The sequence below is a fragment of the Gossypium hirsutum genome, chromosome D02 (assembly GCF_007990345.1).
Source record: "Gossypium hirsutum isolate 1008001.06 chromosome D02, Gossypium_hirsutum_v2.1, whole genome shotgun sequence".
Taxonomy (NCBI): domain Eukaryota; kingdom Viridiplantae; phylum Streptophyta; class Magnoliopsida; order Malvales; family Malvaceae; genus Gossypium; species Gossypium hirsutum.
Genome location: NC_053438.1, coordinates 13,358,611 through 13,430,699, shown reverse-complemented (window position 1 = coordinate 13,430,699; position 72,089 = coordinate 13,358,611). Strand labels below are relative to the sequence as shown.

The following is a 72,089-nucleotide window of genomic DNA, read 5'->3' as shown; positions in this document are numbered from 1 at the left end:
GATCAAAAAGGTCAAGAATGAACCAACACGAAAGTTATGTGTTGACTCGAAACTTATAGGACTTTAAGAAGTTAAATTTGGTAAATTACGAACCTTGACCCGATACTTAGGTAAGTATGAACCAAAGGTATAGGTTGAACGCCACACTCGATTTAGGGAGTGATAAGTTCAAAAAAGAGACTCGGGTAAACGCCACTAGATGCTAGATAAGTCTTACGGGTCTCGAATGAAATTTGAGAGAAAAATGACTCACAAATTTGGCAGCAATTCATTAACAATAATGCCAAAAGTTCTTTTACAATGAAAATAAACAAATATTTATAGTGTTCAACTAGGTAGTCGAATGGTCATCTTCATGGCTAAGTAAATTGAACTAGAATGAGTTGGAAAATTCCAGAATTAAACAATGAATTGCTGTAGCTAAATTCAACTGATTGAAGTCCAATGGGCAACTTCTAGACTAAGCAAATGAACTTGGAGAACTTGGATAGGTACATGACAGTAGCTAGGTTCGGCCAATGGGCTTAATGAGCTCATTAAAATGCAACTCTTGGCTAAAAAGATACCAGCATTAAAGGAGAACGTGAATAGCCAAAATAAGTGTGAAAAGTCAGCCTTGAAGAGTCCTTTAGGTGTGAACATGCCCAACTGAATAGTCATTGGTGTGAACTCCAAGTGTGAACAGCATTATGCTGTTTTGTTGAGAAATGAGTCAGCTGAACATTCACTTGCATGTATCGCCAAGTTCATTGTATCTATGGTGCATGCTTCTTACTTAAATACTCTCTCACATTCAGCCAACCTACAAAAGAGATGAATCAATTTAAATTAATTAACATTTAGCTAAACATAACTAAAAACATAACCTGGACAATTTAAATTCACATAATTAAAACTAGACACAATTAATTAAGTTAAGACACCATTAATTCAGTTAGGACAAGACATATTAAAAACATGCAATAACAAAAACATATTTATAAGCTGTAAGATTTAAGACAACTTAATAAAATGCAATAAAAACACAATTAACATGCATATTTAAATTTGTCCAGATTTTAGACCAATTAAACAATGATTATTAATTGAGCTGTGTATAACTAATTTAACTAACTCAAATAATTATTCCAGCAACTATATTAATGTCTAAATGAAATTGAGCTGAATTTGAGCTGATTCGAGCTTATGGAGCTAAAATGGAGCTATATTCAGCTTGCAAAAATATGCACGGAAGGTTCGTAAAGCTGGTATGAATGTGCCCAACACTTCCAGCCGATATCTTGTCCCAAAGTTGATGAGCTAAAACCGAAATGGCTTCTTTGAATTGTTTAGCACAAGCTTGCGTAATCAATCCTTGAGGAACCACAATAAGATTCTTGCTCGAGCTAAGTTCTTTGCAGGGCGCGGTCGCATCATATTCTCAATCCAATAGACCTACCACCAGTGGAAGCAACTTGGAAATGGTCTTGAGGCAAACTACTTTATAACCTATCTCTCAATTGGGGGGACTATTGTTATACCTTTACCTTAATTGAGGCAAATGACAGTATAAGAACCAACTAAAGAGACCTATAGGCAACCCTCACCTTGTACTGTTGGATGGTCACTCCGTGATTGACTATCCACGTGCCTCGTACCCCTTATGAGTGGTTTGTTTGTCCTTAGCCACTTGATCGAATCCTTTGTTAAGCCATTTGTTTCTATCGGGTGCACTCTTCTCAAAAGGACCACCCGGGAACTATCACCCACCTATAAATATCCCCAAAGCACAACATAGAAGGGGGACCTTGCTCTCTTTTCCTCCCAACAAATCCCAACAGGCTAAACCCTCATCTCTCATATCTCTCCTCTCTCGTCTCCATTCACCTCAACACTCTCTGACTTTTTCTACTCTCGATCCCGACATGGGTGAATCAGACTCCATCAACATCACTACACTCCTTCCTCTTCCTCCAACCTCGTTAATATTGCATATAACAATTATATAAGATAAGTTTAATATTTATAGAAAGTAAATATATTATAAATCTCATTATCATATAATAATTATATAAAAATTTCTTTTTATATAACAATCTAATAAATTAATAAATTTATTTTCCATAAATATATTTTTAATTAGTATTAATATTTAATAAGTTAAATATATTTTATTATTTAATTTAAGATTTATTATAAATATGATGTTAGTTATTATTGAATGAAAATATAATTTTAATTTATGTTTTATCATTTAATATAAATAGTATAATTTTAATTATTTATTATTAGATTATGACACACCATAATGTGCGTGAAATAATTTATGTAATAAGTATTATCAATAGTTTATATAAAAATCATATGCTGGTCTAGTTGAAAAGTGTCGTTGGTTTAAATCTCATCACCTTCATAATGATATAACTTTCTTTTTTTTAAAAAGGTTCTTGATAATTTTTCAACTGGGTTAGAACTAAGTTGATATTTGATACCAACTCAATTAGAGGCTTTATCATAGTATAGATATTATAAGCTCATTGTAAACTAATGTCTTTAATGACTATTTTTTGTTGTAACATTATTTTACGATTGTGTTTAAATCTAAATACATCTCACTGCTAATTTTAATTTCGGGTTAGAACAAGTTGATAGTTGATATCAACTCAATTAAAATCTTTATCATAATATAGATTATAGTATATGTAAACTCATTGTAAACTAATATCTTTAATGACTATTTTTTATAATAATATTATGTTATCATTATATTTAAATCCAAATATATCTCATTACTAATTTTTATCTCTTCAACTCCTTTAAATCTTACTAAAATTAATATCACCACCCAACCAAATATTAAGATTCCATTTACGTCATGAAATTGCACTGCCTGAACAAGGTTGAGTGAGTACAGTATATATATATTCGAACCAGAAGATTGAAAATCGCTGTCAAAATTCATATCTAAAGAGAACCTATGACGACAGCTGTAGAATCTATACATATATATATATATTTCTTTTTGGAACAAAGCATTGACATATGGTGATACGTTGTGGCAGCCGATCTTGATTTGATGTTGGTGTAGACATATGACATGGTATTCTGTGCATGCCGTTTGGGTCGGGTGAATTCGAATAATATTTACATTTCTTTTTCATGCATCAGAATATATATCAAGCAGCAAGCTGGTGGGTAAATTATCATACAAGTCCATATATTAAGAATTAAATGATATTTTACTCTTTTACTAAAGAATTAAGCAAATTAATTCCTATACATTAAATTAAATAGCAAACTAGTTCTTTATGTTAAAAATTTCATACATTTCTACTGTTAAACAGTGGTGTGCCTAGTGAAATAACCATACAGTTACACATAACGTACCACATATACCTTATTCTGATGTATAATAATTAGTTTTTAACAGTAAAACTGTGTAAAATTTTTAAAGAAAGATCAATTTACTCTTTTTTTTAATGTATACCTTATTCATAATATGCCACATGTACCTTATTCATACTACTTTTACCCAAGCTGGTGCTTATGACAATCACAATAATGGCCGCAATTTTTTCTTAATTGGAACTCTAAACCCTAGCTAGAATCATTTTCAACTCAACTTTTAGATTAAACCTATTCATAGATCAAGTAATTTGTTTTGAGTAAATTTAAATAAATATTTTTTTATGTATTAAATCGGTTTGATTTGTTTCAAATTCAACTTAAATAATAAAATAATTAAATTTAATTAAATATATATAAACAGTAAAAAATATTTTTAGTATTTTATTAATTTTGAACAATTAAATGAGTTGTCAAGTCGGTCGAGTCGACCATAAAATATGCTTGAGCTGGAAATGCTGAGTGTTTTTTTTTTTTTACAAGTTACAAGCAATTACATTGTTACGTGGAGGAATGAGTTTTTAAAGACCGGATCCAACCCTAAATTTTATGCCAATTAAATTGAAGCTTACTTAAATTTTGTCATTGACCTAGCAGCCTCATTTAGGGTAAACGTTGAATCAAATTGAGTGTAAAAATTTTGAGTTAATTTAATTGAAGAGTCTTATCTCCTAACTTCATTTGAAATTTTTTGAATCGAGTCGAGTGAAATTATTCAAGGTAAATTAAATTAAAAATTTTAAACTTGTCAAATTAAAATATTGTTACAATTAACTAATTCCAAGTTAGAGAACATAAATTTGGAATCATATATATATATATATATATATATATAAACTGTTTCAAAGAAAAATAAGAGAAAAAAAAAGATGCTTTAGTATGTTAAACTTGAATTGGTAATTTACTGGGTTAGGTACTCAAAATTAATATTTTGAAAAAAAAATAACTTTTTTTATATATACTTCATAATTTTTATAATTTTGGAATCTTCATAAATATTTTGCATTTTTGAAAATTATTTTGAATTTTTTTTTTGTAATTTTTGTTAAGAAAGATCAATTTACTCATTTTCGAAATTTACAAGGACCAAAGGGATATTTATACCAATATGTTATCGCATTATTCAAAATTTAAATTTAGCCCGAACTCAAAAAATCAAATTACTTTTTTGAATTAACTCAAAAAAATTGAATAATTTGATTCAGTTAACTCAAAATTTTTTAAAAAAATTAATTTTTTCAAGTTGAATTGAATTTTTCTCATAAATGTTGAGGTAAGATATAAGAGTGGATTTTAAAAATCAAACTCAAAGTTTTAGGTGACAATTTCCAAAGGGTTCCTTGCCAGTTGATTGTTGTGAAGACATTGAACAATATGTTAAAATGCAACAATAATATTGAGAAATTCAATGATAAATTTTTATTTAGATAGTTTTCTTTAAATGTAGTGGGTGTATATATGTGATGCGAATGGATTCTTATTACTATGTGTGGATATTAACTCTCGGTGAATGGAATAGTGTTAGAAAACTACAAATGTGTTGCCAACCCTCGAAGAACTGTAATTGACATTTGTCTATGGAATCTCTAGGACATGGGATTCGACCAACCCAATTTTATTCTCGGGTATGGAATCCGAACGCCAAACCATGCATCCAACTTTGCATGTGGTTTTATGCTCCTTATTCAACATTATTATTATATTATTACTAAATAATATCCATATTAACTCAATTAGTAAAATAATAATAACAAAATAAATAGAGGAGTCTTAGTTTTAATAAATGAAAACTAATTTTATTTTAAAAAAAGTTTTTTAAAATAAAAGTAACTACTCCTTTTTTCATGTACTTTTTATCAATAATTGTGCAACATTTTTTTTATTTTATCTATAATTATTATCTTTTTAAAAATATTAATTAATCATTTACCTTATTTATATTTTTCACCTATATAGTGTTTTTTTTTTGTTGAACCCATAGAGTGGTTGTGTGATAGAACTAGTGGTCATATATATCTTTTAACTATGAAATTTTATTCTTCACTTAATTATATCAACAACGTTGGGTGCAGTGGTAAAGCACATTACATTATTAAGAGAGAATTCAAGTTTGAATCTTGAAAACGACATTATTAAGAGGTACTTTGCAAAGGCTCGTAGAGATTTACATTGCTAAGATAGTGCGACTGCATGGTGTGTTAGTTTCCATTACTTCCGATTGAGATCCTCAATTCACTTCGAGATTTTGAAAGAGTCTGCAAGAAGCTTTGGGTTGGAAGCTTCAATTCAGTATTTCTTATCATCTTCAAACAGATGACCAATCTAATAGAGTAATACAAGTGTTGGAAGGCATGTTACGAAGCTGAGTTTTGGAGTTCGCATGAAGTTGGGAATGTACTTAACATTGACAGAGTTCGCCTATAATAATAGTTACCAAGCAAGTATTCAAATAGCGCCTTTCGAAGAAGTGTATGGAAGGAGGTGTTAAACACCCCCTATGTTGGGCTGAGTTGGATGAAAGGTGAGTAGTTGGTCCTAAGTGTAAGCGTATTGTTTCTAGTCTATGTCATTCCAGTGACTAATGTGATCTCCAAAACTTCTGGAACTCCTGAATTGAGTTCAGGGTGTCACATAATCTCATAACCTATCCAAAGAGATCCTAAATCGAAACTTTAAGAATATGACGTTATACGTTCAAATCCCATATTAAAAATGTGTTTTGTATAAAAAAATAAAAACATCCTTATTTTAATTTTTTTATTTGAACTTTTAGTCATTTTTCAATTCTAGTGATGATAACAAGTCAATTAAAAGCTAATTTTGATATATAACTTTCATTTTACATCTCCTTATTTCTAATGATTAATATTTTCAATTGAGTAACACGATTTTTCTCTTTTTTAGATTTTACTAGTGAGTTAAAAGATAGTTAATGGCATGAGAATTAGACCTCATATGGATTGAAGAAATATCAAAATATCCATGCACTTGACTTGATTGATATCAACCATGGAAGTAGATATTGTTGCCTTTCGTTATATTATTGTAGACAAACCCATCCTATAAATCAACTAATTTAAATAATGGGTTGATTATTAATATTTGCTCAGTTATGATAATCTAGTAAATATTCCAATTCACTTACTTTACCCATTTGGTTGAAAAGAGAGAAAAAAAAACTTTGAGTAGTAAAGGAGAATTTTTTTTTTCTTCTTTTATTCACATTGGAATTGATAGATAGGACATGACAAAATTTTGGGCGAATTATGAAAAGATGCAACAAAGGGTTTGTTCCAAAATTTTGCTACACAGAAAGCAAATGAATTTAGTGACAATGAAATGAAAATTTTAAGGCTTTGGCCAAAAATAAAAATGAAGAGGCAAAAGCAGCCAGCAGGGCCATGGGAAGTAAAGAATATATATATATTTTCCCTTTTTCTTTTGTCACATTTGAAATTTTTTATTGAAGAAAGTAAAAGGAATATTGATTTCATTTTCACACATATAAATTGGAAGTCAGAGATACTCTTAATCTAAGTGATTAAATGATAATCACCAAATCATTCCCTTATGTTTAGGAAGAATTTTTGGGCTTAAAATTCCCACATTCATGCATGAGGTTTATGAAATGCCTCCCCAAAAGTTCCTCAAATTTGACTTAGCATTATAAAGTTCTCATAAATAAAAGTCAAATTCATTTGTACTAAACTGGATTTTTTAAGTAATTTTCTTTTCTATGAGTGTAGCATTATGATTATTAGTTTCTTTTTTTTATACAATGTTTAAAACTGTTCATAGTCCCTCCCAACCCTTTAATAAGAAGATAATGTACTTCAACGCACTCGAATCCACATCCTCTTGCACTAACAACAATACTAGTACCAACTTAAGATTCAACCTGTCACTAAATTGAATTCTTAAATGGCTTTTACTTTGAGGGTAATAACTTTACTAAAGTTTGAGTTATTTGATCTTAAAATTGCTTTTTTCAATGTAAAAAAATTGGAAATTATAATTTTTACATTTGACCTCAAAAACTCTTTATTTTAATATTACTTATGGCTGCAATGATATTGTTTTATTCAAAAATATTTTTGAAAAATAATTAATAACAATATAAAAACCCTAAATCATAGTAAATTTTATGAAAAGGAAAAGAAAAGAGAGTTATTATTATATTTTTAATACAAACAAGTTAGAAATGGTGGCCAAACATTCATAGCACCCAAACAATCAAACACATAAAGCCAAATAGCTTTTGCATGCATCATACGCACTTAACCTAAACATCATTTGGTGGTCAATGAATCAAATACCCACTTCCCTAAAAAAAAGCATCATATTCATAAAGATCCATATAAACATATTTCTTTTTTTTTCACTATTTTTTAAAATATATATTTTTCTCTTATTCTATTATTAAAGCGAAGGTTATGAGAATAGTGCTGAATCTTTTTGCTTAAAGGATAAGGTAATCGAAATTGAGAGTTAGTGCAGCCCTTATATTATTGGTATCCAAATTTGGAAAAGAAATTACAGATATCGAAATTCCGACTTTAAACTTATCTTGGGTTTCACTTACTTTGTTTTGTTGCCTATAAAAGGACCATTTCTCATTCATGAAGTTGGCAGCCTAAGAGCAAAGTAGAGAGAGAGGTAATAGAGAGAAAACCAATGGGAGGCCGATCGACTTTTGCAGCTTTGTTTAATGGGTTGAACACAATGAAACCATACCTTGCAATGGTCTCCCTGCAGTTTGGATATGCAGGGATGTACATAGTCTCCATGGTTTGTTTGAAGCAGGGAATGAGCAATTTCATCCTCGCCACGTACCGACATGTCGTCGCCACCATTGTCATTGCACCCTTTGCCATTGTTCTCGAAAGGTTGTAATGCCACCTTGCGATTACGATTTAAATCGCAATGGCTCCTCTATCACGAACGCGTTCATATTTCTTCAACTCCCTTAACCTTATTGTTGCTTTCCATTCTTTTATGCAGGAAAATAAGGCCAAAGATGACCCTCCCTGTCTTCCTCAGGATTGTAGCTCTTGGTTTCCTAGAGTAATGCTCTAAATTCCCTTCCTTTTGTATCTTCATGCAAATAAATGCATAATTTCATGCATACATATAATAAGTAATTAAACATTATTGATGGGATGTTTCAGGCCAGTGCTTGACCAAAACTTTTACTATCTGGGGATGAAGTTAACAACAGCAACATATTCATCAGCTTTTGTCAACATGCTTCCTGCTGTTACCTTCATATTGGCAATGATTTTCAGGTGAGAAAAAACATGCCATTGCACCCCACATCAAATAGCTTAAAATTTTCCATCAAGATATTAAAGGAATTTATCGGTCGAATTCAGGTTAGAGAAGGTCAATGTGAAGAAAATAAGAAGTTTAGCAAAGATCATTGGAACAGCAATTACAGTCATAGGAGCAATGGTGATGACTTTATACAAAGGTCCCATTATTGACTTCATCAAGTCAGGGGGAGCTGTTCACCAAGGAACCGCCACCAAATCCGAAGATAAACATTGGGTTACTGGCACAATACTTCTTCTTGGAAGCATCTGCAGCTGGGCAGGCTTCTTTATATTGCAAGTGAGTCCGAATCCCGATGAACCCTTGAATGAAAAAAAAAAAAAAACTAAAGTTGATTGAAACTGCTTATGTTTGATCTAATGCTTTTGTTATGGTTTCTGGTTCAGTCCTTCACGTTGAAGAAGTACCCTGCAGAGCTATCCCTTACAGCATGGATATGTTTCATGGGGATGATTGAAGATGCAATTGTGTCACTCATTATGGTTCGCGACCTAAGTGCGTGGAAACTCGGGTGGGACTCGAGGCTACTTGCCGCATCCTACTCTGTAAGTGCCCCCTACATAGCCTTTTTTTCTTGGCAGCCATGATCATGCACATGAAACAGATATATATCCACACTTTTAATATCAAAATTTGTGATTGATCAGGGGATAGTGAACTCCGGGATTGCGTATTACGTGCAAGGAGTCGTGATCAGGCAACGAGGGCCGGTTTTCGTAACATCTTTCAGTCCTCTATGCATGATCATCACTGCAATACTAGGGGCAATTATTTTAGCAGAAAAAATCCACCTTGGAAGGTATGGTGCAAAGTGCAAACAACTTGATCTTTCATTTGTTTTTGATAAATATTGACACCAGAAGCATATATTCTATTCATCCTGGGATGATAATAACAAAGTTTACAAATTAAAGCATAATAAATTTTGCTGATAGTGACAGAATTAATGCATTTTTCAAGTAGCTTCTTTATATTTAACCATTAAACAACTTAAATATCTTATTCATTAGTGGATTCTCCATTGTTTTGCTCATTATTTTTCTTCTTTTTTCATAATTTCAGCATTCTTGGAGCTATTATCATAGTCACAGGCCTCTACACAGTGGTGTGGGGTAAAAGCAAAGATGGGGAAAACCCGGAAACAGATGTGAAATGCAATGGCCTGCAGGAATTGCCTATCACAGGCAATGCTAAATCAATCACTGATGATGATGATGATATTAATGGACCTACCAAAATTGTTACTATTCCAGTTTCAAACACCCCCTTCACTCAAGGAACATAAAAAATATTCCCTTCCAGGTGTTTGATTAAATTCCTAGCAGAGTTGTTCTTCCCCCAACCAATAAAAAAAAATTAAAAATCACTATGTAACCATCCCTTCCCCTCTCTATCTCTCTAAGCTGCTCTGCATCTAATGTAATTTAGCTAATTATGTTTTGATTGTACTCTTGAGGCTTCTGAACTTGGTGCAGTAAAAATTAAAAACCACGAGTGGTTTGCCTATGTTCTTTGTCCAAATGTTTCATTTCCATACTTTTAAGCTCTTCAGCTTAGTTCTCATTATATGCTATAGCAGTCTACTACTGCAAATACCCAAAATAGCAATCAAGCAGCTAAATTTGTTCCAGGTATCTCAATTATTCCAGGTTCATCAATTTTTATATATTCATTCGAATATTTTTTATTTAGCATCCTGATAGCTACATAAGCTATACCTTGATTGAAAATGGCTTGGGAAAGAATCAAATTCCTCGTGTAACTTGCCAATGTGAAGAATATGAAAAGAGAAAAAAGGTTAAATTCTGTCTGTAAATTTTACAATTTACTGTGGATTATTTCGTTATTTTTAGTATTTGTACTTTACAAATTTTAAAATTTCAGTATTCATCAAACAGTAATTGTTAAATTCATTAAATAGAGTTCAGTTATTTCTAATTCTAATGTGCCCAACATATTACTATACATGTAATGTCATATTAACTTCTTATTTCCACATATTACTTACTAAAAATCCAATTAATTGATTAACATCTATCATTTGCGTCAAGAATGAAATTTAGAAATTCGAAAAGTATAAAGATTTAGAATGACCCAATTGGAGAAAATGAACTAAATCTATAGCTGAAAGCATAGTACAAGACTAGTAATTGAAATTAACCAAACTGATTCTATTGTTATTGTTTGGGTCAGGGCTAAAATTTTAAATTTTAAAAAGTATAAGGATTAAAATATGAATTCAAAAAGTACAACTTTTGCAAATCACATGGAGTAATACGAAGAAAAACCATCAACTATGATTATATTATTGTTTTTGAACTAGTGAAAATATTTGAGCATATACATATATGAGCCTGAGTTGGATCAAGTTCATATGAAACAGTTGCAGAGAGAATCATATTTAAACCTTTTATTTATTTGATTTTATATTGTAGATTCTCTACTGTCGAAATTGCTGAAAGAATCCCCGGAATCTTGCAATCACAATTATGAATTTAGATGAGTACAAGATACAAGGCTTAAAATTTGCATCGAGTATTAATTTGAAGTAAAATTGAAATTGTTTGAGTTCTCTCTTAATAAAAAATAAGATTAATTCTGATTTCAAAATATTTGTTTGGTTTTTAAGACTAGTGAACTAAATTCACAAAGTTTTTAGCCAAAAGATATCTATTTTACGCCCTTGTTTGCTACAAATTTATTAATTTTTTTAACTTTTCTCACATGTTTTAAAGGTCATTTTTACATAATCAAACTTGTATTTAATTCAATTTTTTTTAAAAAAAAAAGACATCAAATTAAAGATTGTTGACGTATTGAGATACTCGATGTTGACACATGATTCATCATTTCATATGTAATGCAATCTTTTGTGTTTCATATCTGATATTTGACAGCAGATTCATCACAAGAATCGGGAGGATTTTATATTCTGGTTGCCCCCTTTTTTAGAGATGGTGGAAAAAAATTGGCCTCAAAATGGATTATTTTAGCTTGTTTGTAAACACCTATGAGTTAGATATAAGACAACATCAAAAATTGATAATGATGGAAAATAAGGAAGGAGGTTCAAACATAAAAGTTCACTGTTCTGTTCTTAAGAATATTTCGTGGGTAGCTTATCTTTCAATTTTAAAAAGCACTATTTGTTTTGAAGAAAAACAAAGAATAATAAGCACTAAGCTAAAGGCATATGAGAAGCGTTTGAGAGAGGAGAAAGATGATTTTAGAAGGTTGGTAATGATAGTATTTATAAGTACCATGCATGCCTAAATTTAAGACAAAAAAATGTATGGGTTTGGAAATTTGAACATTAGTCGAACAAGTTGAGACACTTGAGAAAAGCAAAAACGGACTGAACTTCGCCTTGTATCACATGCTAGGGGCAGACAAAACTGATTTCAACTCATCATCTTTATCTTCTCGTTTGGGCATTTACAAGCCCAAAGTATGTAATGCTTTAAAAATAAAATTTAACAGGCTTAACTGAAGGATGTGTGACTCTTCAAAATACATTATACTCCCAACCATTCCCACATATTTCATAGAGTAATGGTAAAAATTTTAGCCAAGTACTTTGATATACTGTAGTAATTCTACTATCCTTTAGACCATAAACCAGAACCTAGGTAAATAACATATAATTTACTAAATAATTGATGAAACTTTGAGTTTCTATGAACCAAAACTAACATTCTTATTGATCACATAACACCTATAATTCATTTTTTTAGCGCAATTGTGCACTAATAAGCCATGTGCGCAGTGACAGAGCCAAAAGTTTTTTTTGGAGGGCCGGAATTAAATTGTATATTTTTACAATAGTAAAAATGCAATTTGACTATTTTAATAGTCTACATCTTTATGATTTTTAAAGGATTAAATCAAATTTTTATCATTTTTGAGGGGGCCAAAGTGTAATTTTACCATTACTAATTTAAAATGTTATAAATTATAAAGGGCCTCAATGAAAAATTTTTCATTTTAAGGGGGCTCGAGACCCCTACCAACCCCCTAGTTCCGCCACTGCATGTGTGTGCCTAGATTTTCATGAGTGGTCTAAAGACTACCATAAATCTCATAGAAGTGGCCTCACTTCACACTATTATAGGTCAACCAATTAAATGTGTATTCTTCATATCAATACACCACTTATAAATGATATGAATTTGGTTAAGAATTTTACTCATTCTCACTTTCTTTGCAAGTTCCAACACTATTGACACCATAAGAGGGACATAACTTCTTTTATAGTGCTCAATGAATCAACTAATGATTTGTTATTACCCATATGAACCTAATTCCTGGGATTGCCAATCATATAGGTTGGGTTACAATCATTATTGTTATCACAATTAGGTAGTAGTTCCCTTTCCCCTCGATGTTTCATTTATTAATTTCTTCCTTAGGGGTCTAGTTAAAGGATCGATTGTAACACTCCTAGCCTGTTCTCATCGTCGAGACTCAGCTACAAAATGCTATAGTACAAAACAGAACAATTATAGACATTTAACAAATAAATTGAATAAGAAATCATTAACTACCATAATATTAGTCATTCAGTACAAATTAAACTTTTCTCGAGCTTTATACAAACTTTTGTAAGCTCAAAAGTTGACTCGACATCGAACAAGGACCAAACTACAAAGATTTCAAATGTTCAAAACAATGTTGTGACATGAGGGAGTTCTTCGTTTTGACGTCGCCAAAATAGTTTTTCACGTCAAGACATCAATCTACTCGACATTGCAACATCACTTACTGTTTGGCCTCATTGAGATGACGAGGTTCTTCGTCTCAATGTGACATTAAAAGCCTTTTCTGGTCGGGATAACCACCAAACGGCATCACGATGTGAATCCTATTTTTGGTATATTAAGGACATTTGTCACTTATTTTATATAATATTTCAAAATAGCCAAAAGGGTGTATTAAACACAACCTATACCTACTCCAACACGTCAAATTCATATTAAACATACCATTTGAACATATTTTCGAACGTCTAAACCAATATGCCACAATTGGCACCAATTCACAACAAAGATACATGAATCATTCCAAACCATTCCACCTATTTATACCATTTCATATCACTTATCCATTCAAAACAACAAGTTGATTCAAGCGTTCCAAACTTATTATAAGTACCTATCTATATATGCATATTAATATACAAAAACTTTAAACATAGGCAAATTAACATCACTATAAGCACTCAAACCAACTATGTCTCAAACACATTTAACATTACAAATAACTTGACACTCCTAAGTACATGCCACATATAACCGAGTTCAAAATGATCCAAAAGCTACCAGAATGAAAGATGGATAGTGTGAACTCCAAAGTAATCCAATCATCACACTCTGCGGTTAGTAATATACAAATAAGTGAAACCAATGTTAAGTATATCTAATACTTAGTAAGTTCATATGGAATTTAACTTAACCTACCTAAGTATTATATCATTTAATCAATAGGAATTCAAAGGTGCACAACATGATAATACTTTGACATCCTTAAACCTATTTGTACAATTCACAAAACCATCATCAAATTAGCATATTAGTACTATAATCTCAAAGTGTTTAAATCATGTACATATACCTTATAGTACTATACCATTCCAACTCATATGATATTACAACCATGTTAACTAAGTTTCTTATTAGACTTTCCAACTATTCCTTTATCAACTTGTCCATAGCTTTGCCGGAGAACTATGATAATTTAATTTTGGATATTCAGGACTGAATTGCTCACATAAGTTGTAACATATAATTTGCTCACACAAGCTGTATAACTCGAGTCTTCTCACACAAGTTGTAAGTCGGGATTGTTCATATAATTGTTTTCTGATGCTACTTGCACAAGCTATAGAGAATCTAGAACATATGTTGGATCTCAGCCATCGATAACTAAGTCCTTGACCAATACCCTATCTGTATCATTTGGGTCTGCTCTCATAATTTGTAAGTCGGGATTGTTATGCTAACTCTATTCAATGCTGCTTGTACAAGCTATAGAGAATCCGTAACATACGTTGGATCTCAACCAACGATAAAGTAGTCTCTGACCAGCACCCAATTCCTTTAAAACAGTAACGGTTTACTATTCGTATTGTAACATTTACTAAATTCTTATGGCATTGTTCTTTATACTTTCATTTTAATCTCTCTAATATAATCATTTATACATATCATTTTACTATATAAACATTTCATAACCATTGTACAGCCCAATATTGTGCCCAGCCCAAAACCCATTAAAAAACCTACCCAATACCCAAAACCCATTACAAACCCAAGCCGATGCCCAACAAAATCCCAACTCCAAGTCAGACTCGGGTTTCAGAAATTGAAACCCTAAGCGCCGCACTTAGGGTCTTTAGACCCTTGGTCTTCTGGCACCGCAGCTGTCACCTGCACCTGCCACCGCCGAACGTCCCATCGCTCCACTTGTGCCCGTCAGCCACCTGCAAAGAAGAAAACAAGCAAAGAAAAGGACAACAATAACAGTAAAATACAATCGGGTATAAAAGCTGAAGAAAATGTAACACTTTTTCTTCTTCCGATTTAAAAAAAAAAACACATATTAGCAGAAAGAAATAAAAAAAGCAATAAAAAAACATTCAAGGTGATATTTGTTTTCTTTTTCGGTTTTATAGATTTTTCCTCTTTTTCTTTCTTTTGTTTTTTACTCATATGTATAAACAAAAGTAAATAAAAAGGAACTTAACGGACGGTCGTGGCCTCGCCGTTGGAGGGCTTCTCCTCCGTCGTTCGGCTTGGGCCTAAAGGGGGTTGGAAAGTTTTATTTTTCTTATTTTTACGGGTCGAGGGAGCTTGGCTCTCAAGGAGACCATATGGTGGGGGCGTATAAGGCCATTTCGTGACGCCGGCCATCGCGTACGGTGGCATTACGGCGGCGACCAGGGCCAGCAACCATGGCCAGATTTGGGGTTTTGAGAGAGAGAGTTCCAAGGCTCTCTTTTTTTTAAAAAAAAAAAGGGATGAATCTGATTTTTTTTTTAGGTTTTTAACATTTATACCAAATGGAAAACGACGTCGTTTCACTTAGGGATCTCAGCGCCAAAACGGCGCCGTTTTGCGCAACCCGCACGTGACCCGACCCATTACTAGAAGGATCCGCGTGTTTTATGACTAGGGTATAATTACTACCGTGGTCCTTCCGCTTTGTTAACATTTTTAATCAAGTTTTATATATTTTTTAAAATTTACCCCATAATTTTTTGCGATTTCAGTCCGGTCCCTATTTGAACGACGTCATTTTAGAGGAGAAGGGAAAATTTCCCTTTTAGTCCCTCCATTTTATGCGCGCGTTCAAAAGAGTCCTTCCCCTTTATTTGTTCGCGGATTTGCCCCTGAAGTTCCGTTTTAAGTTCAAATTAGTCCCTTTTTGTTATTTTTGCTATTAATTAATTAATTTTAACAATATCATTATTTTTGCTATTATTATTGTTTTAAAATATTATTATTATTATTATTATTATTATTATTATTATTATCAAATATTTATGTATACTTTTTTTTAATCCCAAGTTTTATTATATATATACATATCTTTTACAATACATACGCACATATTTATAATTTTTATAAACATATATGTATATATACATACTTCCATATATTTTTATATTGTATAATTTTTTAAAATATATATACATATTTTTTTTTTCATGAATACATACACATACTTATATGTTTTTTATATTTTCATATAATTTATATATATACCTACATATTTTTAGATATATACATACTCATGTTTCTCACGCTTTATAATTTATATACGTACATAGATATGCATATTCATTTTTGTATATATGTATATACATTCGCACATTTTATAATTTATAACTTAAATATATTGATATACATACATAAATATTTTATCTTTTATTATTTGTTATTGTCGTTCTATTTAACATTTATTTATTCATTTATTTATGTGTTGGCATTATTTTTAGGAAATGCTTTAGTTCCTTTTTTATTTACTTATTATTTCATATATTCTTGATTTGTTTTTTTTTTGTTGTTATTGCTCATATTAGTTATGCTTGTATCATCATGTCTATTATCATTTTGTTACACATATTAATATTGTGTTTATTCCTACCATTTTATGTTAAATTAATTAACGTAAATCATGGCTTTAAAATAAGTAAAATTTCGTGTTTAGATTCGAGAGGATTGAGCCCTAACGTATTGGGTTCCAATTTTCTTTGTCGAATTTAAATAATCGAGATTACTCTTTAAATAAAAAAAACATAAATATAAAGCTCATTATCGAGAATTCAATATGTTGTGTCCTAACGCATTGGATATAACGTGTTGTTTCCCGAGATGAGGATTTTCCTAAAAAATAATAAAATAAATAAATGCAATATTCAATGTTTAGTATTTTGAGAAATCGTGCCCTAACGTATTGGGTTGCAATTTTTTTCATATGACATAAACAATTGAATATCCTTTTAAATTTTACTGTGCGAGTTTTTAGACAATCTCATTTTTGAAAAGGTAAAATATCGTGCCCTAACTCATTGGATGTGACACTTTCTCTTTTTGAAATGAGAGGGTCTTAACGAGTAACTTGTTGTATATAAGTTTTTTTCTTTTCACACAATGGATCGTATTTTAAATCTTTTTAAAGTTTTCAATTTTCGACATTAAGACATTAATTAATCAACTAGGTACCAATTTTTGGGCGTTACGAGGGTGCTAATCCTTCCTCGTACGTAACCCACTCCCGAACCCATTTTTTTTAATTTCGTGGACCAAAATTGTTGTTTTAATAAAATCAAATCATTTATTAAAAACAACCACTTTTAGAGGTGATCTAATCACACCTCATTAAAAAGGATTGGTGGCGACTCCCGTTTTTATTTTCAAAATCCAAGTTGTCCTCGTTTTCCCAAAAAAATGGTGTCAACAACCATCAGTTGCCATGTATTTATTAAAAAACGTTCTATATTACCTTCTATACAATTTAATCCACTCAGTATTAAAACTTAACATTCCACAACAACTCAACTACAAACAAGATATTAAAATACTTTAATAATTGAAATTAACATAATAAGTTACATATGAAATTACCTGGCAAAAACAACAACTGATAAGGTGTCAGGGACTAATCTGTAATTTTCCTCTTTTCGCGAATATCTTCCGATTGGTTTAAATCTCGATCTAAATCATAATTTAATTCAATTATCAATTCCAAACATAATTTAACAACATACTATAATTATATATCAGTTCAATTTCATTTATTGGATATTTCCTCTAGTTTTACGTTTTATTCAATTTAGTCGCTAAAACTGAAATTGTTATAACTTTTAAATTTGAGCTCTGATTTCAAAATCAATCTCATCCTTCTACAAACCTAAACAACCTATACTTATAGAAATTAAATGCTAAATTCAAAATTATTGCACTTAAGTCTTTATGTATAAAATTACCAATTTTTACTTTACAAACTAGTCTTCTTTTCATATCTAAGCTCAAAATCTATCAATTTAGTACCAAAAGCTTCAAGATTAAACAATGGAAACTTTTTGAAACTTTAACAGTTTTAAAAATTGATCAACGAGTTAGCTAAATAAAGCTCTCGGAACCTCAAAAACATAAAAATTAGAAGAAAAGTTCTAGAATTACCTTAGAAATTAAAAGACCTAAGCTTGGATGATGGAAACCCTATTTCTCCTTCTTTTAATCGGATTTGGGAAGATGGAGAGAATGTCTTTCATTTTCTTTTTAATTTTTTTTATACCAAGTTAAATAATTAATTAACCTCGGTTAGCATAATTAATCTTTTATTATTGAAAGATAAGTATGTTTAACGTAACGTAGTGGAAAAATACATCATCCTCCACCAACCATCAAAGAAAAAAAAGTCTAATTGCAAAATTAGTCCATTAACTAATGAAAAATCTATAGTGATTAGATTTTACCCTTTTACAATTTAGTCTTTATACCTTAATTAATCATTAATTCGGCAAAATTTCCTATCCAAAATTTAATTCATTTATATAATAACTATTAAATATTACGAGTTTGGTTTACGAAAATGAGGTCTCGATACCTCATTTTCTAATACCACTGACTTTAGGATTTGTTAGAAAATTTGTTAAACCAAATTTCAATATAATTCTAAAATAAAGTCATAAATATCAATAAAAAAATTTTACTAACTCGATCATCGAAAAATGAGGTTTCGAAACCACCGTTTTTGACACCACTAAAAAATAGGTTGTTACATTGACCAAATTTACTTCTAACTTCACGTAACCAATTAATTTAATTCCATCTTTTTATAACTAGTTAATCATATAATGTCTTAGACAGATTGGCTATTTTTTTCATTAAATGTTTTATTCTTTACAATGGATATTGATAATTGACAATTACAATGCATGGACAGAAAACTATTGGCTTCATACCTAATGGAATACTTGCTAAGAATTTTTTTCAACCACTCAACATCATTACCAACCGATTCTAGAGTAATAAACTTTGACTCCATGGTAGATTTTGCTATAATAGTTTGCATAGCAGATATCCACGATATTGCACCTTCACTAAGGGTGAATATATAACCACTAGTGGATCTTATCTCATATGAATATAAAATCTAATTAGCATCATAGTATCCTTCTAATACAATAACAAATATACTAAATAAAATATCATAATTAATGGTACCGTTCAAATATTTCATAAATTTGACTATAGCAATCCAATGTTCATGATTTGGGTTATGTGTGTATCTACTTAGTCAACATATAACATATGTTATATTTGGTCGAGTAAATTTTATTAAATGCATTAGACTTTTGATAATTTGTGCATACTCAGACTGATGTTTTGTTTTTGTGTAAAATCTTGTGCAACTAGTCTAACTTTGTATTTTTCAATAAACCCATAAAGTTTAAGTTCCTTTTTAAACATCCATTTGCAATCGATACATATTTCTCCAAAAGACAAATCGAATAATTCCCAATTTTTGTTTTATAAAATAGAATTTGATTCTAAAAAGGAGCATCAGAAGAAGAACTTGCTTCAAAATAAGTTAATGGATCATTTCCTGTAACGCCCCAACACCTGGCCTAGAAGTTTGGACCGGATCTCAGAGGTTACATTAATCGCTGAAGTGATCTGGAAGTAAATTTACTAAACACCTTGATGAAGTCTCATTTCAACATGGAATAGCTTGATTCTAGCTAAACCGTTCAATTATTTTTGGGTTAAACAAAAAACTTCAAATTATGACAAAAATGTTCAGAGTTATAATTCTATAGTTTTCAAAGTTTAGTCAAAATGGTACTTTACAAAATTAGTCAAAGGTTAAAATTTATAAAGTTTGAAATTAAATTTAAACCACAGTTTTTACAGTTCAAAACAGTTTATCAAAATAGGAACTGAAAGAAGACTTATTAACTTGCTTTTAAATGTGACTGTCCAAGACCTCCGGTATGCCGAGTCCAGCTTCAGATTATGCGAGTACCTGAAAAAGGTAAACTGAGGAGGATGAGCTACACGAGCTCAGTGTAAGTCTGAAACCAAACTAACAATAGAATTATAGAACAAGATGCAGAATAACAGTTCAATAGCGAAGTGTACTTACAGAGATATATAGAACGAGAAGCTAAACATGGAACCAACGTCCCCACCATATGTAACAATTGAAGCACACCATATCAAACACGAAAGCTCAACTGAAAAACCCATCAACGGGTCGACACGAAAACACTTATCATCACAGACACAACGTTTTAATGTGTCACTATGCTAACACCTCAATACACGCAAAACCAGTCACAAATGTTAAGGTATACAGACAGATACATGTGAATGCACAAGTATTAAAAACTCACCCTTCAAGCTAAACACCTCTTCGTCCCCAATCACACCACAAATGAGCTTTAAGAAGCCCAACCAACCATGCACACCCCATAGGACCTTGAAAGGCTCATCCAACCCTACACACCACCTATATAGAACTGAGCCACATAAATATCAGTAAGCAGCTGAGCTACCAGAGGTATCATACTGTGTAGTAAACCGCTATACAGACTTTTTGCAGTTAAAACTGCCAAATTAGATCAGACTTCCTTCTCTTCATATCCCAAACCCAAAATCATAATGCAAATGCAAAAATGCACTCCATAAATTATCAGTCACACAGACACAGAAGCTTATAAATAGTCAGTCAATTACAGAATCGATGTACACAATTTCCAGACAATCACACACCAGATAAACAGAATTTGAAGTATGCACGTTCAATCGACCAAATTTAGAATCTTATATCACAATATTTAAATATTAAGCAACATCACACTAACGAGTCACTTAACTAATGCAACGATTGCTTATAACAAATATGTATGAGCCAAAATAGAGTCCTAACCACCCTTACTAAGGCCTAACCGAGGGTCGGAACACACAGGATCACAAGCAAGTCAAAAACAGACACAGTACAAATATGATCAAGCTAAGGTGGAAAGAACCAAGTTTCTGTTTCTAGGGTTCTTGAAAAAAAATTAAAAATTAGAAGAAAAGAATCCCAAAAATAAAAAAAATCTAATACCATGATGAAATTAAAGACGAATACTCTAAGGTATTGAAAAAAAAGCTCTCTGAAAGTATGTATTTCTTAGAAATATGTACTACTATATATACATGAAGATTTAATCAACTTAAGGAAAAAATATCTCTTAATTAGAATCTCTAAAAATCAATTTCAATCTCTAAAGATACTAATTAATGCTATTAAATAATCAAAATTTTCTCAACACCAACACAATTATGTCATCTTCTTTGACCAAATTAATATTTGGCTTAGTAGGATTATCATTTCTCCCCTTTCGCGCGATGTCTACATTAATATGCATGGTGGCCTGATTTGCTACAAATAAAGAAATTTCTTTTATGTAGGTAAGGTTTTGTGTTTTGGGGTTATAGATACGTTTTTTTAAAATTATACCTCTTAGGTTTACCACCAACTAAGTTGACGTCCTCTTATGATAATATGGGTGATTAGATCCACCAGAGAAAGTTACTTGTACTTGTGTTTAAGTTGTTGCTTATAGTCCTACCATGATGGGGGCAAACTCATCAATCTGCAAATCGACAAAAAACCCTCTGGAAAGGTAATGTTTTTTAACTTTAGATCTTTCAAAAGCTTGTGGTACTCATTGATTTGCATATTTAAATCTTTTTCATCGAACATCTCCCACCAATAATACTTTCTGATGAAAATTTTATGCTTACCAACATTTTAGCAATGTACTTGCTAATCATATTATCTCATACTTCTTTTGCTTCATCGTACAAAAAATAAACGTAAAAATGCTCATTTGAAATAATTGAAATTATGGTGTGTCTACATACCTTGTTTACTTGTACCCACATTTTTCTTTGCTTATCTAAGGCATCAAATGTTGGCATTTTTGTAAGTGCAAATACAACTACATATATGTCAAGTACAAAGAAGATGTTAGGAAATGATTTGCATAATAAGTAGTAGGCAACATTGAAATTGAGGTAGTAACATTAGCAACAACATCAATAGAGGAAGGGATGTTAGTAACAACGTTTGAAGCTGGATTCAATAATATCCTTAAGATTGTTGGAAAGTAAATAATGATGGTTGAATATAAAGGATCAATTTCTTACTTGATGTGTGACTAACAATGTCCTTAAGGATATTTCACAAGTAGCATATCATATAAGATTCAACAAACACATATGTTTTGAAGAAAAACATGGACTAGGAATGACAAAGTAAAAACATTAAGCTAAATTTAGTAAAAAAATGTTTTTTTAGGAAATTTGAATGTTAGTCAAATAATTTGAGAAAAAGGAACAGTACTTTTATTATTACGCAAAAGATAATTGTTTCTTGTATGCTTAACAAACTCACATGCATCACAAACTAAAGAGTCTAACTTAGTTCTTGAAAAAAAATTACGAAACATCTTGGCAAGAATAGTAAATAATGGATGTTCTAATTGCCTATGCCACTGAATTATCTCCCAATTAACTTCTTTATTGTCTCCAAATAATGCTTGAGACATACTAGACGATTGATCGAGAAGATATAACCCATCACACAATCTACCACTACCAATCGTCTTCCCTGTTTGGAGGTCCTGAAAGACATAGTGATCGAAAAAGAATTCAAGTTTACAATTTAAGGCTTTAGTGATAGTACTAACAGATAAAAGGTTAACCGAGAATTTAAGGACATGGAAGACAAAGGATAAAGTGATATTAGGAGTACAAACAACAAAACTTGTTCTAGAGATGGAGGTAAGGGAGCCATCGGCTAGTCGCACACTATCTTTAGATGGACAAGTAGTATGGTTAAATAAGCTTTTGTTTGACCCTATCATATGTCTATTCGCACTAGAATCAATAATCTAAGAGTCAGAAGTAGATGGAGCATTTTAAGCAGTACATGATTTCGCATTATTAGATTTGGAAATCGAGGTAGAGTCTAATCAAGACAAGATGCATCAAAGATGTTGAATCTCATCTGAGGTAAAACTTCCAGCAAAAGTGGACTTATCCTCTGTTGTCATAGAGTCTAACAAATTTGCTTGAGGCCAATAATTACCCCCTTGTTCCACCACAACCTTGGGTGGGGTGACCACACACTTTCAACATGAATCTTTAATGTGCCAACGCTTACCACAGTAGTCATAAATCAAGTTATCCTTAGCAAACTTAACACCCGATGGACCATTCTAGTTAGCAATGACGTCAACTTTCTCTAAAGGTGGATTATAGAGCATAACATGACGACTCTCCTCCTATTATACATAGGAGTATGCCACATGGAGAGAAGGGAATGGAGTCTTGACAAGAACTTAAACCCGAATTTGATCATACTCAGTATTCAACCCAACCAAGAAATCAAAAACACACTCCTTTTCCACCATTTTCTAAAATTTTTCGGCATCCTTAGCACAATTCGCTTGAAAATCTTGATAATAGTCAAGTTCCTGCCACAACCCACTTAATTCAGCAAAACATTGAGAAATTGTTAACTCCCATTGTTTTGTACCATGGACCTTATTACGAATCTCAAAAATTTGCACATCATTCCCAACACAATAGTAGGTGAGAGCAACAACATTCCAAATCTTTTACACAGTTTCAAACATCAAATAGCTTTTAGAAATATGGGGTTGCATAGAGTTGATAAGCCATGCCATAACAAGAGAGTTCATTGAATACCATTGACTAAAGGTTGAATAAGTGAGTTCAAGTTTTGACAATTTATCGGTGAGGTATCCCTGCAAGCCACGAGCCCTGATAAACAACAAGCAGGACATTGACCAAGCAAATTAATTATGTCCATCAAGCTTCACAAAGCTAATTTGCAACGACGGATTATCGGTTGGAATCACGAGCTTCTCATCTATAGACATAATGCTGGAGAAAAACAACTAAACCCCAAAAAAACTACTTGCACAATTAGAACAAAAAAATTAAATAGATCCCACAAAAAATAACTTAGCTAAAACACACCACCACTGAGAAGAGAATAACCAGAAGAGAGTAAAGAGCACAGCGACAGCGTTAGAAAAAACACGGCGATAGCAGGTGAGGTCCACGTGCGGCGCATGAAACAGAGTTGTAAAAGTTTACGACGGTGTATGGGGTCCACACGCGGGTCTTTTGGTCATTAGAGTTTAGGATTTCACCGGTAAGAGGCTACCGACTCCAATGTTATGGGCAATGAGAGAAAAAAATAAGGCTAGGGTGGAAAGAACTAAATTTGCGTTTCTAGGGTTTTTGAAAATAAATTGAAAATCAGAAGAAAGAAATCTCAATAGTCAAATAAAAAATCTGATAACATGATGAAATTAGAGACGAATACTCTAAGGTATTGAAAAAAAAAGCTCTCTGAAAGTATGTATTTCTTAGAAATATGTACAACTATATATACATGAAGATTGAATCAACGTAAGGAAAAAATATCTCTTAATTAGAATCTCTAAAAATCAATTATAATCTCTAAATATACTAATTAATGCTATTAAATAATCAAAATATTCTCAACACCAACACAATTATGTCATCTTCTTTGACCAAATTAATACTTGGCTTAGTAGGATTATCATTTCCCCCCTTTCACGCGATGTCTACATTAATATGCATGGTGGCCTGATTTGCAACAAATAAAGCAATTTCTTTTTTTTTATGAAGGCAAGGTTTTGTGTTTTAGGGTTGTAGATATGTTTTTTTTTTTTAAGTTATACCTCTCTTAGGTTTACCACCAACTAAGTTGATGTCCTCTTATGATAATATGGGTAATTAGATCCACCAGAAAAAGTTACTTGTACTTGTGTTTAAGTTGTTGCTTATAGTCATACCATGATGGGGGCAAACTCATCAATCTGCAAACCGACAAAAAACCCTCTGGAAAGGTAATTTTTTTAACTTTAGATCTTTCAACAGCTTGTAGTACTCATTGATTTACATATTTAAATATTTTTCATCGAACATCTCCCACCAATAATACTTTCTAATGAAAATTTTCTGCTTACCACCATTTCAACAATGTACTTGCTAATCATATTGTCTCATACTTCTTTTGCTTCCTCGTACAAACAATAAACGTAAAAATGTTCATTTGAAATAGTTGAAATTAGGTGTGTCTACATACCTTGTTTACTTGTACCCACATTTCTCTTTGCTTATCTAAGGCATCAAATGTTGGCATTTTTGTAAGTGCAAACACAACTACATATATGTCAAGTACAAAGAAGATGTTAGGAAATGATTTTGCATAAGAAGTAGTAGGCAACATTGAAACTGGGGTAGTAAAAGTAGCAACATAGACAACATTGCTTGGAACGCTGACATTGTTGGCAGCAACATCAATAGAGGAAGGGATGTTAGCAACAACGTTTGAAGCTGGATTCAATAACATCCTTAAGATTGTTGGAAAGTAAAGAATGATGGTTGAATACAAAGGATCAATTTCTTGCTTGAAGCGTGACTAACAATGTCCTTAAGGATATTTCACAAGTAGCATATCATATAGGATTCAACAAACACATATGTTTTGATGAAAAACATGAAGTAGGAATGACAAATTAAAAACATTAAGCTAAATTTAGTAAAAAATATGTTTTTTTAGGAAATTTGAATGTTAGTCAAATAATTTGAGAAAATCTAGGACAAAGAAAATTATGGATTTCCAAATAAGCACTTTGAACCGAAATATAAATAAAATAAAATTATGATAAAGCAAATTAGATAGTTGAGAAAAAATAAGAATTTTCATAATAAAAAATATCATGAAGTAAAAATAGACCAAGCTTCACTTTGTATCGTGCAAGGGGGATACATCGATTTACATTTAATTGAGTTTTCACGCTCAATACTTGTGCGCGCAAGTCTATCCTCTCATTTTGGCTCTTACAAACCCAATAGTATGTAATGTTTTATAAATAAAATTTAAGGGACTTAACTAAAGGATGTGAGATTCTGTGAAATACATTATACTCCCAACAAATGATATTGGAATATATTTTAATATTATATATAGTTAAAAATGAATGTAGATTAAGTAAAGTTTGATTTTTTTATTCAAGTATAAATTAGGTTAAGTTTGGACTGACTTGAGCCACTAAATTTTCTTAAACCAAATCTTAGCCTTACAGACAATGGCATAGGTCTCTAGGTTGGTTATTGGTCGCAATTTTTTTCAGTAGTATTCTTTAAATTTTTTTCTTTTGTTTTTTATTTTCAGTCTACTCTGTTATATCTTAAAGCTATAGTGGTTGTTATTTTAGTCCACACTGTCATGGTTTTGTTTTTGTTAAATTATTTTCTCTAAAATCTGTTGTAGTTCTTGTTCACTTTGTTTTTTCTGAAAACAGTGATGGTTTTATTTTTAGTTGCTAGTCGTGTTGTGGCATATAAATGTGATTTGTCAATGTAAGAGTGCCACTAGATCTATTAGGAATCATTCTCAAACGACCTTATCATGATAGAGCACAGTGACGGTGTTCGTAAAATTGGACTCCAAGATGATGATGCGGATGATAGGTCATCTAGGACTTGACCTTTTGTGCATAATTGATACAATGGATCTCTTGAGGCTCTTGACAGTGGTTTCCTAGTTGATTGAAGTTCATCATTAGGTTAGTTTGATGATGGCAAGGCTAAGATGAAAATTTGAAAAATTTGATTCAAGAGTTAATTACTATCAAATTGTCTTTCTCCTAATTTTTTTATACAAAGGGTATTTTCATAATTCTTATTAATAATAAGATTTTCTTTAAAAAAGGAATAAATAAAATTTAAATAAAATAATATGTTATAATTAATCAATAATGTGAGTCAAATTGAAGTTATTGGATCAAGTGAGCAACCTGTTTGAAATATATATTATAAAAGTATCAAATTTTACTCTAAAACCATAATTAGGAAACAAAAGAATATAATTGTCACTAACATTTTTGTTTACTCTTCACCATTCATAGCCATTATTACTTTTCATTGCAAATGTCAAAATGAAAATGGAATTTGGAGTAACCCAATATGCTACGCACTATATAACCCAATAAGTAGGGCCGGATTATTGGTCTGACCCGGTATTTCCAGTCCATAATTAGATGGGTTTTACAAATGCAAATCGGTTCAAACAAAAATCAATTTCTAGTGAATAAATTGTCAGCCAAATACAACACTAAATTATAATCATTCAGTGGTAATAAGTTTAATATGTTATAAGTAAAATAATGAAATTATACAAAGTAAATATATTTGATATTTGACTTCAATTAAAATGAAACATTTAATTCAATTATATATTAACATTGAGATAATTTCATTAATTATAAGGTTCTAATGGAAATAAATTTGATTAAAATATAAAAGTAAAACAAAATTCACAAAGTTAATATTACAATTAAATAATTAAATAATGAACATGTATTTACATCAAAATTTATTAAACAAGAAACAAAAGCTAAAAGAGATGACTACAACAAAATCTAAGACATCAGTTTAAATATGACCAAGGGATGTGTGTCCCCGTCATTTGCCTTATCAGTCTGAATGGAAACCTCATTGTGATGGTGACTCTGGAATGTCATCAACAATCTGATTTGACGATTAAGTATCCTTAGTAAGTAATAGTTTACCTGACCTCTAATCAAAATTTAATATAAAATAAAATTATACTTTAATTTCTTTAAAAATAATAATTATTAATTTAATTTTTTTAAAGATATAAAATTATAAGTTAATAAAATATTAAAACTACATTTTATTGCTTATATATCTTTTAAAGATTTAATTTTGCAATTTTAACACATCCTATCACTTAAATATTATTTTTGGGAGCCAATAGAAGTTAAGACCTCTAAAGTATATGAAGACGATACTTTAGTTGATGGGGTGGAAATTTAAACTCATACCAATAAAGGCTTCCAATATGTTGCTTGGTGTATAGTTGAGTAAGCCAAGGTAGAAAAAAAAGAGATGAGATTGGTGAATTATTCGTTAAGTGTTGGGGTGGCGTATTGTGTGGATTCGACAGTGTGCCTATTTACGGAACGCCTCGCTAGAATTCGCCATTTGACATGCTCTTTTGGGAGGTAATCTGCCAGCCCTAGATACTTTAGGGTGAACTTGTTAGTTCGCAAATCGATAGATTTGTTTTTCGTGTTTTAGTATGAAATGGTTTGGTGAGTATCTTTAGAGTTTAGTTGAGACCTAGTTAGGATTTAACTAGAGTACTGTAGATGACAACTTGATATGTTTAGGTAGCTGAATAATTTGTTTAGTTGACTTGTTTTAGTGTGCAATCAACGTTTTGCTACTCATTAATCTGATTAGTGATAGTAGTTATGTTTGGTAGATAATTAGGCTTCAAAGTCTATTCTCGGGTTTCAAGGGCTATAGTGGGATTTTTTGAACCCCCCCATTAAGCTTTATCCCTGTTGTCTGTGCTATATGAAGATGTCAATGACCAACATGTTTCACCTTTGTTTTTCTTAAAATAATTAATAAATTTTCCTAATATATTTTATCACTTCTAGTTATAGTTTGTTTTAAGTCTCTTAAGTCATTATGAATTAAACATTTTTCTTTAATGTGTTTTGATTAAGCATGTTTTTCACATTTTTACATACAAGTATTGCTAGTACTAGAAATTAAGCTAAGTTATATAATCCTTTTAACATAGAAAAACCCACATGTTCTAATCTAGCATGTGGTAAATCATAAAAATCAATCAGGTAAGTAGAAGAACTAGCATTTCTATTAATTCTTTTAGAAATATTGAGTACAAATAATCCATGGTTACAATAGTCCTTTCCCATTAAAGTGTTATTTTTAGTCTTTATAATCTTATTAGATTCAAAGAAAACTTTCACCTCAGCTTTTCCCATTTATCTAATAAAAATCAAATTGTTTCGAATATTAAGAATAAGAAACACATTATTTAAAGTTAAGATATTTTCAAATGTAAGTTTAAGTAAAACTTTGTCTTTTTTAAGCACATATGTAGTTCATAAGTTTCTAAGATCTATAAAATCAAAATTCATAATAACATCATATTTAAACTATAAATATTATTTAATATTTACGGACTTACTCATTGAAATTGTTGTCCCGAAACCACTATTTTTGACACCACTCAAAAATAGGTTGTTACATATTATATAAATATGACTCCACAAAAGTACATTCAAAATGGCCCTGAAAATGTAGGCAATTTGTGTATAAATCTGCATCACAATAATTGAATCTAAGTTTTGTACTGTAAGACATACATAACATAATAGAGACTAAAATTAAGCAGAGGCTCTGTCATAATATACAAACCTTGCATGTAAGCCAAATGTACTAAAAATATTACATAGATAAATATAGGCCAGAAAGTCGAGATATTTTGACTTTAACATGTAATTTAACCTCGAAATTCATAATATATGTTGTGAACAACTTTTTAACATTTCAAACAATATCTTCAATTATTGTTTCCATTATACAAAATCGTGTAGTGTTCGTTTCCGCAAGGAATATGATATGCATTAGGCATTGTTGTTCAAGAAATATGGAGATGGAGTTATAACATAATTCTAAAATTTGATCCCACTCATCATAATAAAGTCTCAAGTTCATTAGATTTGATCAAGTCAACCATTCAAATCTACCCAAGTTTAGTTTTAGTTAGTAAATGAGTTAAGAAATTAAAAGGCATGGATCTAATTATGTGCTATCATGACATGAGTTGAATTAGCTCGACTCAAACAAATTTATCCTAAATACTAGTATATGATAAATGGAATTAACAAAACCAAAAAAACAAAATAAGAAGAATGTCTCAAACATCATGCTTATCCATGTTACCCAAACAAAACAAATAGTACTAGGTCACATCTTGGTTAAAAAACAAACCAAATACAACAGCAACAATGCAAAAACTGATAATAATTTAAACATAGATAAGAAGAGCAAACTGAAAGGAACAAATTAGTTGAAATGAGTCTTCATTCAAACTGTTATGGAAGGGATAAATTAATGCAATGAATATCATCACCTATTTCCTAATAAAATTCTATCCAAGCATACTAATGCCATCATTGTAGATATTTCCCTCAAAAATAGAGGATTGAAAAAACATTGGCACTACCAATAACCAAATACCAAACGAATACCTTAACTATTAACAATTAACATCTTGGGATGCGTGTTTAATGCCAAATACCTTTCTTCATTGCATGAAGAGAAATATTGGTTGTCTATTGCTAAACTAAAATAACAATGTTGACCCCATGGAAAACACTATCCAAATCTACAAATTTTAAAGCCAACAAATTTGAAATTGGAACCTTGGAGAAATTAAATTGGCACTTTGGAGAAAATTAACCTCAAATGGGGGAAAACGAGAAAATTAAATAAGGAGTTGAAATGAGAAGATGGGATTAGGGGGGTAGAAAGAAAGAGAGAGAGCAACAGCCAAAGCCCTTGGAGAAAATTAAAGAAGAAAAGAAAATAAAAGAGAAGAGAGAACTAGAGAAAAAAAAAGAAGGGAAAGTACCGTGTTGTTGGAGAGATGAAAAAGTAATTAAACACTCAAAAGTGCTTTTGGGATTAGAAAAGATCTATTTGGCCAAAATTGCTTTTGAAAAGTCAAAAATCTCAACCAAAAGTTACTTGTTTAGCACAAATTTTCTCCCAAAAGTCCTTTTCAAGCCAAAAGTATTTGTCCACAGCAATGCTAAACAAGGCCTTAGTGTGTTTCAACAAGAATACCATTTAGTTACAAAAACCAGTTGATCTTAATGACTATTTTGCAAAAGTTGAATTCTAGGTTTATATATATATTTCAATCCTCATTTACATAGTCATGTAGCAGAAAAGTGATATCTAACATAGTTTTAATGAAAACCAAATTTTATGCATAAATGATTAAAAATCATATTTCAGCATCTTATAATCAAATTAAATGTCATACATGCTATATAAACCCAAAACGTAAGTCTCATGCAACAGTTTTAAAAATAAAACGATATAGTCTCTAAATAACAAAAATTTCAAATAATAAATCCAAAATACTTTTATATAAAAACAATCCGGAGTGAGTAACCTCTTGAGCAATAATGATTTTATAGTAATCTCTTGAGCAATAATGATATTATCATTAGTATTCCTCCCTGCAATAAAACCGGCTTGCTCGACCCCAATAATCTTTGGAAACACAACCTTAAATCTATTAGTGATTGCTTTCATCACTATTTTGTAGAGGACAGAGCAAAGGCTTATAAGTCAGAACTGGGTGAAACTTTCTGGATTTTGGGTCTTCGAAATAAAGAAAATAAGGAAATTATTAAGTTCAGGATCAATGCTCTCCCCAAAGAAGATTCTTCTAACCCAATCACAAATAGAGGTCTCGACATACTCCCGGAGCCTTTAAGGGTGCCATATAAAAAAGAACCCCATTGATTTCATCATTAAAAATCGATTTGCTGAGAAATTGAACATCACATTGCTCCAAAGGTGGCAAAGACCTGGAATGTAGATTGCACATGCTTCTTGGATGCTCACCATAAAGATTCTTATAAAAATTAACCGCCTCTTATTTCAACTCTTCTTCATCCAAGATCTAGTCCCCTGATTCATTTTTCAAAGCAACAATGCGATTATGCTTTCTTCTCTACTACGTTCTCCTATGGAAGAATTTAGTATTTCGGTCTTCGAAAGATAGCCAATCACATCTAGAATTCTGGCGCCATAAGGGTTCCTCATGATATAACACAGATTCCAGTTCTTCTCTGACTTCAAGTTCCATCTGATCTAAATAAATCAAACTTCCATGATCAAGGGCTCTTTGAATGTTACCTAATTTTCAAATCAACTGATTCTTACGGGAAATAATATGACCATACACCATTTTATTCCAAAGCTTAACCTGACCAGTGAACGCAAAATGGGTTTCTGAAATATTTCCCAAGAATGATCATTTCTCCTTAAAAAAGTTAGAAAAACACGGGTGCTCAACCCAACCTACTAGTAAACAAAAGGTTCGTCCAAAAGTAGACTGAAGAGGTGGCAACAGAGATAAACGTAGAGGTCTGTGATCAGATTTGAGTTTTGGTAAATGAGTAACTCTAGAATACGGAAACTTGATAATTCAAGCTTCATTACAAATTACTATATCTAATCTTTTAAAGACTTCTACTCTATGCCACATAAAATTAGGACCACTAAACCCCAAATTGTAAAGGTGTATAGAATCCATAAAGCCCCCGAAAAGATAGCATATATTCCCAATGACCCACCCTTTTATTTTTTCTCATGAAGAAAGGATGGCGTTAAAGTTTCAAATAGCTAACAACGAAGTCCCATCTATTGGAATAGTGCTTTTAAGGTTAATTCATAACTGTCTCTGTTTACTACTATTTGGGCTCCCATACATAAAAGTAACATAGAAATGCCAACTAAAGGGATTACCGAAAACTCTAGTTAAAATGATTTGAGGATGATTTTCCAAGATCTCCACAGAAGTCGAGTCTCTCCATCTAACCCAAATACCACCAGAAAAACCAACCACCTCCACACGATGGGAATACTGAAAACCAAGCTTAGCAATAACTAAAGGTGCATTTGTTTGTGGGAAATCATTTTTCGGAAATTTTTTTCCCAATTTTCCAGTGTTTGTTTGTCGGGAAACATTTTACATATGGAAAATGAATTCCAAAACGCTGGTAAAATGACTTACATTTTGGGAAATTATCTTACAGTTTCAATTTCTGTAAGACATTTTCCTAAAGCTCTCAGGTAGATCCCCTTTTTCCTTTCTTCTTTCTTTTTCTTTCCTTCATTCTTTCTCAGCCAAATTTCTTTCTCTCTTTCTTAGAAAATTTCCTGTTCCTCTTCGGCTGAAAGCGTCAGAGATTCTACTGCAAATTCAAGACTGGTAATATTCCTTTCTATTGAATTTTATTTTTCAATTTTCATTTATTTTTCCTGTTCCTTTCTGTTGAAATGAAAACCAGTAAAGAATTGGCTGTAGTTTTCTTTCACTCTGTTTATAAAATGAAGCTTTGGCTCAGACTTTATGGTTTCAGTTTCTCATTCCAACTCAGCATCAACTAAATGTTAAAATGATTTAATAGTGTTTTTATATGTAGTGTTTTTCCAGATAAGATTTTTTCATATTCATCCATACAAAAGTAAAAATAAGAACCCTAGAATTCGGAGCTTAGTTCAGTGGTTTATGTTCTTTTAAGAGATAATTTTAATGTAAGTTTATCCTCTTGTATATATTTGCTCTGTTCATTGAAAAGTCCTCTAGTGTACTTAATTTGTATGTTGAATGCTTGTTAATGAAAAGACAATTGAATTTAAGTTTATAGCTGCTTCCTATGTTTCAATTTCTGCATTTTCTTTACTGTGCTCAACTTGTATATGATTTATTTGTTGAAGATGTGTTTCTAAGAAGATGAGGCCTAGAAATGGTTTCAAAAGTTGCTTTTATACTTTGCTTTTTATTATAATAAAACACTTCACCTTCTTTAGAAGAGTGACCTTCTGAAATCTGTTAATGCTTTAATTTTTAATATAGGATTTTACTTGCTAAAGGTTCCCATGGAATTATTATACTTTGAGTTAGGTACTTGTGTTCTAAATAAGGACTATCTTTAGTGAGTGATCATTGATTTGTGCACTCATGGGTTGCAAACTTTGAGATGCTACGGAATCCATTTGGCGCATTTAGTCATTATACTGCATCATAATTGCATATACTTTCTAATTTTTATTTGGCTGTTGAATACATTAACCGAAAGCATTAGTAAACCAGAAGATTGAAGAGTTGATCTCCTGTTTGGGTTGTGATCTATCTTTGCAACTATTGATTACTTTCATTTGTTAGTGTAATATATATATATATATATGAAGCTTGTGTTGTTTCTTCTGGGATAAATTTTCGTTTAGAGTTAATTTTATAGTACATCTTCAAACTATAATCTAGATTTTAAATTGGTCTCTAAATTTTAAAGTGTTTCATTAAGTCCTCAAAGTATATGTATAGTATCCAGTTAAGCCTTATCAACCTATTAGCTTAGATGAATTTCAAATTTCATGTTGATTATATTTAAAATATGCAGATCAAATATGTATTTACATACATGCTTGTTGAATAGACAGTTTGGATTTGATGTGTTTATTATTAGTGTTGTATGTTTTTTTAATACATTATATTAAAGTTGTTAATGTGGTAGGTACACAAGTGTTTATAATTTGTGTATGTGTTTTTTTTAAAATTTTATTCACGCTATTTAAAGTTATATTAAGATAAAACCAATAGAAATTTACAAAATGTTCATTTGGAACTGGACTGAAGTCAAATAGATATTAAAAAAATTAGGTTTCATTTGAAAATATATAAAACCATTATTTTGTTTATATTTGAAAACCCATTATTTTGTTTTTTTGATAACTATGTCAGTCACTCGATTATTTTATAAGCAAATACTAAATAGTATTTTTATATTTATTCATGGCCACACATAAACAAAATATGATTTTGTTATATATATAATTTATCTTGAATCAGAATAGTTCTGAAAATAATTTGTATATAGTGAAATTTAAGTCAAATGTATATTTAAATAAAACCCACACATGATTTTAAGTAAAGTGAAACTTAAAATAATTAAAATAATATATTTAAAAACTAATACTGATATGATTAATATTTTAACGAACTAACCATTGAATTCATCAATATACTTGTACTTGTTATGCATGTAAAATATTAAATCGATCTAAAATATTGTATATATTTTATAGTGATCAAATTTTAAATCTTTTTTATAGTGATCAAATATTTGTGTGGTATTATTTTGTGTAGATGGATCGTAATCAAGATCAAAATGCAATTGTCGGAGTCATGGCTTCAGTTTTAGCTTTTGGGGCTCTTTGGATTAAAAAATTAAAAACTATGAAGGAAATTGGTTCTCACCCTCGTGTGAATCAAGATTATGAAAGAGAAAATTATATTAATAGTATTTTATATAGTGATGACCAGCATTGTATTGATGTGATAAGGATGAGACGGATCGCCTTTTTTTAATTTGTGTGATATTTTTAGTAGGAATAATTTGTTACAATCATCTAAATCTGTCAATATTAGGAAGCAAGTAGTTATATTTTTACATATAATTGGTCATAATGTAAAGTTTTGAGGGATTGGATCTAGATATAATAGATCAACTGAGACAGTTCACCGTTACTTTAAGGTTGTATCCAGAGCTATTTTTTAAATTGTATAAACTGGTTATTAAATTACCCGATGAGTCAACTCCTAGTGAAATCAGAAACAATCCAAGGTTTTATCCTTATTTTAAATATTGTATTGGAGCACTGTATGGAACTCATATTTGTGCACCAGTTCCACCTAGCATTCAAGATTTCGTAGCCGTAAAGTGGGGATGACACAAAATGTATTGGCTGCCATTACATTTGATTTGAAATTTTCCTATGTTCTAGTTGGTTAGGAAGGTAGTGCACATGATTCTCGTATTTTAAGTGATGCACTTTCACGCCTAGGAGGATTAAGAATTTCGGAAGGTAATAATTATCATTAAATACCAAATAGTTCTAGTAAGCTCATAATTTATTAGTATTAATTATGTTTTGTAAAATTGTAGGTAAATATTATCTTGCTGATGCTAGATATGGCATCCGAAATCGATATATTATCCCATATCGTGGTGTCTGATATCATTTAAAAGAGTTTAGTGCTCAAAGGCCTATAAATGCAAAGGAATTCTTTAATCTTTGTCATTCATCATTACGAATCACTGTTGAATGTGTTTTTGGGATTTTGAAGAAACAGTTTCGTGTATTAGATGCTGAACCATTTTGGAATTTTCAAACTCAAGTAGATATAGTTTTGCCTTATTGTATCATTCATAACATATAATGGGAGTTGATCCTAGAATCAAGGATTATACGAGGAGTCTGAGTCTGATTTGATAATATCAACTCTTACGGAGCGAGAAGAAAGAGAAGACGCAAGAGAATGGTCTGCTAAGAGAGACGAAATTGCACAAACTATGTGGACTGATTATATGGCTAGAAATATTAGGTAGGTTTAGGGCTTAGGGTTATTGTTTCTATGTTATGTATGTTTTAGTATTAAAATTGTTTTTTTTTTTGTTAATGTTGGTTGGATAATGATATTGAAATTTTAGTTTGTTGGATTTTGAAATTATTATGTCTTGAATTTGTTAGATATTGAATATGTTTTAAGCTTGTTAGATATTGAATTTATTATGTTTTAAGCTTGTTGGATATTGAAATAATTGGCAATGACAATTATTAATGTAGAATGGGTAAGGGCAACAAAGAAGGGACCTCCAAGCAATTTAGGTGGACAAAACCGATGGAACATGTTTTTCTTGAAATTCTAGCAGAGGAGGCCCAGAAAGGAAATAAGCCTTCTAATACTTTCAAAGCAGTTTCTATTAATCGAGTTGTCGAAGCTATTTCTGAAAGATTCAAAGTCCAATGTGATGCGAAGCATGTGGAAAATCATTTGAGGACTGTAAAAAATCAGTGGCAAATTATATGCAAAATTCGAGGTGAAAGTGGTTTTGGATGGGATGATAACATGAAAATGATCACATGTGATAGAGCGACATATGATGCAGCAGTGATGGTAATATATGTATATATATGTTAAGTATATTTCAGTTGGTTTTTACTTGTTATTCTAATTGTGAATAATATCCAACAGGCACACAAGCAGTATGAACCATTTTTTAATAAAAGCATTGATCATTATGATGAAATGGATTTGGTTGTTGGCAAAGATATGGCAACGGGGAGTTTTGCCAAAATATTTGCTGACATAGATTTGGATGATGGTAACCAAGATTCAGTGCTTGTAGACTGCGACAATGAAGAGGCTGAAGAGGTAAGAACAAATGTATCTTCATCTGGCACATCCAAACGTAAAAGAAAAATTGTTCAAGAAAGTGTCGTTGATGAACAAATTAAATTTGTGAGTGAACAACTTGGCAAAATTGCTAGTGCTTTGGAACAATTTACTGCGGATAAGACACCACAGCTTTATGAACAAGTGATGTCGATGGAGGAAGAAGGATTTGATGATGACTTCTTGTGTTCTGTGTTTGATTATCTAATGAGTCATGAATCCGAGGCCAAAGCTTTTTTAGTTAAAAGTAAGAAGCATAAAAAAATTTGGCTTCAAAAATTTTCTCAAGGTTGAAGATATTGATACTTTTATGTGGTGTAATATTAGTTATGCACTTGGACAATTTGTTACTATGTGGTGTACTACTAATTATGCATTTGGATAATATTATTATTTTCTAGTATTAATTGTGGTTTGGAAGCTAATTTATAATTATTTAATCCTTGTTTATTATTTTTTTAACACAATTACAAACAATTTATTTAACTTTGGTTGTTTTCAATTTATGACGGTTAATATTGTAGCTTAATAATTGAGTATTATTATATATTTGATTTGATTTATTTATTTATAAATAAATCATTGCAATATATGTAAAAACAATCTAAAATATAAAAATTTATTAATTTGTATATTAATATATGTAAAAACAACTTTTTCGAAAAATATTTTCAGGATATCTGCCAAACAACAAAAAATATTTTACACAGATTCATCCAAACACCAGAAAATATTTCTAGTAAATCATTTTTCAGAAAAGTAAATCATTTTTCAAAAATCGTTTTTCGTAAAACATTTTACTGGCAAACAAACAGACCCTAAGTTCACTTTGAAACCGCTTACCCGTTTTTCCAACAGGCCAATTAAATCCGGCTTATGTTTCCTACTATACTCTTGAAAAACACGAGGAAACTTTAAGCTAGCACACCCCTGACAGTTCTAACAAAAAATATTATAATTCATAAAAAAATAGACAAAAAGTAAGGAAACAACCTTAATGTGTTGTAGTGGACCCATCATTATCGTTGTGCCCCTCAAAATTTCAAAGATCAGCAGCATCTTCGATAACAAATTTCGAATTAATAAGAATTTCTATAGAATTCATGGCCTCCGATAAAGGAATTCGTGAATTTTTTGAATTTTCGAAACGACCTACCTTTTCTTGGATGGTACGGTTGAGCAAAACTCCAACTTTGCTGCTCCCACTTTTATTTTCCATACCACCACATTTTGAAACAATATTTGATTTTTTACTACCACCCGCACAACCTTTATTTTTGCCTTTAAAGGAGTCCAGGTCATTTTTATTACTGAAAACCACAGCCGAGTGACACTCGGGATCAAACAAATTAACATCTAAACTGACCTTTGATTCATTATGCCCATCAAACACAGGGTTATTGTACACTAAGTTATTTCCCACAGCTTCCAAAGAATCTGTATCAATATTTAAAAGTTCCTAAGCAAGAGGGGTTTTAGTCGAAACTTTATTACAAATAAAAAAAGACGTACCTGAAATAGAACTTTCATCCTACTCTCGACCCACTGAAGCAGCGCAAGGTGTAGCTCCAAAATTGAGAGAAATAGATAGGTCCAATCCAAACCCAATTTCTCCTAGCCCGCCTATCTTAGTCTACTTTTTGCCTAAGCCTTTAGTTAATTGTCCAATTGGCTGTAAGCCCAAATCCATCTCACCCGCATTCTACCCAACTCTTTTAGTCCCCCACGCCTGATTTTCCTGACCCATGGCTTGTGTTATTTTTAGAGTAGCTAGGGCCTCCTCCATTTAAGTTATGGCCAAGACCCCCATTAATTCTATCACCCAACCCATCAGGCTTAAGACTAGGCTATTTTGTTTTGCTACCAACGCATTCAACTAGGTGCACCAACAGTCCAGCATCTCTTGTCTTTAGCTCTGCCTTTTCTTTCCCCATAAAACGCGCATTTAAAATTTCCTTACCTTTTAATTTTGCAGCAAAATCCTCAGAGCTCCTTATATTTCGGTCCCCTTCACTTGTTTCCAGATTTTCCAATATATTTAAGGCTAAAAATCTTGACCCCAAAGTTACCTTTTTTGGTGCCCCGCCCCCTGATTATGCTGGTTTCTCTGTCCCTACCTTGTTTTTCGCTCTACCACCATTCATGGTCCTAACGTAGGTTTCTCACTGTCGATCATCGGATTTGATAGCTCTGGGTTATCACTCTTTTTCCCAATCTCAAGGCCTGTCTCTGCCTCTAACGAAGCGCATATTTCTTTCAGGTGACCATACTTTCTACATGAAAAGCATATGGTTGGCAAGGCTTCATACTCCACCCGTATTAGCTCTGAATTCACCAATACTTGGGACACCAATAGTCTGTCAAGATATACAAAAACGACCATTCTAGCAAATCAACCTTTGGTTTTACTATCAGTATTGAATTCAAGTTTGGCCACTTTGCCCACCAATTCTCCCACAGTTTCTAAAATTCTCATCTTGTACATAAAACCCAGTAGACCCGGCATTTGGATCCATGCCAAAACTACACTATAAAACCCCTAACCCAAGTCTATTGTCAGAACAAGGTTACGGAGTATTACCAAAGTTTACAAATCAAACAAACAAAAAATGCAAACATTTCATATCATATAACATTCATATCAAAAACCTATAAAAATCATTCATATTGTCCCTTATACGAGCCCTCGAGGCCCAAAATACACATTAGAAATAAATCGAGACTAAATCAGAAACTTAGAGAATCTTTCAAAAACACTTAAAATTTTCAAAACTACAGGGGTCACACGACCGTGTGGTTAGGCTGTGTGACTCACACGACCAAGAGACACACTCGTGTCTTAGGGTGTAGGCATTCAAAATAGGGACACACGGCTGTGTCCCAGCCCGTGTGAGTATACTGACTTGGGTCACATGGCCAAGTCACACGCCCATGTGCTAGGCCGTGTAAACATATTGACTTACAAACCTTTACAAGCTACAGGGGACATACGGCCATTTCATTTGACCGTGTGTTACACGGCTGAGACATAAGCCCGTGTGGACGAAAATAGGCTATTTTACAAGCCATTTTTCTCACCCGACAAGGCATGTACCTACAGTTAACATTGTGCATATAAACAAGCCATATTATGGCATCCAAAACAAATAAAATCAAGCTTTAAACATGTATTATAATCACATACAATCAATATGACCTTAGGCACCTCAAATGACAAATATAAACATGTTTAACCATGTAATCCATGTAACCAAGTAATCAACCAACTTTTATATATAATTGCATTAATACACATGTAAATCATTTACCAAAACTTACCATTTGGTACCAATTGTACCACTTATTCAATAGCATCAAATACATATACACTTACTATAGCATAGTACCAAATCACACCAAGTTATAGCATATACCAGAAAGCACATATACCATATACATACTAAACTATCATTTCATCTTCTATCATTCAAAGAAACAAGCCAAACATTAACCATAATAAGGCTACTCACATAAATGCCAGACTTTGCCATTATATCATCAAGATACCAAAAACCCAACCAAGTCAAATGGTCATTTCAACATTCAAACACATAGACTAAAATTAACCAAAATACCTATACATACCATTATAACCAAAATCAAAACATCCGAAAGTACCGATAGAACCGATGGATAATGTGATATAGCTCTGACAAGCTTCCAGCTCGATCGAGCTTTCGATAATCTGTAAAGTAAGGGAAAAACTACGTAAGCAATTAATGCTTAGTAAGCTCGTATAAACTTTAAACATAACATTTCATTTTACCAATGAACTTTATAGATTAAATATACCAATGCTTCAAGATTTGTCAACTACATAACCATCAATTCAAAAATGAGTAAGTATATCAAAATCATATATATATTTCATTCCTAACTTAATAGGATTTTATAAACATTATACACCATCATTAACCTTTTCATAGAACTATGAATTACTTCATTCACTTACTTTCCATTCAATTTAGTAAGCATAAACTTAAATAACAACATCAACTCACTGATTAGTATATTTATTCACATCATAGGTAAGTTCATCCATAACATACGTAATTTCTCATATATAAGTACATCATTCAATTCATCAATCCCTTCTTCGACATATCACATTTCAATAATGAACTTACCGTTTCATTACTTTTTCTTACCCGTTTCATTTGTATAATACCAGATATAAGTACAAACATCAATCATGATCTCAAGCTTGACATAAGCCTAATCACCATCATCAATACACAAATTAGTGCATTTAAGTATACAACTCATTTGGAGTCAAATCACATGATAAACCATTTTATAAGAAAATTCACCTTTTGAATCATACCAACTTTTCATGAACATAAGCATATTCCTATTTTTTGTCATTTACCACTTCATTATATATCATTAATATTAAACATGATATAATGTAATCATAAGCTTAGCATAAACTTAAGCATCATCCACAATCTCAACTATTGAATTCATTTATGTTTAGATCAATATTCAATAAATAACAAACCTTTCAAAATTCATTAAACAGATTACCTTATCGAGATTTTCCATTTGAAAAACGACTTACGGATAAGAGTACATCATTAACAGAAGTTCATAGAGTTGGTCGACCAGAACACGCCAACAGAAGCTCGTGAGAGCTGAACAGAAGCTCGTAAGAGCTGATCCACCCAAATCACTTCAAACAGAAAGTAAAACGCAATAGTTTGCAACAAATGCTTAACCCCGACTTACTTGGGTAATATACCGATATCTCCCTCCAATACCATCTTCACTCCAAACCCCCGTCATACACCAAAACACGAATGTACTCAAATCTCACGTTCAATTCAAACCGAATATCCAATTCAATATTATAATTCAAAAAATAATTCATTTCCAACAATAGAATATATATAATACCAACCACCAATTAATACAAATGTTAAATTTAACCATATGAACTTACCTGACTAAATTACAGGTACAGGGGCATTTTAGTAATATTCTATTCTCCTCGATTTTTCATTTAACCTTGATATGCACCATAAAAAGGATGGTCGAAACTTGAAACTTCCATGTTTTCTTTTTTTTTTTCTCTTTTTATTCGTGAAGAAAAAGTCACTAGAATAAGTGCAAACATTTTAGTTTTATTTTAATTTAATTTAATTATCAAATTACCATTTTGTCATTGATTAAATAAATAAATAAAACACCAAAGTCATGTCTTTATGTGTCCATCACATAAATATATGGCATAATTACCATCAAAGGAAAGTTTAATTTCACAATTGGTCCTTCAATTTAATTAAATTCTAACTAAATAAACTTATTTACAATTTAATCTCAAACTTATTAGGACTAAAAGAACAATTAATCCAAAAGCTAGTGGATTCAATCATAATACCACCGAAACTTTGACCATGGTTTAATTACCCTTTAAGTCTCTTTTACTTTATTCAGTTAACCATTTAATCAAATAGTGATTAAATTTTACATCTTTTACAATTTATTCCTTTTTAATTAATTAACTATCAAAACGTTAAAATTTTTCAACGAAAATTTAATACCACCTTAATGACATTCCGTAAATATTTATAAAAATATTTATGGTTCAGTTTATAGAAACGAGGTCCCAATATCTCATTTTCTAAAACCACTTGACCGTAGGATCTTACCATTTGAACTTAATAAATTGCTTAGAAAACAAAAATCATTATATCAAAAACCTTTTCAAAGTCACAATTAACTTGTAAATATTAAATATAATATTTACAAACTTACTCGTTGGATTTGGTGGCTCTGTAAAACGGGCTGTTTCATATACTCGGGTAAGGTTTCTTGGGATAGAAAAATTTTGTCCATGACTGAGCAGTGAGATATTGACCATAAATTATCCATGATCCTTGCGTGAGAACTTTACTATAATCTTCAATGTACTGAAATTTAACCAAGAAATATTCGTTCTTAATATCCATTAGATGGAAAGGTTTAGAAAGACGATTAAACATGACGATGTATCCAATATTTTTCCCCAAAAACTTCACCACAACTGTTGTCTCCATATCCTTGAAAAGGAGCTGTTGGATACGATCCAAAAACTTTATCGTCGGAATTCCATTGGCTATGGAGTTTTTTAACATCTCCTTCCAAAAATTCCAAATCTTCAACGATATCAATTGCACTGAACCCCTTTCCCCCATTAGCATCTGTTTCCAAGATACTTTTGGTAGCGAATCCAAATCCACGACCATATCAACATGATCTTCACCATCACCTTCTTTAAACTCTACTTTTTTCATTTCCCGGTCATCAACCGACCGAGATTCAGAGAGCTAATCATTTTCTAGAGAAATATCCATTTAAATATATTCAAAATTTTCGGTCTTGTTTTTGAAATGTGAATCAAGCTTCGATGTCATGCTAATCTAATAATATGTCAAGTTAATAAACAACTTACGAACACAATATTTACCACATTCTTAAATATTCACAAGTAATTAATGGCTGCTAATTTAAATTTATTGGAAACTAGATTTATTAATTATGGCATAGGCCGTTGACCGACGTCTGGAAAAATACAAATGTACTTTATAAATTATTAAAATACATGTAGAAAATAAGATATATAATTATGAGATTGTTTTTCCCTTTTTATATTTCTATAAATTAATAAATAAAAAAAACCAATCATTATATGATTTCAACACACGGCTAATTTGAATATGTTTGGCTCACTGAGTGTAATTGTATCTCAATTTCCTATGTTATGTTTGGTAGCACAAATTTTAATTATACAATTACATAATTTATATTTTTTAAAAGATTACTTACTATAAAAATTATTTTTAAACAAGTAACAAAAATACAAATCAAATCATCATATGCATTGTGTTAGTCTAAAAAAATAGTTGACAATATGATTACTAAGAAAAATAAACATCATATGTAATTTTATCTAATTTTTCTAGTGCATGTTGAGTTATTCCCTCTTTAATATTTAACGTATGCTCCTTATCATTATTTGTTGGTCCTTGTTGGAGTTCGTCATCATCTAAATTTGAATCTGCATCATTATGATATTCATGTTCTCATTCTTCCATGGATTTCACCTATGATGAAGTTATGAAATACGCAACATGTTAATTTAATCCAACCTTTTTTTTTATGCTATACTAAAGTGATATTAATATGAGAAATATATATTTAGAACAACAAATGTCTTCTCAATCTCATTTCAAGGTTTTGAATATCTCAAATTAAAAAGTTTGCAAGTTGTCTATCGTACTTATGTCTGGCACCATTCTTTCAAATGGTGACATATCCCATGATATGGTACAAGAAAATCTTTTGTATTTTGCATAATTATCATCGACCTTATAATATTTTGGTTCGCAGTCTAAATAATTTGTAGGTTTAATTACGAAAAACTTATATAAACTTAATTTGGAGAAAGACTTATGCTAGATTATATCCTTTTTTATAACACATAAATTAAGTAAAAAGTAATATAAAATTTATAAATAAGGTTTTATAAAATTGTCAAATAACTTTCATAACATTTCTTATAAAAAAAATATAATTTTTTGTCATAACTTTATGAAATTATTTTTTTATAAATAAGTTATGATAAAAAAATTATAACATTTTCTTTAAGTATATTATTTTTATAATATATAACATGAATATATAAATAAGTTATGTCCATATTTCTTTGCCATAATTTTTTTATAAATAAATATATTATAACACTTTTATATCATTTAAATTATTTTTTATAATAAACTTTTTAGTCATAATTTTGGAAATTTGTTAGGATTTAAATGATAATTTTTGTTATAACTTTATAAAATACACATTGTTTTTGCAATATATTTTTTAGAATTTATAATATAAGAAATTTTTATTGTAACCATCCTAAACATTCATTCATGTCATGCTTATAATATAATTTTTATAACTTGTATAAAATTATTTTTTAAAAATGTATTTAGATATAATTACTTGCATAATTACTCAAAATTTCACCCTCCCCTTAAGAATTGAAAAGTGTAATTGAGGTGCAATTATAACAAATTCGGTAGGATCCACCAATTACAATTGTTACCCAAATATGTCACTCTCAAGTAATTACAAGCAATTACATCTAAATCCAATTACTAGTTGACTTTTCAAACACTGCCTTAATTTTATCATTTAAGCCAAACCATCATTTGGTTTTATATAAACTTTTAATAATTATATTTGTTACATAACTTTTTTCACTTACATTATGGATATGCTAGAATTTAGTACTTATATTAAGCCCTTCTTTGTATGTCAATTAGGCACCAACTCAATTCAAAAACTGATAAAATACATTGTTATATACAAAGTAAATTATACTATTATGAAAGTATTTTTTTCTTTTTATTTTTTATATAAAATAAATAAATAATCAATCATGATAAAATTTAAACTCATGACTGAATGGATTTTAACTTTTTTAACTCTAATATTTCAGCCAAAATTGTATTTATTTTTAATATAAACTTTTAATACATATATTTATTACATAAATTTTTTCACCCTTATTATAAACATGTGTTTATACATATATTTAAACTTAACCAATTCAAAAAAAAATGTTTCTTTTGAGGATTAAAGGTTATTTATAAATAAATAAAGAAAACCTACTATATTTATAAAAAATATTATTTTGTAATTCACAAAATATAATATATTAAAAATAATGAAATAATTTGTAATTAATGCATTACAAAACAGTCATTAACCAAGCAAACTACTTATAGTACTGGGTTTGAAATGATTAAATTAATGTTGTTTATGAGGTTCTTTAAAGAGTTAAATTAGTTGAGACAGTCCATATTTTTTAGTAAATAATGTAATTTTGTCCTTTTTCTTTATAAATGATAAGACGGGCCTCAACTTCAAATTTAATGCTTTATATATAAAGATTTTGATGAATTTAAGTTATAAAATATGTTTTTTATATTATTTAAAATTAAATATAAAATATATTTAGATTGTTCAATAAAAATAATATAATTTTAAAAGAAATAAAATAAAAATAATTGAATTTATTTTCTATCAAGCGATAAGTAGGTCCCTATCTACTTATCATTTTCTACACTTTCTTTATAAAAAATTTTTCTATTTAGTAATTTTCATTGTGGGTTATCAAACATATTTTATTAAAAATATTAATTTATTAAAAATATTAATTTTCAGTTAATTTATTTTTTAACACTTTATCAATAGCTAGTTAACTTTTTTTATTAATATCTTAGTTGTATTAGCTTTAAATTAGAGGTGTTCATAGGCCGAGTTGAACTAGACCCAATCAAAATTCTAGACCTGTTTGTTAGGCCCAGCCTGTCCTTATTAATTTTTTATACTATTTATTATATAAATTTTCTTAGAAATATATAATAAATCAAACATACTAAAAATATTAAAATAAATGTTTCTCAATAAATTAAAAATAAATAAATATATATATGTATACTTAAATAACACTAAGATATGTGCAATTTAACAAGCAAATGTCTCTAAAATAGTAACAAAATTAATAAGAAAATAAGAGTTATACGATATCCAAACAATAACTACAAAATAATACTAACATATTATTGAAATAATAGCAAAATAGTGAAAATAATAAGAAAATAGTAAAAAAAAAAGAGTAAAAAATAGCAAGGAAAAACAGCAGTATATTTTTTTGGCATATATTCGGGCCAGACTAGACCCGGACAAAAAAGCTTACTTGAGACCCAGCCCATTTTCTAAACGAGCATTATTATTTTATCTAAATCCATTTTCCGAGCTTATATTAGTCTACTTTAGATTAATGTATAATTAATTAATATATTTATAAAAAGAACACGTAATCTTTTAGAAGGTTTGTTAGAAGGATGGATCCCTTTTTTAACTCTAAGGGTCCGTTTGTTTGCCAGTAAAATATTTTCCGTAAAATAATTTCTGGAAAATGTTTTACTTTTTTGTAAAATGATTTACAGAAAATATTTTCTAGTGTTTGGATGAATCTGTGTAAAATATTTTCTGCAGTTTGGCAGATTTCCTGAAAATATTTTCCAGAAAAGTTGTTTTTACATATATTTTCCTGAAAATAACTATTGTTCTGCTGAAAAAGGTCACTAATGGCACAAGCTGACTCCTCAGTATGTGAGGCATTTAAATGTTTTTAATGTTTATTATTTATCAAAAGGGACACAAAAGCCCGTAGACCATTGTTTAACCCATGGTGAACTAAAACATGGACTATATAGGCATTGAAGATATAAGTGCCCTAATCGCATAAAATGTTTTCAGTGAGGAATCAACACCTATGCATTCTTTCAGAAGTTTAAACAGAGATATACATTTTCCATGAGAAAAAACATCCATCATTTCATATCTGAATACACTTGTTTGGTACAAAATTGCTGAAATGAAAATTCTACAAACCTCAGTAAGAGAGATTTCAGATGTAATTTTTCAACAGACTAAGGGGGAAACTAGGGAATGCAAAGAAAGACAGTAGTAGAGTAGCAACTACATCATGGCTAAAGATCCAGAGCAGCGTGTTGCGCACATGCCTCCTATTGTTGCACCAGGCCCTGCAGGTCAACATGGTTTAAGATGATAATGTTACACTCAACCCAATAAATAATATATAATATAATATAATATAATATATATATGGTCCTTTCATCAAGGAGTGTAGCTGAATGTTGCAATAAGTTATTTTTCATTAAGAAAATGATATGTTGCAAGGATAACTCTAACAAACTGACCTGGATCAAGAGGGAAAAATAAACCATATGGCTCCAAGTATTCATTAAGTTCCATCCATCCAATTCCGGGCTCAACTACAACATCCATGTCCCGAATATGCAATGCCTTAACTCTCTACAAATTTAAAAAAAATCACTCCTAGTATCACAAATTAAAAAACCAAATGGATAGAATTGCAAATTCATTTTACACGATGGAACATTGATGATTTTATCACAAAAGTAATTGCAAATTCAAGTACCTGATTACAAGCATAAAAGAACAATTAAAATTTTATACTTGCTCAAGAAGAACCAAGACATTTTTGTAGTAGTTCCATGACATTACAAAACATCTTATTCAGATGTATGTAATAAAATACAATGAGACTCTGCAAATGGTTTATCACAAAGTACTGCTAGAAGCCGACCTATGTAAGAAGTTTCCAGTTTTGCTACATGTTCAAGTTCAACATAATCCTAGTAGTAGTTCCATGACATTACAAAACATCTTATTCAGAACATTTATTTGGGTGATTTCTTAGTTATCCAAGGAAAACAAAAGGGCATAAAAAAATTTGAAAATTTTCTACTGAAACAACAGTTGAAACTCAAATTTCACTCAATCAAAAATGACAAAAAGTTTCCTCGATACTGAAATTTACAATTGAACCCAATAAAACATAATATGAAACTAATGAAACATGTCCAAAATATAATCCTTCAATAAGCATGATAAATTCCACATCATTATCCCCTTAATATGAGAAAATGCAGGATCAAATGCTAAAGTATTGAAGTAAAAGAAATGACCAGCATATCCTTGTACAAAATGCCAGCAACAGATATCCAAACTTTTATTGACACTTCCAATAGAACTAGCATGATCTTGTCCTTCATCACATGTAAGTCACCTGCTCTTAACTCTCTAAGAAGGAAGGGCAATTCTATTGCTAGGACAGAGGACGTACATAGAAAAACTAGCAGATCCCTAATGTATAAACATAGCATTGAAGGACAATTTCTGAAGCACACTATTAACCTTGCAACAAATGCCAACTCAACAAGGTCAAATACCTGTGGCAAAATTGTGCAGGCAAGCTCATCAAGCAAAATCAGAAATCAGGCAACTATTAGCAAGGAATTATTGTTAGATATTATATATGTATAGTTTCTGTATTAAGAGATTATGACTGAACAGACTCAAATTCCTTTTTCTTCTCTGGCCTCTCTTCTCAATTCTTGATTAAGTAAAAATTTGGTTTTAGAGCTAGTCAAGATTCAGCCATAGAAGCTGGAAAAGCACAAGAAATACAAAGAAATGGCAGAAGGAACTAGACTCAATACCCATTCTAGATTCAACTGGACACACTTAAGGAATCTAACAACCAGAAATATGCTAACTTTGTGGAAAATCAAGAACATATCACTAGAATTTTGGAGTTAATGGATAAAAAAGGACTACTAGCAAACCAGAATCCTGGGAGCACAATACCTATACTGATTTTTAGATTCCATTGTAGCTACTCAGTCAAGGTGAAGGCAAGAACTCTGTAGAAGTTACAGTTACTGATGCACAAGTTAAATATACCTATAAGCATCATAATTCTTGTTTACTAGACAACCATGCTTTACCTGAAACCAGTAAACCAGAAAATACTAACAGTTGAGTCTAAAGTTAGTGTGAGTCCAAGCTAAGATCAAGCAATCATTTAAACCCAACACTCAATATCCACATCATAACACAAAACTGTAGCTCAAATTGATCGGGTAAGACAAAGTTGAAAAACGAAGGGCTTCGATTTTTCTTTTTTATTATTTAAAAAAAATTTTGTATTACATGAAACAATAATTAGAGAGAAAAGGAAGGAAAACATAAGAGTAATCGATCAGAGATGAGACATTAGAGAAATATGCAGATACCTCGAGGAGATCAGAGATGAATTTTTCTCGACTGTGGACCCTAATGTTTTAGGGTTTCTTCAGAATACAGAGGCAAGGCCGACGGTCGACCGACAGAGACGACGATGCAAAGATGGTGCGGTGAGGCCAACGAACGGAGATGAGGAGTCGGAGGAAGAGGGAGAACAACTACTTAGAAGAGAAGAGGGAAAATGTCTTACGGATTAGAAATCGGTAAGACAATTTCCAAAATTTGCTTTTGATTTTACCCGTGTTTGTAAAATGTTTTCCTATGGGAATTCATTTTACACAAAACAAACACCGAAAATTTCGGAAAATATTTTTCGGAAAACATTTTAAGCCAAACAAAGGCACCCTAAAATTTTAGAAAATTACGTTTACATATTTCTCATTGCAATAATAATAATTGTGCCAATGACAATTCAGTAAGCGCATAAATAAATACTCTAACAATCTTCTCTCAATATTAAAGGCCCCCAACTTCACCTATAACTTAGAAATGACCTGTTATTTGTAATCACTAGTCATTATCTTTTGTCTCCAGTATTTGCCACCCAATTTAAGGTGTTTGAAGTGAGAGGAAGATGGCAAGTTCGTCTTCATTTTTTAGGCAGCTAAGTGGCAAACAAGGTTGGAAATCTAAATCCTTGCGTTGGGGAGTGAACAACAAGAACAATATTTGTGGTGGGTGTGAGACAAGCTTAAAAGCTCATCAAATGGAAGGTCTTGACATGTACGGCAATGGTGGTGCTGGTAGTGGTGATGATGGGTTGGTTTTAAGGAAGAGAGTGATGGTTTTAGTGGACAAAAGCTCACATTCTAGGCATGCAATGATGTGGGCACTCACTCATGTAGCTAACAAGGGTGATTTGCTTACTTTGCTTCATGTTATCCCTCCAACCCCCAACTGTTCACACTCCCCTTCTTCTTTTACTTATCTTGCCAACTCTCTTGGCTCACTCTGCAAAGCTTGTAAACCCGAGGTACCTCAAACTTTTCTCACTTCTTGGGTTGTTTTGCTTCATTTCTTTTCATTTTAGAAAAGGGGGTGCATCCCTCTTCTCTTCTCGTTAAGGGAGACAATAGGGTCGCAATGAAATGAAGCAAGTGGATATTACTAAATTTACCATTTTCCCACAGTGGAATACTTTGTATTGCCATACTTTGCTCAACTATAGGTATATCCATCCTTAAAAACCACTATCAACAACGCATCCATCTTTATTTCGCTCCATTCCACTCCACTCCACTCCACTCTAGTTTGATTTTTTTTTTAATAATTAGACTACACGTTTATTTATTTATAATTCTTGTTTTTAATTAATAATTTTTTGGATAAAATAATAAATATAGAATTATATGAAGAAAATGTATTGTTTCATTATATTAAATATATTTTATTCTTTAAAAACATTAACGATATATATTTTTATATACCAGCCTTGAGAAAAACAAACCCCACCCCTGTCTCCATTGTTCAAAAAAGACCAGCTTTATTTGGAGCAGAGCAAGTCTAAAATTTATTTATTTTTATAGTATTCGGTGAAGATTGATTGGATTTTCCATGGGAAATCAATACGAATGAAAAACAGGTAGAAGTAGAAGCATTGATAATCCAAGGGCCGAAGCTGTGGACAGTGAAGAGCCAAGTGAAAAAGCTAGGGGTTTCAGTGTTGGTAGTGGGTCAGAGAAGGCAATCTCCATTGTTAACCTTGTGGTGGGTCTTTATAAACCCCTGTTTTGAAAAATACACATTTCTCCATCTCACTCTCATCTTTCATGGTTGGGTTTGCAGTCTAGGCGGGAGCAGGCAGAATGATGAGTTTGTTGAGCAATGTATCAAAACTATAGATCGACATTGCCTTACCATTGGGGTTAGGAGGCAGAGCAATGGCCTCGGTGGCTACCTTATCACCACCAGGTGGCTCAACAACTTTTGGCTCTTGGCTTAGTCTCACACAACGTTTGCTCAATAAAATATGATTTGTTGCTTATGCTTACTATTCCTAACTTGTTCACGATTTATAATTGGTTGATTTCTTATTTATTGTAATGAATTTTATGCTATTTGTGACATGAAATATATAATATCACATTTCTAATTGAAATGATCAAATGTGATAAAATTTTGAGTGATTCTGTTTGGAAGATACATTAAAAAAATCAATTTAATGAAATATTTTTTAATTATTAAATAGTAATTTAGATTCCATCTAAGATTTTCATATAAATTTGTTGGTCTTGTGTTTGATTCTCAAATGATGTTTTTCAATTATTTTATTCGAATATTATATAAAAGTATGCGAAATTACCTTTTAAAATAAAGAGTATATTAGTAATTTTACAATTGAATTGATATCGAGTCGACTCATGACACTAACTCAATCAACCATTTTATATAGAGTGTAGATATATACCAAATATTAAACTAATTACTCACGTTAATACACCAACTTTTCCTCCTATGGTATAATATATATATTAGAATGATTTAAGTTTTAAATATTTTCACACTATAAAAAATTAATAATTTACATTCACTAATAATTAAAATTAAGTTAATTATATATAAAAATAGAATTTCACACAATCTACTGTTATAATATTTATATTTATATTTTAAAAAATCAAAATATTGTTTATTTTTTCGTTCACAATTATTTAAATTCAGTCTAATATTAATTATTATATTTTTAAGTTTAAAGTTTTAATTTAGCAACTATATCATTATGAAATGTTACAAATTTTATTAAAATTTTAAAAAATAATTAAATGTAATTTAATTAATAAGACTCAACCCTAAATCTTAGTAACGAATTTGATTAAAATACAAATTAAACTGAACAAGTTGATTTGATTAAGCTTATTTATTACAAAAATTAATTTAATTCGCATACTTTATTATTTTTGTTTAGTTTGAAATTATTTTTTAAATAATAATTAAAATAAAATTTAACAAAATAATAAATTTGAATTAAACTTGAAAACCCTTCGAAGTCAAGTATTAAAATCAACCTAGAACTCAACTTTAACAGTAAATATATATATATATACACATATTATATATTGAGTAAAATCCAAAAAACTTGCAAGGAATCAAATAAAGAGATCTATGAAACTTAATGATTTTCAGTTCATTGAGATGAAAACTATTTTCAGTTCATTGAGATGAAAACTATGTTAAAAATTTTCCAACTATAGAAATCAGAATCTAATGTAAATCCTCACATGGTGACTCAGAGCATCCTCTGCAAACTATGCCATAATTTTTTTATCCCTTTCTCCAAAACCCAACAACCCCATGTCATAACATACATAATCAAACCTTGTCATCTAACTTTTCATTATTTACAAGGGGAAGTAGTTCCATCTTCTTCCTAGGTGTCCGAGGTGTCCGGGGTGTTCCTGGAGTCTGTTGAGAGAGCATATGTCGCACGTATCCGTAAAATGTACATCCCAACAGTGTGATACCACAGCCAACAGCATTAAGACCCGAGATAGGGTTCCGGAATATCAGCCATGAAATCAACACGGCAACTGCTACCTGTATATGAAAAACATTAGAATGTTGAATGCTGAATTCGAAATGATAAACCGGAAATCTTTGAGATGCCAGAGGTCTGCAACTATATAATACAAAACAAGATTTTCCAGATACTGAATGATATATGCATCGATCAGACAATGAATTTTGCATAAAGTTTGGTATAGGACAATCACAAATGGGCTCGAAAGATAGAGTGAGAGTAATGAGTAATATAACAGAACCAGAACACAAGATGGATCTATTTTCACTCTACAAATCTCACCTTGAGGTTTCCGGCGACGTTAAACGTGACAGCAGTAGTTGAGTGAATCACATAAAAAATGGAGAAGTTAAGACAGAAAGCCAGCACTCCTGAGCTGAAAATAATGATGAGGGATGCCCACGGGGCAGGGTGAGCATGAAACCAATCCATTACCCCATTTCCTTCGAGTAACAGTGCTGGTACTCCCAAGATCATGGTTGCAAAAGGTGCCATGTAGTAAACCGTGTTTATGCTATAAGAGTAAACAAAAAACCAAGGCCAGAAAACATGAGTTAATATATTCGACCGAAACCTTCTCCAGCAGTAAATAACAGAAGAGTACCTATGATTCTTAAAGATGCAAAGGGTTTATACTGCAATCAAGGGAGACAAAGGGTTGTGTCATCCATAAGTGAAAATCCGGGCTATCAGACGTTATGATGGCCAAAGTAATGCCAGTCATTCTATTAGTTAGCCAAAACAGCATAACTAAATGAGAAAATAGGCATGGTTGTGTGAAATGCAAACAGTGGACCAAAGGATGACCGAGAAGTATCATAAAATTATATCGAAACAACACTCAGTTAAATGCAGAGTTATCTAAATTTATGTGTTAACATTATAAGAATTTCCAAGGCTCTATACATTGAATCTGTACTTAACTTCAACCTAGTTTTTCTTAATATAGCCTTTTTGAAACTATCAAAGATGATCAAAAGGACAAAAAACAATCACGAGAACAACATAATTACCTGTCGAACTTGTATCCGTGCAGTAGAGATTCAGCAAGGATAGTCTTTGTAGAAGTAGCTAAACATCCAAATAAGGCAGCACAAAACCCAAGCATGTTAAAACTAAGTTCTGTAACAGATGTTAGCAGAATTCCTCCGACAATAGGAACCAAAGAGGCCCAAATTCGCCTGTCAAAGTACTTTCTCCAAACTAGCCACTGCAGAAAAACTGGTAAAATGTACAAAGATCAGATATGATGATGATATGCAGTCACGAGTAATAACAAGGTAAGGTGCCCAAAAGTGTATAATCTATATATCTCACCGGTGGTTGCAGGAGTGAATGATTTGATAGTCTGCATGAAAGAAACCGGGATATAGCGTAAGCTAACATTTCCCAACACTATGTTGATACAGAACACGAAAGACATAGGAAATATCCGTTTCCAGCGACCTTCAGGATCAACCGCTATTAGAGGTTTGAGCTTTAGCACTTTGATTACGAGATATGCTCCGATCGAGGAGCATATGAAGTGAACGCATGATACTGAAAGAGGAAACTTGAAATCCAATTTCTGTGAAAAAGGGGAAAAAAAAAGCCATGTCCTCAGACCTTCGACTAAGGTATCAAAAACAATCAACCAACTCAATCAAAATGTAATTGTCAAGACACAAATTGAAGGTTAATGTTCAATCCACACTACATAAACGAAATAAACATAATAATACCAATATATGAGGAATCATACATATATATGTATGTATGTTTGTATTCCTAGATCTGCTATAATGCACCTAGACAGAACTCAAAACTGAATCAAATTCCTCTAACATGAACGAACTGGTAGACTAGTCATGACTCATGAATCTTTCTTCTAAGAAGCATCATCTAAGTTCATAAATAATTGAAAGAAATGATAAAGATGGACTGTTGATATTATATAATTCACAAATTAAATTATAACAGTTAACCCTGGAAGCCTGTTCAAATTTTAAAACTTTTATAAAACGTAATATTTAGCAGATTATTGAGCTTGGCAACACAACTAAACAGAAATCTGTAGTAATGAAATAATTAGATCAAAGAATAAGAGAATTCAGCTAAAACCCAATGTCAAAATCAAAAAATGAAGTTAGAAACAAACCTGAAAGATCCATTTGTTCATGATTATAACAGTAACATTAAAACCCCACCATTGGAGAATCGCAAGAAGAGATCTGAAAACACCCCACTGCAGAAATCTCCCTTCTTCCATCACTCTCCCCCACCCCTCTCTCTCTGTCTCTAGCACAGAAAGAACAAAAACCCAGATCACCAAATTCGAAACCCAGCACAGAAATTTTGCTCTTAGATTATTGAAAGGTTTATATAAATAGAGGGAGTTTAAAAAAGAAAGCTAAAGAAACTGAGAGAGAGGGTGTAACGGTGGAGAAAGGCCTTCTTCCATGTGATTCTCTCTCTCTCTCTTTGCCTGGATTGAAGTTTAAACGTTATATATTGCCATGGAAATTTCGTTTATGATTTTGAAATGAGGGTACTAGTCTTCAGAAGAAAATGGGATAAGAGCAGCCATTCGATGAAAATACTTTTCTTTTGACTTGTGACGTTGACTAGAGTTTCTTACATCCATAGATTGTCTCTCACTTTGATCAAACCTCGAATCACAAACCAATTTGTCAATTAAATTTATTAGACGTAATTTTACTTATTTTTTTCAATAAATTAAAAAAAGAAGAAAAGAAAAAGTAAAGATGTATCTCCTTTAATGCAATTAAGTTTATAGATATAACAGTCCTCCCCCTTAAAAACTATTAATGAAAATCTTTTTTCAAAAGGAGAAGTAAACAAATATGAAACTCTATATTTTATTTTGAATAAAATCCAAAAACTTACCTACACATGTCTCTTTTATACCATAATCTGAAAATTTATGACTTTTTATGCTCTATTCGTATCTCTTATCCTTGTTTCATATTTCCTTCTAAATATCAATCCAAAAAAAAAGAAATTTCCCATTTTAGACATAATTCAAATAACAATCCATCAAAAGAAATTTTCTATTTTAGAAATAATTCATTGGAAATTTAAGAAGATAATTACTAATTTTTCTTTTTCATTTTAAAACCAGAATTCTGTCACATCTCAAAGTATTTGTTATTCATTAAAATATAGGTTTAAATTATAAAATGGTATTTAAATTATATTTTTTAAGTTCATATATATATATATATATTTGTCACAAGTAGCACCTAAACTGTATTCCATTACTCAAAGTGATATATATACTATACTCTATTAATCAAATTAATTCAACCGTTAAAAAACTCTTAATCAATTATTTTGTGACATGTGATACTTTTAGATTAAAATTAATTAAATTAAATTAAATTATAAAAAATTAAATTTATTTAAATTAAAACTTGTCCATGTTTTTTTATCCTCTTTCCCTCCTCACGATTCTTTATTATCTTTTAATGCATTTTTTTTAATTGTTAGATAACGTTTTTTGCAATTCTCTTGCTACTTCTTTTCCCTACTTAACTTGTCCAGGTATTTGGATTTCATGTTTTATCAAGTTTTTTTTTAATAATAGAGAATCACTCAAAATTAAGATGCAACCTATATAGAAAAGAACAAAAAAAGTTATTTTTAAGAAAAAGAATGCATAGGTTTTGAATTTGGGTGAGAAAAGTATTGAAATCGAGATTTAGAAAAGAAAAATAAGCTTGTTGAAAACATGGCTTGGATAAGTTTTTTAACAGGTTCTTGAATTTTCCGTTATTGGAGTTCTTAGATGAAGAACAAAAGAGATGAATATGTTTATAATTTTTTTTAAAACTTCAGAAAATAATATTTAATGTTTTTGAGCTTTTTTAAGTTAAAAATTGTTACGTGTCACAAAATGATTGATTAAGAAATTTTTCTTAACAGTTAAGTTAGTTTAGGTAACGAAGTATAATTTAGGTATCACTTTGAATAACAAAATATAATTTAGGTGTCACTTTTGACCAAATAAAAGTTCAGATTCCAACTTGGGAAAAAGTGTATAATTTAGGTACTACTCTGAGTAACGAAGTATAATTTAGGTACTACTTTGATAAAAAAAATTATATATCAATTTGAGAAAAAAGGTATCGATCAAGTACCATTTTGTGATTTAAGTGTAAAATATATAGATGGTAGATTAAATACACGTTTTATGATCAAGTACTTGCAGGGAGAATTTTCTCTCTGGCCAGTTCAACCTCCCATCCAACTTTATTGTTTTTGCCTCTAAGCCCTTGCAACCTAGGATTCTCGAGAAAACAAAATCCTTTTTTTACCCCTCCCCATCCCTTATATAAATACACGTTCCCATCATGTAACACCCCAAACCCGGCCTAGAAGTTGAGATCGAATCTGGAGGTGTTACACCAACACATTGAAAAACTGCTTTCAATAAGTATTCAAAAAACCTTCAAAAGATTACTTGATTAGTAGTGGAAAATTTTTTCAGAGTTTTAATTTTGAAAACCGAAATCTATTTTGTTGACTTGAGGAATTTTGCAGTTTCACGGTTGAGAATATTTGTTACCAACGAATTAATAACAACCCAAAAACAAGTTCAGAAACAGATTACAAACCTAAAGTTAAAACCAAAATAATTACGAAAATGATCACATTTTTATACTTGCGAAAATAATCTAAGCTCCCACACGTCTTCTGGTCCTAGTCAGAGGGTTACCTAAACAACTGAGAACAGCACAGAAGGGTGATCTATAATGCTCAGTGAATAACCCAAATCAAATATAGACCAAACAAAACATAATATACAAATCAGAATGACACAATGAATTCAAAATGATCATATAACCAGAGTGAAACAAAATAGAAGATCACAAAGATTTCCATAACAATTGTATAACAGAATAGAGGATGTATGAGTATGCCAATCCAATATTCTTCATAAAAATAGAATGAAGATTTTTCAGAAAATATCCTACCCAACTCCGTTACACACTAAAGTAGAGTTTCCTTTGAACTCATCCAACCAAGACACACCAAATAGGTTACCCTGGGTTGCCCGAAAATGATGACCCGCTACCCTAGGTTTCTCGAAAATGATGGCATATCACATTGCAGTTAAACTGCCATATCAAATACAAATGTGGTCAAGCCACTATATTGCAGCCCAGTTACCAGAACAGATATTATGGATAACCCACCAAATAGTGCAGATCATTAAACTACTAGAACTATCTCCTTTCACATTATCCCAACATGTAAATACAGAATCAAAGTGATAAGCATGTAGGTCATGCTATCATACAATAACAAAAACAGAAAGCATGGGAGTCCATGCTTTGTACTATAGATTTATCAAACCTCAACAGACCATATCAAATTTGCCATAAAGTCATATGCATGGATATAAATCAGTCAGTACCAAACAATTCAACATATTCAGATATCACATACTCTTAATCAACGGAGTAACACAGAGGCATACCATCAAACTTAACATAATACAAATCATACTCGGATAATTCGAGTACCTTAAGCAAGAGCACATTATGCACTAACGGATCATACTTACTTGGGTTAAAACATATCAGACATATGTACTATTAACAGGTTATTCATCATCAATTCATTAAATATCAAGTTATATAGCCTAATTCAGATTATACAGACCCTACGATAGGCCTACGTTCAATTCAAACAACGAATACGACCTTAGGAAAAATTTCTAATTTTTGGTCCACACGTCCGTGTGGCCTTCTTAACATCTTACACAGCTTAACACATGCTCGTGTGACCCTATTTCTAAAATAGTAAGTTACACGACTTGGACACACGCTCGTGTCTTTGGCCGTGTGCCTCTAATTTCAAAACAGTAAGTTACATGGCATACTACACGACCTACCACACGACTTTGTAGCGTTGACAACCATGTTTTTCGGTGTTCAAAAATTACAGAAAATCAGGTTTTCGTTACACACCTGATATAGTTTTGATGCAAAAGCAACAGAGACGATTCTGAAACCAACAAACAAATTGAACCCAGAAGGAGAAGTCAGACCCCGTATAGAACCAATTTAACACAAAATAGCAAACGGAAAGACAATTTAAAGAGGAGGAATTCAAAATGAAAAGAAAGAAAACAAAGGAACAGAAATAATAAAAATAAATAAATAAAAAAGTCAAGAACCCCAAAAGTTTTCTGATGAAGTTTAGTTAACTTAAAAAGAATTAAAACTACCTCTCAAAGCACAGAAAAAGAAAAGAAAAATACATTTTCATTGCTTTCACAAGAATTCGAACACAAGACCAAAGTGTATATAGAAGCTTAACCATTAAACCAGCAAACTCATTCTTATCATTAATTAATTGAAAATAACTTATAACTAAAATGTCCTAAGATAAGGGTTTAATCAAATGGCAAAAATTTAATAGGTAGGATTCAAACCCAGAACCTCACAACACTTAACTACTGAACCAAAACAAATTACTTGTAAACTTCTCAAAATCTTAACTCAAAATCGAGAGATGGCCACTATTGGTTTCATTAACTCAATTTCTTCTAACCCAATTTTTGGGATGTTACACATCCCCTAATTCAACATCCTAAATTGTTTTTTTTTTCTTTTTTCTTATGTGTTAAAATTTTTAGGTTTAAAGATTTATTTCTCTCTCACTTTAAGGGAGACATAGTCATAGTTTTAAGTTGTGTTTGGGTTCATGGTGATGTCATGGAGCTCGGTAACCTACAAATTTCACTTGTCGTATGAGTATGGCATCATCACCTGAGAAATTGGGATCGCTTTGTAACTTGAGGTCCAAGTGGCGATGATTATATCGTCTCGGGTTGAAGTGTAATTAGGGCTTCAAGGTTACAAAGGTTATGCAGTCAAAGGATGGAGCATAAAAAGGCTTTAGTTTACGGTGGTTATGCGGGCATGATAACGAGTTTCTCCTCATTAGAGGAGCATGCTTTATAAAACCCATACGGAAGTGCGGGGAAGAAAAATGCAGTGGCCTTCCAGTATAATCAAGTAATTCGTGTTGTCTATGTCCACCAAAGATAGTTGTCAAAACCATTTTTTGAAACAAAAAAAAAATAGGTTTTAGGTTGTCGACTTTTTAAAAAAAATGAAAATTGGGAGTCGCCACCAATCTTTTATTAAGGTGTGATTGGGTCACCTAAAAAACACCTTTGGTCTACTAATTTTAGAAAAATTGGTTCGGGAGTCTGTTACGTACGAGGAAGGATTAGCACCCTCGTAACGCCCAAAAATTGGTACCAAGTTGATTAATTAATGTCTTAAGGTCGAAAATTTTAAAAAAAAAATTAATCTTTAAAAACTTAAAACGTGGCATATTAAGACCCTTTTCAATTCAAAGAAGCAAAAATGCCACACCCAATACGTTAGGGCACAACATTCTAATTTTCCCCAAAATGAATTAGGTCAGAATATAAAAATTTTAAAAGAACATCCACTCATCCAAGATTTAAGAAACCACACCCAATATGTTAGGGTACGATCCCTTTAGAATCTCAAACTCGGAATATTTCCTTCATGATTTTAAAAAAATCTTCATTTCGAGAAATCAATGCGCCACATCCAATACGTTAGAACACAACGTGTTGAATTCCCAATAATTAGCTTTTATTTTAATTAAAAGAATATCCATTTTGAAAAAGTTTGATTTTAAAAATCGAATGAAAAAAATGTAATGTTATGCTACATTAAATATATAATGCAATAATACTATAATAGCATAAAAATAATACAAATATATGAACAAATAAATAAAATAATGGCTTGCAGAATATTAAATAAATGGACAAGATAAAAATATGTAAACCTAAATTATTAAACAAATGATTGAAATAAACAAACAAAATATACATGTACCCAAGAAAATATATAAATTTAAAATGATTAAATAGTTTCAAAATTAATAAAACGTGTATTAAAAAATATACAAGAAATATTAATTTTTAAAGTATAAATACATACAAAAGAAGCATTTATATATATTCATATAATAATAACAATAATTTCAAAAAAAATTATTAGAAATACTGATTTTAAGAAAAATATGAGAAAGGACTAAATTGGGATAGAAATTTTAAAAAAAGCGAAAATTAAAAAAATAAAAAAAACTTAATTATAAAAATATTTAAAGGCGGAGGGGCTAAAAGCGCAATTAGCCCCTCCCTATAAAACACGCGGATCCTAAAACTGGGTCGGGTCGAATTCGGGTTGGACGCCTCAAAACGACACCGTTTTTACGCGTATGGAGGCCCTCCAAAACGGCACCGTTTTGGTACTGTATATAAGCCTCCCTTCCTCCAAAAAAATCATTTCAGAATTTTTTCAAGAAAAAACAAAAAGAAAACCCTTTTAAAACTCTCTCAACCCCTCTGTCCTCCGGCCGTTGGCCGATCATCGGACGGTTATTGGCCATCGCGCCGGCCGCCGATCGCCGGCGCCGGCACCGCCGTCTGCGGTGGCCGGAAGGGAAAAAAATTTTAGGTTTTACCCATTAGTTCCCCTGAGTCTAAATCCGGGCTCAAATCACGCAAAATACCAACAAAAGTGCCCCTAAAAGCAACGAAACCTTTCGGCTTCCGGTCGTCTTTCATCGGAGACGACACCCTCAGCCATCCACGGCGGTCTAGGGCTCAAAAAGGAGGTTGTATCTCTCTTTTCCTTTTATTAACAGTATATACGAATAATAAATAACAGAATGTAAAAAAAAAACAACCTTAGATTTCGATTTTGTTCTCTATCTTGCGAAAGTAATAGCTTTTTATTTCTGGTTTCGAAAATCCGCCCTCTTTTTTACAGTGTATTCAAAGGCTTTTATATAGCCGTATGGAAATACAAGAAATAGAAACGAGAAATCTTCTTGATTTGATTTGATTTTTGTTTCTTTTCTTGTGTTCGCAGGTGTAGATCGTGAAGATTCGGGGCTTGCGACTGCGGCGCGAACGTAGAAGGACCTCTAGGGTTTCCTCTGTGCTGGAAACATTGGGCCTCTGTTCTGTTTTGGGTTTTGGGCCATATAGGCCCTTTGTAATTTGGACTATTTGTTTATTGTGGGCCGGGTAAAAATTTAGGTATTACAATAGTGACCCTACTAGTAAAACCTGTTACACCCCAATTATGTCAAAGGTTATAATAACGGGGTCATCGCCTTTGGTGGACATGGATAAAATGAAATACTTGATTATACTAAAACGCCACTATGTTTTTCTTCCTTGTACTTCTGTTTGGATTTTATAAAGCATCCTCCTCTGACGAGGAAAAACTCGTTGCCATGCCCGTATAACCATTGCCAACTAGGCCCCTCTTTATGATTTATCTTTTGACAGCATAACCTTTGTAAACTTGAAGCCCTAGTTACACTTGAACCCCAGGCCGTATAATCACTGTCAACTGGGACCTTGAGTTGCAATGCGATCTGCCTTCCCGGTGATGACTCCACACTCACATGGCAGATGAGATTTGTAGGTCATCTAGTTCTACGGTACCACCGTAAATTCAAACATTCCTTAGAACTATAACCATGTCTATCTCAAACATGGATAAAAATAAATCTACAAACTTCTAATTTCCAACCGTAAGAAATTTTTTTTTTACCTAAGTGAAAACATGCTCTACAAATGTGGCAGTGAAAACGTACCTTGTATGACGCGATTTCCTTTCTCTCTCCAAAAACAATATAAATCAATAAATTTTTAAAAATTCAACCTAATTTCTCAAATGATTTCTTTTCACCATATTTATATAAATTAACCTTTAGAAATGTAGTGTCTAAAAATTTCAAAGTTAGGCAATTTATTAGCTCAAGTTAGGCGATTTATGAAGTCTAACGCATTGGCTCATTGGTTGATTTTGCAGAAATGGATGGAACAATGTAATGAAGGCGTGTTTTACGGGTGAAATTCCAATTTTGATACATCCGATTGTGTCCTCATCAACTAATAATTACTTTGTAAACTTACTGAAATTAATAAAGAAATGAAGCTGCTTTTTCTGTTTTACTATTTTTATGTAATTTCTAAAAAAATTAAATTTTTTAAATAACAATAACATCATATTTGGTTAGATGAAATTCCCTATGCATTACAACGGGCCCGCCACTCAACCGTCCTTTGGTTGATAGTACTGCACCATCACGCCCGTGCTGAATACTGGCTTATTCAGGCCATGACCGTAATAAACAATTAGCCAATGTTCCAATTTTACCCTCACAATTTATTACATTTTTTAATTTTAAACCAGAGGCCATTCTTTTTTTTCTATTTTTATTATTTTTTCACATTTATAACTAGACCTAATCATGAATCGGGTCAGACCAATGCAAAATTTTAGACTCAGTCTTCACCCAAAAAATAAATTTAAAATTCTACTCAAGCTCGACCTAGATTAAAAATGTAAATCCTGAGCTCGATCGAGCCCACCAGTATTAATTTTTTTGGGTTATTTTTTTCATAAAAAATAAATTTAAAAAATATAGTACATCAAATACACTAAAAATATTAAATAAATATTTCCCAACAAATTGAAAATACATTAAAAAAATTTTATATTTAAATAATATTAAGATAATTGCAACTTAACAAGCAAATATCTTTAAAATAGTAACAAATTAATAATAAAAAAATACAAAAAAATAGTAGTAATATAATAGTGAAATGATAGTAAAATAGTAAAGAAATAGTAACAATAATATAATGGTGAAATGACAGTAAAATAGTAACAAAACAATTGATTCGGGTAAAGCCAGGCAAAATTTTTTTTATCCAAGGCTCAGTCCATTTAGAAAAGAGGGCTATATTTATTGTTTAAGTCCATTTTTTGGACCTACACTTTTACCCAAATCTTTCCACTTTTTAGATTAATCTTGGATGGCACGACTATTTGGAACCTCCAACTTAAATTAATTTTTATGATTTAAGATTTCATATTTATGTTCAATAAATGGATTTGAGGTCTTGTACCTTTTTCTTTTATTCCATGTTTCTTCCCTTTGGATAGGGAATTGTGGGAGAAAGAAATTTTGTTTTTCCTTGAGGTTTAATGTTTATTTCCTCCATTTTAAGGTGTTTGCTTCTTTGAATCTTCAACAAATCCCAAAGCCCTAAAATTTCATTGTTTTCCTATTTAAACTTCGTATCTTCTTCACTTTTGAGTATTGCTCGTTTTGTTAAATTCTAAAGTGAAAATGTGAAATCGACTTGGGAGACTTTCTGCGCATAGCTTGTTTTTATGAAATTTTGTTAAATTTCTTTGGAAATGAATTTGTAAACTTCTAATGCAGCTGTGTGTGTTGGAGAAGATAGCTCAATCTCACAACAACATTTCCTGTTGTACAGAACACAGGAAATAGGGAAATTTCTGAGTTTAAACAATATTATTTGACTAAAATCTAGTGATGGCAACGGACTAGGGCGGGTTGGATTTTTAGCCGCTTCAACCCCGGCCTAATCTCGACCTATAAAAAATAATCTGCCGAGATAATTCTATAAAAAACTTGACCCGAATCATATATATATTCTATAGCAAAGTATACTTGCAAATTTAAAAAAAGTTGTAATTTGGCATAGTTATTTGAATGCTTGAATTTTAAGTAATTCATTTGGGTTAAACTATTAAAAATTTTACCAACTTTTTGTTCATTTGGCATAGTAAAGTTGAGGAATTTTAGGTGATTTGGTATATTTAAAAGATTGCATTATTTAAAAAACTTTTTTTTCTGTAAGTCATTTGTTTCTTATATTTTGTTTTGCTCAGTGGCGGTGTCAACTTTTGGGCTAGCTATCGCCCGCTTTTTTTCCCCTCCCACCAACTCTTTCTTTCTTTCTTCTTCTCATTCACTTCACATTTCTCTCTTTTCAATTTACAAATATATTTTGTGAGTATCTTTGTTGTCTTCACAAGTTACGATGGATAGATGACGATACCTGTCGTTTATTAAAACTCTACCGATCACCAGTAGTTTTTTTAAAAAGTGGGTGGCTCTTCGTCAATTTCTTAATTTGTTTATGTTTTGAGAATATTTCAGAATAATAAATGATTTCACGAGTCGATTTGGACTCGTGTTGTCTTAAGTTTTATATTTTTTTGTTTGTTTTTCCATTATTTTAATAAGTCTTTAGTTTTAGAAGTTTTTGTCTGCTCCTTTAGCACAATTTTTAGTCTTGCTTATGCATGTAATCTTAGTTTTACAAGTGATTTTAGAGATGGTTTTGTTTTTGTCCTCTATAGTTTGGTGAAATCTCGATTCTTTTGTTGATTTTTGCTCGCCGCTTTGGACCATCCGGAACTGATTTTCTTATAGTGTTAAGTGCTTGCAATCACTCTAGATATGTTGTGCTTGAGTTGTGACAAAGTCAATTGTCAATGTGTTAGAATGTTCTATTGATGTTGAGGCTAAAGCCTTTGCTGTGTTGATAGAGTTTGTCATTGCCTATTTACGACCAGTGTTTGTTATTTTTTTCCCTAAATTATATAGTTCCATTCATTGAATGAATTAGTGAATTTACCTTAAAAAACATTATTTTCCTTAGCAATATAGTACCCGATATTTTAGGTTTAAACCATTAAATAGTCAGCTTTGCATTGTTTTCCTTACCAATATAATCTTCAAGATTTTAGGTTTAAAATCTCAATAATTTTGAATTTTGACTTTAACATTACATACCAACCTTATAACAATGTCCATTTAATATTTCCAATGTTAAAAACTTTATATTTAATTTCATATTATTTTGCAAACCAAAAAAATAATTATAAATTCTATTTGCCTATACCAAACCCATATTAACACATTAACCCTCATACTCTCTTCAAACATCCAATCATATCATTTTTACTTTCTTTTCCATAACATTTATAAACCATCACCATGGAAGGAGGCTCTTCATCTTGAAACTCAAAATCGGATTGGTTTGGAGGAAGACAATATAAATAACATGTAAATTAGAAATCTGTTTTCGTTTTACAGCATTTAAACTTATTTTATTTTATTTTAGAGAAGTTTCTCCAACTGCATGTTCGAAAAAAAGTACAATGAAACTTGATTCTAATTCTTATGAAAAAAAAATTATTTGAAATAAGGAGAAAACTTAAAAAGAAAGATAAAATCCAACAACTTCATTGCTTAAAATTACCATTTTAATATTTTTGGAAAAGAATCAAATCTTTGAGTCACAGAAGCAATCTTTCTTTGAGTTATGCATACAACTATTTTTGGAAAAGAAGCATTCTTTCAACAACATGCAAAAAAACATTAAATTTCATAATGATTTCCCTCTTTGAGTCAGAGAGGAATGCAAGAATGCAACTACTAGATGGAAGGATGAGACCAACAAAAACATTGATATTAAAATATCCCACTATTTATCAATAAAGGTTGCTCCATAATTTACTATTACGAAAAACATGTGTAGGAGAATTCTTTGAACCTTGGAACTTTATGTTGGATCTGGTGTCCTAAATATAGTATTTTCATTTAAGTACATTTGTAATTTTTCTAATAAATTGGTTAATAAAATTATTCATGAATTATATTAATAATTTGTATATTGTCCTCACATGATTTTTGCATGTAAAGCAAAACGAAAGCAAATGTTGCTCACTGATTGTCTAATGTTTAACTAATACTAAGTGATATTACGTGGTAGGATCGTAATACAAAAAGACAGCTTGTATTAGTAGACGAACCTAAACATATCTTTAATCTAATCAGAAATGAGAAAACCAATTGAAAGACTAATATGTCGTCTGTCAAATCCAATTGGAAGATGTTTTGTCTTGGGCATCAGAGTGGATGATTCTTAGAAAATAGAGACATAGATGTGACTAACTGGACTGATAGTATATCGGACAAGACCCAAGTAGAATAGATCCTGAATCCGTTTATGGATTTATTCACTTATAATAATACATAATAGATCCTGAATCCCAAGTAAAAGCCTGAGTTCGATTAGATAAGGAACCAAAAGCTGGTGCGTTGGGTATATGACTTTTGCAGTATGTAGTGTCATTCACAACAGTGAAATTCATATCTCAAAACATGGGTAAATGATATCCTCTCATTAACATTGCATGGTTGATGAAAAGTAAATATGGCCACAGGTCGTTCATCTTTGTGATGAATGACTTAATTACTATTTAATAGCAATTGACTTTTCATGAAAGAAGATGTAATGGTTAGCATGAGATAAAATAGGGTCATATTTCGAGTTCTAGTAACCTTGGGTATAGTGATTCATCTATTAGCACTCAAGGTTTTTATCCACCGAAACAACCAATTCATATTTTCAACCTTCATATGGTTATCCACAACCATATGGTTATTATCCACCATTTTCTGGTGTGTCATATCAGCCTCAAATGCATCCTCCACCACCAATATATCAACCACCTCCACCTCTCCTGTATCCTCCTCCTCAAATATATCATTCATATCAATTATATGAAATCCAATGTGAAAATGTTACTTTTTTTGGATATGTTTTTGGACAAAGGCCAGAGAATCAAGTCAAGAACGCTCTCAAAGTGAATGTGAAGGTGAAAGATCTGATCCTCCTTGTCATTCCACTAATTGGTGAAAACTAAATTGTACCACTACCACTATTTGTAAGGTATGTTTTTTTTAAAGAAAACTTTTGTTAATGTTTTTAATTTTAATGATATTAAAACATTTAAAATATATCTTTAGATAAATGAATGGAGTATATTTTATGAAAAAATAATTAAGAATTGAAACATGTTAAACTATATGTGAAAATAGAATGAGAGTGAGAATAAGTGGTAGGAAATATGAATAATTAATGAGAACCTATACATTTATCTATTTCTTTTTTCCATTTGCAGCATAGAATGTTTTGATATATTCACCATCTTCAAAGCTGTCAAGAAATATTGAAGACCTCTCTCATGTATGAATTTTCAATTATTTTATCTATAAAAACTTTCAAACTTATTAAATATGATGAATGTCTAATATTTCCTATTTTTTACTTTGTTATTAGTTAATATAATATTCTTAAAAAATTCGTAAATAAATATAAGAATAAGTAATTGTAAGGGCCCAAATTTGCCCGGCCCAAATCAGAAATAAATAGACAAAAAATATAAACCAATAAAAATTAAAAGTCCATTTTTAAGGTCCATTTACATCCAGCCCAATAATAGCTAACCCGTTTAGCCCAAAACCCAACTACAATATGGCCCAAACCGTTTTAACCTAAACTACCCAAATTTAGTAGACCCTAAACCCAATTTTCTAAACCCGAATCTCCCAGGCCCGGAACTCAGCCCGAATCAGTGGAGAACCCTAAAGGCTTCTAGGGTTTTCGCCAGCGCCGCAGCCACCAAGGCCACCCTCCGCGCGTGCCGAGCCACTCCCCACGCATGCAGCGCCTCCACGCCACGTTGGTCTTCGTACCACCAACTAGACTCCTCCGTACCTGCAGGAAGGACGAACAAACAACGCAAACAAACAAACAAGCAGCAAAAAAAATGAAAAAAAAACAAAAAAGGAAAATAGGCAAAAATGGCAGAAAAAAAACAAATGTATTTTGATTTATTTCTTTTCTTTTTGATTCGGCTATATAAGGCCATTTTTTAGTGTTTGTAAGGTTGGACATACACACATATATTGAATACAAAAAAATTCAAAAAAAAAAACCTGAAAGGTGATTTAACTTTCGCCTTTTTTTGTTTTTGCTTCTTTTTTTTTTCTTTGGTGTTTCGAATGCAAATCATTCAACGAAAGATAAAAAAGGGAGATTAGAGTGTTTAGACGTACCTAGAGGCCGGATTTTCGCTTTCTCTCCACGGCCATCGGAGTTGAAACGAAGATGGAAGGCCTTAGAAAGTGACGAATGGAGAACGGCGCAGAGTGCTTAGGTTTTTTTAGTTAGTTTTCTTTTGTTTTCAAATAGCAGATTAGATTTAGATTAGGTTTTTTTTATTTTTTTTACATTAATTATTGATACGACGCCGTTTAGATGTTGCGGCCCGCGCGGTGACCTGACCCGGGGAAGATCTACGTGTTTCGTGAGGATGGGTTATTTGCGCACGCGGTCCTTTCGCGTTTCTAACGCACTTAAATCCAGTCCTTTTTTCTTTTTAAATTTAACCTCTCGATTTTTCTTTTGTTTCATTTTAGTCCAATGCAACGCTTCGTTTTGAGGGAAGGGATATTTACCCTTTTAGTCCCCAAGTTGTTCGCTCGTTCCTTTGTGGTCCTTAATGTTATTTTATTTTTATTTTCTCTTGTAATTTTGAATTAAACGCAATTTAGCCTGTTTTTGTTTAATTAAAATGTATTCAAATTTTATTTTATTTTAATATTCATCATTTTTTAAATATATTTAATTTATACATTTTTTACATTTTTATTTTATAATACATTTTTATCTACACTTATATAGTTCTTTGCTTTAAGATTTATACAATAATATTCTTACTTAATATTTTTCTATACATATATATATAATTTGTGATAAATTATTTATATATATATACATAATATATTATCGATTTCATATTATTACATATCCTTTCATATATTTTTATATATAAATAACTTATTTCTTTCTAACCCTATTTTATTATATGTTTTATTTATTTCAACTCTTTTATATATTATTATGTGTAATTTATTTATATTAAGTTTTTGACTCCATCTATTACTTATTTTAAAATGTGTATATCATTCTTTTCTATTTTGAATATTTCAAGTTTGTAAATATATTATTCATTTTAATTCTTTATTCATATACGTATAACCTATTATTGACGATTTCAAATATTTTATCTTTTCTCATTGTTTTTGTTTTTGTTAGATGATTCCCTAATTACCTTTTAATTCATTTACCTTTCCAATATGAATATTAATATTAGTTTAATGTGCGGTATGATTGCTTTTATGCTTATTGTATAACTTATTTGCATGAATTGATTCTTTGTAACTCATTAGTATTGATTTTAGTTTGTAAATTAGTTTTTCCCGATGTACAATGTTATTTTGTTATTCATTCAAAAGATTACAAGTGTCAAAGTTATTTCATACAAAGTTTTCAAAAATAACGCGACACTCGGAATTTGGGATCATCGTAAAGATTGAGTCCTAACTCACTGGATTCCAATCTTCCTCGTTGAATCTAAGAAACCGAGTATCCTTTTAAATTAAAACATAAATAAAAAGCTCATTCTCGGGAATTCGATACGTTGTGTCCTAACGCATTGGATGTGACATGTCGTTTTCTCGAAATGAAGATTTTAAAAAAATAGTAATAAGGATTATATTCAATGCTAGGAATTTCGAGAAATTGTACCCTAACGTATTGGGTTTCAATTTTTCATTTGATTGAAAGCAATTGAATATCCCTTTTTAACTTCGCCGCAAGGGTTTTGAAAATCAAAAGACAAGCTTATTCTCGAGGACTAAAAATGTCGTGTCCTAATGTATTGGGCATGACATTTTATTACTTTGAGACAAGAAGGTCTTTAGCATTCGCCTCGATTTATACAAGCATCTTTTATAAAATTAACATCAATAAAAAAGGGAATGATCATATTTTTAAAATCTTTTCAAATTCTAGACACTAAGACATTAAACAATCAATTCGGTACCAATTTTGGGCGTTACGAGGGTGCTAACCCTTCCTCGTGCATAACCGACTTCTGAACTTGTTTTTTCAAATTTCCCAGACCAAAATCATTTTCAAGGTGAGCCGATCACACCTTAATAAAAGATCAGTGGCAACTCCCATTTTCATTTTTAAAAGTCGATCCTGTTTTTTCAAATCTAAAAATGGTTTCGATAGCTAGGCAACTCCGTTGGGGTCACCAAGAGAGTCAGGCCGTAAAATTGATTGTTTTTGTCTTATTGTCAAAAATTAAAAATTTGATTTTATGATCTTCTCTTTGCATGTATTTGTATGATTATTGTCAATTGTGTTTTATAACTTGTCATCATATTGCATAAAGACTGTTTAGTCTTACCCCTTTTAAGTGGGAGTGAGAAGCTACTCCTTCGTGAGGTTTTCACCTCCGTGCAGGATAGTAGATCACTTCCGGGATACATCCGTACCTATGTCTTCGTGAGATTTTCATCTCAGTGCAATCATAGGGAAACGTATTCCCCTGAACCGAACTCGGTCTATATGAGCCTATAATGGGTGAAGACTGAGGAATCTGCAGGTTCGGGTACCTCAACTTTAGAACCAAACCTCATATAGTGGACTTAGGAACTTAACCTAGGTAGAACCACTCCAAACCCCTAGTAGTCACTCGACTAGGTACTTCTGTTTTCCTTGTTCGCTTCTATTTTGTACTAACCCATCTTGTTTTGTTTTGGTTATGATTGCATTGCATTTGCATATTAGGAAAGAGATATTAATTCAAATCCGATTACTAAATTAGAAAGCTTGTCATAAAATACAGATTCCTTGATAAAGTGGAAAATAATACGACTGCCTGAATATATTCTGAGAAACACAAGAAGAGTGATGGAAGAGTCCGTAACCTTGCTTCGTGGCCTGAGGATTCAAGGCGATTGTCTAAAAGCCTTCAACGTTCCAACTCCCTTAAAGAAGTTGACGAGCCTTATGAAGATG

General features: G+C 31.2%; 4 protein-coding genes and 1 long non-coding RNA gene across 6 annotated transcripts; 3 read left to right on the top strand and 2 right to left on the bottom strand.

The window, feature by feature from the left end:
- Positions 1-7,668: 7,668 nt before the first annotated feature.
- Positions 7,669-10,221, top strand: LOC107910392 (WAT1-related protein At4g08300). The gene is made up of 7 exons (XM_016838217.2): positions 7,669-8,270; positions 8,386-8,448; positions 8,553-8,669; positions 8,757-8,994; positions 9,102-9,260; positions 9,363-9,514; positions 9,778-10,221. The coding sequence occupies exons 1-7, from the start codon at positions 8,059-8,061 to the stop codon at positions 9,998-10,000; spliced, it is 1,164 nt and encodes a 387-aa protein (XP_016693706.1). The 5' UTR covers positions 7,669-8,058; the 3' UTR covers positions 10,001-10,221.
- Positions 10,222-32,587: 22,366 nt separating this feature from the next.
- Positions 32,588-37,687, top strand: LOC121214622 (uncharacterized). 2 transcript variants are annotated; one of them, XM_041088457.1, is made up of 4 exons: positions 32,588-33,059; positions 33,139-33,198; positions 36,618-36,948; positions 37,027-37,687. In XM_041088457.1, the coding sequence occupies exons 3-4, from the start codon at positions 36,619-36,621 to the stop codon at positions 37,519-37,521; spliced, it is 825 nt and encodes a 274-aa protein (XP_040944391.1). In that variant the 5' UTR covers positions 32,588-33,059; positions 33,139-33,198; position 36,618; the 3' UTR covers positions 37,522-37,687. The 2 variants fall into 2 exon arrangements, with proteins under 2 accessions (XP_040944391.1, XP_040944392.1); XM_041088458.1 differs by having other exon boundaries at positions 32,612-32,879.
- Positions 37,688-47,631: 9,944 nt separating this feature from the next.
- LOC107910391 (uncharacterized) lies at positions 47,632-50,311 on the bottom strand. The gene is made up of 3 exons (XR_001687626.2): positions 49,938-50,311; positions 48,036-48,150; positions 47,632-47,858 (listed from the first exon to the last, which is right to left on the bottom strand). It is a non-coding gene; the product is annotated as an uncharacterized lncRNA (long non-coding RNA).
- A 121-nt stretch (positions 50,312-50,432) lies between these two features.
- LOC121214621 (uncharacterized) lies at positions 50,433-52,136 on the top strand. The gene is made up of 3 exons (XM_041088456.1): positions 50,433-50,920; positions 51,530-51,654; positions 51,733-52,136. The coding sequence occupies exons 1-3, from the start codon at positions 50,522-50,524 to the stop codon at positions 51,887-51,889; spliced, it is 681 nt and encodes a 226-aa protein (XP_040944390.1). The 5' UTR covers positions 50,433-50,521; the 3' UTR covers positions 51,890-52,136.
- A 914-nt stretch (positions 52,137-53,050) lies between these two features.
- Positions 53,051-56,205, bottom strand: LOC107910388 (UDP-galactose transporter 1). The gene is made up of 5 exons (XM_016838214.2): positions 55,602-56,205; positions 54,782-55,031; positions 54,478-54,685; positions 53,747-53,978; positions 53,051-53,481 (listed from the first exon to the last, which is right to left on the bottom strand). The coding sequence occupies exons 1-5, from the start codon at positions 55,710-55,712 to the stop codon at positions 53,257-53,259; spliced, it is 1,026 nt and encodes a 341-aa protein (XP_016693703.2). The 5' UTR covers positions 55,713-56,205; the 3' UTR covers positions 53,051-53,256.
- Between the last annotated feature and the right edge of the window lie 15,884 nt (positions 56,206-72,089).

Excerpts from the sequence above, each read along its gene's own strand:
- LOC107910392 (XM_016838217.2), top strand. The coding sequence starts at position 8,059 with ATGGGAGGCCGATCGACTTTTGCAGCTTTGTTTAATGGGTTGAACACA. Across the intron at positions 8,670-8,756 it reads ATATTGGCAATGATTTTCAG|GTTAGAGAAGGTCAATGTGA; the intron begins GTGAGAAAAAAC and ends GGTCGAATTCAG. Across the intron at positions 9,515-9,777 it reads GAAAAAATCCACCTTGGAAG|CATTCTTGGAGCTATTATCA; the intron begins GTATGGTGCAAA and ends TCATAATTTCAG.
- LOC121214622 (XM_041088457.1), top strand. The coding sequence starts at position 36,619 with ATGGGTAAGGGCAACAAAGAAGGGACCTCCAAGCAATTTAGGTGGACA. Across the intron at positions 36,949-37,026 it reads CATATGATGCAGCAGTGATG|GCACACAAGCAGTATGAACC; the intron begins GTAATATATGTA and ends AATATCCAACAG.
- LOC121214621 (XM_041088456.1), top strand. The coding sequence starts at position 50,522 with ATGGCAAGTTCGTCTTCATTTTTTAGGCAGCTAAGTGGCAAACAAGGT. Across the intron at positions 50,921-51,529 it reads GCAAAGCTTGTAAACCCGAG|GTAGAAGTAGAAGCATTGAT; the intron begins GTACCTCAAACT and ends AATGAAAAACAG. Across the intron at positions 51,655-51,732 it reads TCTCCATTGTTAACCTTGTG|TCTAGGCGGGAGCAGGCAGA; the intron begins GTGGGTCTTTAT and ends TTGGGTTTGCAG.
- LOC107910388 (XM_016838214.2), bottom strand. The coding sequence starts at position 55,712 with ATGGAAGAAGGGAGATTTCTGCAGTGGGGTGTTTTCAGATCTCTTCTT. Across the intron at positions 54,686-54,781 it reads ATTCACTCCTGCAACCACCG|TTTTTCTGCAGTGGCTAGTT; the intron begins GTGAGATATATA and ends ACATTTTACCAG. Across the intron at positions 53,482-53,746 it reads ACGTCGCCGGAAACCTCAAG|GTAGCAGTTGCCGTGTTGAT; the intron begins GTGAGATTTGTA and ends TTTCATATACAG.